General features: G+C 33.8%; 10 protein-coding genes and 1 non-coding gene across 15 annotated transcripts in view; 7 read left to right on the top strand and 4 right to left on the bottom strand.

Moving 5' to 3' along the window:
• Positions 1-10,039: 10,039 nt before the first annotated feature.
• LOC125863306 (protein LAZ1-like) lies at positions 10,040-14,716 on the top strand. 2 transcript variants are annotated; one of them, XR_007446126.1, is made up of 8 exons: positions 10,040-10,308; positions 10,391-10,447; positions 11,052-11,160; positions 11,634-11,818; positions 11,913-12,001; positions 12,540-12,801; positions 13,459-13,715; positions 14,002-14,235. XR_007446126.1 is itself a non-coding variant. In XM_049543491.1 (8 exons), exons 1-8 carry the CDS (start codon positions 10,132-10,134, stop codon positions 14,341-14,343), a joined length of 1,473 nt encoding a protein of 490 aa, XP_049399448.1. In that variant the 5' UTR covers positions 10,050-10,131; the 3' UTR covers positions 14,344-14,716. The 2 variants fall into 2 exon arrangements, 1 of the variants encoding a protein (XP_049399448.1); XM_049543491.1 differs by having other exon boundaries at positions 10,050-10,308; positions 13,464-13,715; positions 14,002-14,716.
• Positions 14,717-15,087: 371 nt separating this feature from the next.
• TRNAY-GUA (transfer RNA tyrosine (anticodon GUA)) lies at positions 15,088-15,174 on the bottom strand. The gene is given in 2 exon segments: positions 15,088-15,123; positions 15,138-15,174. It is a non-coding gene; the product is annotated as a tRNA-Tyr (tRNA).
• Positions 15,175-15,809: 635 nt separating this feature from the next.
• On the top strand, positions 15,810-17,243 carry LOC125863324 (syntaxin-124-like). The gene is made up of 2 exons (XM_049543514.1): positions 15,810-16,707; positions 16,804-17,243. Exons 1-2 carry the CDS (start codon positions 16,107-16,109, stop codon positions 17,133-17,135), a joined length of 933 nt encoding a protein of 310 aa, XP_049399471.1. The 5' UTR covers positions 15,810-16,106; the 3' UTR covers positions 17,136-17,243.
• An 848-nt stretch (positions 17,244-18,091) lies between these two features.
• On the top strand, positions 18,092-21,765 carry LOC125863350 (uncharacterized). The gene is made up of 4 exons (XM_049543541.1): positions 18,092-18,302; positions 18,462-18,532; positions 19,996-20,082; positions 21,490-21,765. The coding sequence occupies exons 1-4, from the start codon at positions 18,194-18,196 to the stop codon at positions 21,511-21,513; spliced, it is 291 nt and encodes a 96-aa protein (XP_049399498.1). The 5' UTR covers positions 18,092-18,193; the 3' UTR covers positions 21,514-21,765.
• A 533-nt stretch (positions 21,766-22,298) lies between these two features.
• LOC125863297 (uncharacterized) lies at positions 22,299-25,186 on the bottom strand. Its single transcript, XM_049543481.1, has 2 exons — positions 24,961-25,186; positions 22,299-24,331 (listed from the first exon to the last, which is right to left on the bottom strand). Exons 1-2 carry the CDS (start codon positions 25,159-25,161, stop codon positions 22,400-22,402), a joined length of 2,133 nt encoding a protein of 710 aa, XP_049399438.1. The 5' UTR covers positions 25,162-25,186; the 3' UTR covers positions 22,299-22,399.
• A 1,849-nt stretch (positions 25,187-27,035) lies between these two features.
• On the bottom strand, positions 27,036-37,911 carry LOC125863291 (disease resistance protein RPS2-like). Of its 4 annotated transcripts, none has more exons than XR_007446123.1 (4): positions 37,825-37,911; positions 28,928-31,948; positions 27,662-27,848; positions 27,036-27,565 (listed from the first exon to the last, which is right to left on the bottom strand). XR_007446123.1 is itself a non-coding variant. In XM_049543475.1 (3 exons), the coding sequence occupies exon 2, from the start codon at positions 31,935-31,937 to the stop codon at positions 28,938-28,940; it is 3,000 nt and encodes a 999-aa protein (XP_049399432.1). In that variant the 5' UTR covers positions 31,938-31,948; positions 34,337-34,443; the 3' UTR covers positions 27,036-27,848; positions 28,928-28,937. The 4 variants fall into 4 exon arrangements, 1 of the variants encoding a protein (XP_049399432.1); XR_007446122.1 differs by lacking the exon at positions 37,825-37,911 and adding an exon at positions 34,337-34,443; XR_007446124.1 differs by lacking the exon at positions 37,825-37,911 and adding an exon at positions 34,337-34,443 and having other exon boundaries at positions 27,036-27,527.
• A 2,676-nt stretch (positions 37,912-40,587) lies between these two features.
• On the top strand, positions 40,588-42,399 carry LOC125863329 (prohibitin-1, mitochondrial-like). Its single transcript, XM_049543518.1, has 5 exons — positions 40,588-40,779; positions 41,142-41,258; positions 41,404-41,574; positions 41,796-42,008; positions 42,174-42,399. The coding sequence occupies exons 1-5, from the start codon at positions 40,597-40,599 to the stop codon at positions 42,366-42,368; spliced, it is 879 nt and encodes a 292-aa protein (XP_049399475.1). The 5' UTR covers positions 40,588-40,596; the 3' UTR covers positions 42,369-42,399.
• Positions 42,400-42,968: 569 nt separating this feature from the next.
• On the top strand, positions 42,969-43,641 carry LOC125863344 (protein DMP6-like). Its single transcript, XM_049543533.1, has 2 exons — positions 42,969-43,173; positions 43,309-43,641. The coding sequence occupies exons 1-2, from the start codon at positions 42,969-42,971 to the stop codon at positions 43,638-43,640; spliced, it is 537 nt and encodes a 178-aa protein (XP_049399490.1). The 3' UTR covers position 43,641.
• A 7,128-nt stretch (positions 43,642-50,769) lies between these two features.
• On the top strand, positions 50,770-51,979 carry LOC125863328 (ethylene-responsive transcription factor 4-like). Its single transcript, XM_049543517.1, has one exon. The coding sequence runs from the start codon at positions 51,011-51,013 to the stop codon at positions 51,902-51,904; it is 894 nt and encodes a 297-aa protein (XP_049399474.1). The 5' UTR covers positions 50,770-51,010; the 3' UTR covers positions 51,905-51,979.
• A 5,742-nt stretch (positions 51,980-57,721) lies between these two features.
• Positions 57,722-62,369, top strand: LOC125863295 (protein TPX2-like). The gene is made up of 20 exons (XM_049543479.1): positions 57,722-57,932; positions 58,523-58,613; positions 58,807-58,897; positions 58,982-59,012; positions 59,105-59,285; positions 59,367-59,463; positions 59,567-59,680; positions 59,766-59,879; positions 59,959-60,135; positions 60,251-60,316; positions 60,400-60,480; positions 60,567-60,722; positions 60,814-60,945; positions 61,031-61,111; positions 61,197-61,316; positions 61,404-61,570; positions 61,649-61,757; positions 61,834-61,893; positions 61,970-62,064; positions 62,158-62,369. Exons 1-20 carry the CDS (start codon positions 57,779-57,781, stop codon positions 62,279-62,281), a joined length of 2,241 nt encoding a protein of 746 aa, XP_049399436.1. The 5' UTR covers positions 57,722-57,778; the 3' UTR covers positions 62,282-62,369.
• Positions 62,370-63,560: 1,191 nt separating this feature from the next.
• LOC125863304 (transmembrane E3 ubiquitin-protein ligase FLY2-like) overlaps positions 63,561-69,152 on the bottom strand; it is a 10,158-nt gene continuing 4,566 nt past the window's right edge. Inside the window, exons 6-15 of the mRNA XM_049543488.1 lie at positions 68,385-68,451; positions 68,226-68,303; positions 66,842-66,999; positions 66,695-66,754; positions 66,480-66,573; positions 65,819-65,986; positions 64,681-65,009; positions 64,449-64,565; positions 64,185-64,350; positions 63,561-63,807 (exon numbers count right to left, since the gene is read on the bottom strand). Coding sequence (XP_049399445.1) covers positions 64,249-64,350; positions 64,449-64,565; positions 64,681-65,009; positions 65,819-65,986; positions 66,480-66,573; positions 66,695-66,754; positions 66,842-66,999; positions 68,226-68,303; positions 68,385-68,451 — 1,173 coding nt within the window. The 3' untranslated portion in view covers positions 63,561-63,807; positions 64,185-64,248. The remainder of the gene's footprint in view (positions 63,808-64,184; positions 64,351-64,448; positions 64,566-64,680; positions 65,010-65,818; positions 65,987-66,479; positions 66,574-66,694; positions 66,755-66,841; positions 67,000-68,225; positions 68,304-68,384; positions 68,452-69,152) is intronic.

The raw sequence follows: 69,152 nt of genomic DNA, 5'->3' as shown, positions 1-69,152 counted from the left end.
GTCAATACATATTAATAGTATCAAATTGAGTATTGAGATAATATTCAAGTTAATTTATAATTTAAGCAAGCAAACAAAGAAACAAATATTTCAAAAGGCAAATAAGAAAAAAATTATTCATTTATTCGACATAATGATAATTAAGTAAAAGAACACTTCAATAGTGGGATGTATCAGGTCCTATGCACTCCGTGTTGCAGTTTGACATGAACTGCCTATTATGACCACGTTATCCACATGTACTACAAGAATTCGTACCCTTCCTTTTACTCAACTCACTAAATGACTTCTCCCATTGCTTCTTTGGCCTTCCCGGATGTCGCTTGTATTTTGGTGGCAACACAACTTCAGTAGCAATGTGTTCAGGTATATTCCATTCACTTTTGTTAGGGAGAGGATACACATGCACTTCATATGTTTTCAATATTGTTTCTGGCTTGTAAGAGTCTGAACAATATTCATCTAGAAGATTTTTTTTTTCANATTTGAGCAAAATTTGAATGGAAATCATACCTGGAGTCACAGGGATGAAGAGAAGACGAAGAGAAAATTGTTGTTTGCCGTCGTCCGTCGAGTTTTATAAGTTATTAGCGTCTGTTTATTTGTTCTCTTGGGAGAAGAAAGAGAAACCGATACTTCTAGAGAGAAATGGATACTTCCAGAGTCCACTTTAATCTCATGACGTAATTACCTTTTTGCCCTTATATAAAGTCAAATTTGCTGAAGTGCCATTGGTCAGGAGTAACAGGTTTTTTATATGAGGCAGCCACGTGGTATGCTTGAACAACTTGCCCTTTAAATGAACATATATTTACAGTTTTGCCACTGGTCGTCCTCCACTTCACATTTCTATATAATAGAAATATATAACATTTGCATAAATAAAGCTCCATGAACGATCTTAATTTTCTTTTTGGAATATTTTCTTGGTGTTGTCATCAATAAAGTCATTCTAGAAAAATATTAAAACACAAAGCTCTTGTAATTTCTTGTTGCAATCATTGTCATTTTAGCAAACAAGGAGCACCTATCGACGATGTATATTTTGGCGCGGAATATAAATTCTTATGTAAAACTTTTTTTAAAATAATAAATTTAAATTCATAACTTAATAATTAAAATAATATTTGTATGAAGAATTTTAAATGTTGCCAAACAAAAATTTGGGATTGGTCTTTAAAGAAAAAAGAAAAAAAGAAGGAAAGACTACATGATTAGACATACTTCACTATTATATATACTACATTCTACAGTAAAACCTCAATAAATTAATATAGGTGGGATCATGAAATATTATTACTCTATTATTTTAGAGAGGTATTATTTAATCGATAAATTAATATTTATTAATTTAAAGAGTGTTTCGACACCGTAAAATTCGCTCAACGATGAAATCTCAGAAAATTTAAATACACTCACTTATAAAAACGTCATTCTTGAATTTGGGGTTAAGATTAATGATCTCGATTACTGCAATAACATAAAATTACCAAATAAAAAAAATAGCATAAACAACTAAGAGAGAGAAAAAAGGAGAATAAAAAAAAGAAGTTAGTTGGACAATTTAAGGAGCACAATTCATGTGGGGGAAAATCAATTTCGCTAAGTATTATTTTTTAATATATTAAAAGTGTAAAGTAACATGGAAAAACTAATTTTGGAATAATAGAAAAAACAGAAAAGGAAAGGAATAAAATGAAGACAAATAATGATTTGGATTATGAAAAAAGTTTCCAAAAATTTCAAACCTAAGTAGAATACAATTAGGAAAAACGTTTCTTTTTTGTAAAACAAACACTTTATGCCTTAAAATAAAATTAATCCAACACCTAAATCTAAAAAATAATTCCGAATCCAATTACTTAATGGAAACAATTTCTCCTAATCCTTTTAGAATAATGACCTTTTCAATTCTATATAACAATCACACTTTAACCTAAAAAAGTACATTCTCAATTAGTAAACTTTTTCTATTTCATCAAAATTTTGTCAATTTCAAATGGAGGAGAAATCAAATAACAAGGATGCAACAACAACAATTGATTCTACAAAAAGGTCTCTGGGTTTACAAATCTTACTACTTGTATTAGCCATAACTCTTGGTGTCACTCTAGCTTTTCGCGTATTCTATGTTGATCATGAAGATACTACTATGGTACTTCGCAATCCCAAATTCAAAATTGAAGCAGTGTCATCATCTTCATTTTTTGTATTGACTCATTATGTTCATCCTTTGATAATGTACAATCCAGACAATTGGAACCTCACTTTCTCAGTTCAAAATCCTAACAACAATTATGATTTCTATTACAACGATTTCAAGGCTAACATATCATATACCAACACTCTTCTTTGGAGTGCCAATGTGTTTGATAAACTCCATCAATATGCAAAAGATCAAAGCATAATCGATTCAACGTTTGCAGCTTTACCTGTGGCATATGAATATTGGATTGGTACATCTATTGTTGGTGACTTCGTGTCTGGTCAGACTACAAGATTTTCTGTTAGTCTGAGTGGTAAAATTCAAATCAGTGATCGTAAATCACCTTCTCACATAAGTTGTCGTGAACTTGAGATGTCTTGTGGAGGTTTACGCATTGAGAATTTACAAGACACTACTCAAACAGGAGTGATAGTTGTTGATTCTTCAAAAGATTGTGTTGTTATCTCTCAAGATTCAACATGTTGATTCTAAGAAAGAGCATAGGGATTAAAGTTCTATGTCTTCTTTTCTTTTTTGTTTTTGTAGACAAGTTTATGAAAATATATTAAGCAAGTATTGTTCTGCTCTTTATATGGCATGTTTAATTTGCATTTGCTCATTAAGTAAAATCAACTACTATTAGTTACTACAAATCTATTTAATTGTGAATCACTAAGAATACGAGCCAACCTATGCACAACCTATGCACACTTCGACTATTTCATCAGTTACTATTAAGATTTAACTTTTGTCAATTTAAGCGTTTATAGTAGTTCCAAAATGGCAAGTTGTATTTTTTGAGCAGTATAATGTAGTCCTCAGCCTACCACTGGAACCATTGTGAAACCTTAAAGCAATGTTGTTCGAAGTCAGTGTGTTATCGAAAGTAAAAAACGCAAAAAAATTCTAAGGTTCGTTGGAGTTTTAAGCACAAATCACAAATAAAGTGTGAGCTTTATTGAGAAAAGGCACAAATGGAAAAAACATACAAGTGTATACATGCAAGTTTAATCCAACACTAATATCATAAGCCTGAATAACAAATATATGAATAAAGAAATTAATTTCCAATTTTAAATTACTTATTTGGAGATAAGAATATCTTTTTAGAGCCTTTAAAAATAAACGAGGTGGGGTGGGGGTGGGTTGGGGGTTGGGGTACTAGATAGGCGATGGAGTAGATTAAGATTTTTTTATTTTTTATTTTTAAAAGTTCTTCTCTTTTTTAATTACTAAATTATAGCATTTAATTGTTTAAAATATTTTTCTTCTTTTTTTAAACTATATATATCTATGTCTATGCTACATCAGCAAAAAATTCCATATATACGCATAGGTGGATAACATGTGACATGAAAGGGGTGTTTTTATATTATTTAATATAGTAGATGAATGTTTTTAAGGCGCTCAATAATTGGGGGACTAAAATAATAATTCACACCAAATTTAGAGGTGTTTTCATTACTTATCTCAACACAAATTCTTGAACAATAAATAATCAGTCTAGATATTCATGACCAAGAAGTATTGGATCCTCTTTCAGATAGTCCTTGAACGAAAAAGGAAGGTTGGAATGCTAATTGCGTCTATTATATTGAATTTACCTAAAAATCCCCATTTTGGGAACGTCTAGTGCCAAAAGTCGTTGAATGAGTGTTAGATATATTTGTACTTTTAAAAGAATTATTAATTTATAATATTAATGGGACCATATATTTATATAGAGATCTTCTGAAGATATATTATCTTATTATCTTATCGAAATGAGTGATTTTTTCCATTAGCCCAAGTCGGGACCGGAGAAAAATAGTATCTTAGAGAGGTTATTAATTAATCGAGTATTAATTTAGTGAGATTTTACTATATTATTATTTATACTTTCAAAATATTATGCATCTTACCACTAATTAAGAGCTATCATATATCGAAGAAGATAAAATTAGGGGTTGTTTGGTAGAGTGTATAAATATATTGCTAAGTAGAGTGTATGTTGACACCCAATTTTGACCCTCCCCGATAATAATTGATTTATGAGCTTCTTAATATTCAAGCAATTTAAAATGATTAGCTATATCAAATTCAAATAATTTCAAGGTTAGTGTAAATAATTTCAATCGATTTCCATAATATTTGAATAATAAATATATTTCATATAATTATATAAGTAATTAGTATATTTTATAAATGTTTGAAAATCATATCAAAGATTTTTGCTTCGTTAAAATAAATATTTATTAATTTAGTTTTAGTTTGAATTATAGCTTTAATTTTGAATTAATTAGTTTATTGAAAATCGATTAGTTTATAATTAAGTTAATTATTTTATCTCGTTAAGATTAAAAAGCTCATAAATTAATTATGTTAATTTGTCCTATTTAAATTCTAGCCGAATCTTCTAAAATTAATTCACTTGGCCATCTTTTTAATCCATTTGCTAAATTGTTAATTAGTTCCTATTATTATCTTAGCATTTTATTCAAACCCATTTTAGGACCAATGTTTGGGCCACTTTGTAGCAGTCCAATACATTTTTCTAGCAAACATAACCCAATTCTATACCAACAACCCATACCCACCAATACATACACAATATGTACAGCAGTACATACGCTACCCCTATACGTTTTCCTCCTCTTCTTCCAGCAAAGAACCAACACGCAAACCCAGAAATTCAGTGAAAAATCCCAACAAATCCGGAAATTTCATCACTCATCTGCAAACCCATACTCTAGCAAACCCTTGCCTGCAGCGTCCAACCACCCTTACGTCCCTTTTCCCCCTTTTTCTGGGATTCACTAAATCCCTTCACTGTTGCCTTGAAAAGAAACGGGCATATTCAAAAATTCAAACGAATTTTACCCCCCTAAATCGCCCATCTTTCCCTATAAATAACCCCTCTACTCTTAGTGATAGGGAACGGTTTTTGAGTTTGGTTTTGAAGCAATAATCACTTCTACACTTGAAAATTTTATATCTAGTCTTTTGATTCTAAGTTCCGAAAAGATCGCCGCTCGGATTTCCTTAGCTTCCCTTTAGTATTTGAAGAAAGTGGTGGAATTGCTCTTCTCGTCGTCCTAGTTCGTTGCTCTAAGAAAGGTAACCTTAGTTCCCCTTGTATTCTGATCATATGATGTCTATTTGGAAATCTAGTATGAATCACACTTTTTGGTTCATATTTCAGTGTTCTCTTAATTAGCTCATGTTCATGGTAGAAACTTGTTCTAGCTTTTGTTTGGGTTAAAATCGCTTCACCACTGCTTGTTTAAAGTTTAATACTTTGGATTCCCATCTGTCCTCGCCTCTGTTTCGATCTTGTTAACTAGGTGCTGATTACCTATATAAGTGAGTTGTGTATGTGGTTGTCTGGATTTAGCGATTAAGTCCATAATATCGTTTACATATGGCTTACCAGATTATTTACAAATGCATAGATGTTCTGTCTGGCTCACTACTTTGTTATAGGCTATTTGCTTGATGTTTTCGCTTAGTTTAAACTCATTCCGGCTGTGAGCATGCTTATTTATTTTTTATTTTTTTAAAAAAAAATATATCATTCCAACCTTAATCTCTGGAGATAGTCGTCTTAAGTTTGTAGGTGTTTTTAACAGTCCGCTCGTCCAAGCTTTTGTGTATCTGGTCGTTTATTTTATTTGGCCATCTTGCTTCGATATTGACATGAATTTAATGTCGTAAAGGTCGATTCATGAAAGTTCAGCCCCTCTAAAGAGATCAGTTCGTACGATTAGGATAATTTAATGTGTGACGTCAATCAACCTCTGTCTCTCGACAAGTGATGCCTATGTTTGTTCTCATGCCCCTCTAAATATGCATTGTTGAGGATAGGTGTATATTCAGTGGTCTATCTTGTTCTTGTTATGTTTTATGCCCTACTCTCTTTAATTTCCAATCAATGTTATGTTGGTCGGTTTGCGTTTAGTGTCGCCTTAAAGCTAACTAGTACTTGTTCGGAAAATAAGTCCTTGTTTTGGCATCACTCTTAGATCACTGCTCCATCTCTTGTTGTATAAATACATTCTCTTGCTATTGATTATTATGTTAAGTTTGAAGGTCAGTTGATTGCCTCAAGTTTTGATTTAACCTAGCTTAACTTGTTTGTTTAAAATCCTCACCGATTTAAATGGTTATGTGATCAAATTATGCTATGATCATATTTTGGTGCAACTAGTTTGCACTTTGAGCTGCTGTAATTTTCAGATATTAGTCATGAATTCTAGCTAATTTATGCCTTCTGCATCTACTATTTCCTGCAAGTGAACACTTTGATTGTGTGTTGATTCTTTGCATGAAATTTGATTCTTGTTTGTTTCCATTAAACTCTACGCAGCCACACAATGAATGCATAGCTTCACTGGTAGATTTCTTATATCAATGACCCTCTTATACATAACATATAATTTTAGGTTCAAAGTTTAACCGGGTCCCTTGAATATATGTTAATTCTTCTCTGATTCTAGTGATTAAATGCTGACAACAACTTGTTATACAAAGTAATTGCTTGAAGTTCTCTTTATCTGTAAATCAAAGAATTTGGTCCAAGCTCATTTACCCTCTTTTGTTCATTGGATTGGTAGAATACATTTTGTGATACCTAAACTTGCTTAATATGGGTCTATTGGCGTGGATATGTTTGTAGTAGGAAACTGTTCAAAATTTATTGTTTAGTTTTAATGAGGTTGCCTTGAATGGATTTAGCTAGTATGTAAAAAAAAATAAAAAATAATAATAATAATAATAATCATCCTTGAGACCTAAAGTTTATGTAGATGTTTTATTTAATTATTCATCCTTAAGCATACATAGGTACTTTACCTAGTGTCCAATTTGATTAGTTACTAATTCTTATTATTTCTTATTTTTTATGCATAACCTCGATTTGGGTTCATCGGACCTTCTTCTTCGCTCCTTGCATCTCGAGTTGGGTTGAAACCCAACATACCTATTTATCGAGTCAGCCCCCTGCATATTCGGAAGCTGTTACAGGTCCCGGAGACCCAACACTGCTGGAAATTAGTTCGTAAAGGGGAAAAAGCCCAAGAAATGGGTTGTATACATATTGTATACAGCAGGATACACTTATTATACAACGAATTACAGGTCAAAAAGTGTGAAAATACAGGTCTGAGGCGAAATACAGTTGTTCGGAAGCAAGAGATACATGAAAAGGGTTGATATGCACGCTAATATACACTAATATACATCAGATGTATACAAAAACGGGAATTGGGTTAAGCCCAATAGTGGCAGCGAATTTGGCCCAAAAAAGAGGCCCAAATTCAATTTCTAACTTATTTAATTGTGTGATTATTTATTTATTTGTTTTCTTTTAAATTGCGACTTAATTTAATTAAATTCCCCAAAAGATGAACCATGTTCTTTATGTTAGTTTCTTTAAAAATAATTCATTTTTTTATCAACTCTTATGCTTATTCAATTTTTTTTAGTCAAAACTTTCACTCATTTTTAATTAGATTAAAATAATGTCTTGGTTTGTCTACCGAGTTGGTTCGAATAATTATTTCTAAAAAATGACGCAAATAAATCTTAATTAATCTAGTTTTTGCTAAATTCCTAATTGACCAAGTTGTTTCAATTAAGATCCAATTTTCCAAAAATTAAAAAAATTATTCTTTATTTAACTATTTTTATCAAAGTTAATCGAATATCGTAAAATATTATATATTTTATGTTAAATTATTTTCCTAAATATTTTTTAAAAGACATGTTCTTAAGGGTTTTCTTCATTTAAATCATTTTTTTTACTCATTTCAAAATTGTCGTAAGTTGAAGTATTTTCTTTATTATTCCTTTTTATTTTTAATAAACTTTAAAAATGTGTTAGTCAAAATCTTTTCAATTGAATAATAATAATAATAATAATAATAATAATAATACTTACTTAGTCATTTTCTCAAAAGGTTTAGTCATTTAATAAGAAATGATTTTTATGCTTTAATGTATTAAATAGGTTTAAGTTATTAAATAAATTCTAATTAACCTAGTTTATTAATATTTTAATCACTTATATTTCAAGTCAAATATTTCATTTTTGGATCCCTTTTCTCTAAACATAAAATAAAATAAATGTGTCACTTATTTAACTTTTTTTTTTCTTTTAAGTTAACCAAAATATTGTAAGTTATTCTTCTTATGTCAAATCACCTTTTCTAAAAAATTAGTCAAAAAATATATTTTAGTCAAGTCGCAGGTCAACCCGCATGTTAGCGGGCACTTCGAATGCTTAACCCCTTCTCGAAGTGTAAATTGAACCCCGAACCCTCTTTGGCATTTTCAAATGATTTTTTCTGTTTAAGTCTTTGAAAATTATAAGTTTTCTTAATTTCTTTAAAAAATTAAGTGGCGACTCTTTTCTAAGTATTTTTCTGAAATTGTTTTATACTTGGAACATTTCAAAAGTGATTTTTCTAAAGGTTAGGAAAATTACAGTATAACAGTGTATTAATAATGTTTGTATTAATTATGCTTGCATTAATTACACATAGATATTTTTTATGCATTGTTTGGTTTGATGTATTAGAAATTGCATGCTTGACATAAAAATATTAATTTATAAAAATATCTTCCACAATTATAGTGAAAAAAAGGTAAAAAGGGTGTTAAGGGGTGATTGAGTCTTTAATCATGCTAATACAGGCATTAAGTTCCTTGCATTATTAATACCTAAAAATTCAAAGTATTATTAATACACACCTTAATATACTAAACAAGCATTAGTTTTACATAAGTTGAAAAAAATGTACCAAACAAGATACTATTAATACACAGAGTTAATACATGCATTATTTCTCCTAATACACTCTATCAAACAACCCTTAGATACATTTACTTTGCTATTAGACAGGGGTGGCTCAACGTAATTGGGGGCCTAAAGCGAAATTTCAATTTGAGGCCTAAGATATAAACAAACTTTGTATACATATTTAATCAAATTTATTTTTCTTACACTATTTAGATGAAAATTATTAGTATTTAATATTGTTTTTCAGTTATTGATTTTAGGTAAGATTTTATCAACTCAACATTGAAAACATCCTTTCAGTGAGGCAATTATTATATGAATTGTTAACATAATTTTATAAGTAATAAGTTGACAAATATCAAGTAAAGATAAGAGTTAGAACCACAGAATCTGATTCAAGAAGTTGATGACTTGGTATATACACCATTTTAATATGCTTGTTGTAATGTTTGAAACTAAAATTTAAAAAGAAATAAAAAAGAATTTGTAATTCACTTTGTTCAACACTTTTCACTATTAATGCTTATTTTTAACAAAGTATAAAAGATGTTAAAGTGGGTAAAATAATATTTTTTTTTTATCATAATTAATCAATTTTTTCTATAAAAATTTAACACATAATTTATTCTTGATAATAATTTGGGGCCCCAAAATTTGGGGGCCTAAGGCATAAGCCTTATTTTGCAAAGGCAAGAGCCGGCCCTGCTATCAGATACACTAAAATAGCGAGAGAGACAAGTGAGATGGGGAGAGAAGTGAGTGAAATTTGTTATGTATCTTAGATACATGCGAATCACACTAAATACACATTAAAGATGTGTATCTAGGATATCAGATACATAGGAGAGTGACGAGCGAGATTGGAGAGAGACAAGAGAGAGTTCCCAAAATAAAACCATACACCATAACAAGGACCATTTGATCATTTTCCATCTTTATTGCTTCTTAATTTAATAATCTCTTCCCCTCCGAATATCCGAATATAAGGCGGGTACTTTTCAATTCTTTTCAACGTTCAATAGTACCGATTCAAACATTATTAGCAAAAACTATAGAAGATTTTCAACAATTCCCTAAATCGATCGGAATCATCGGAAAAAAAATTATATCAAAGTTTGAGAGAAATTGGAACCCTAAAAGGTAGCTGATGCAGAGGATAATATCAATTTCATTGGATTATTTGAATGGGATAGTCCAGAATTTGGCTAGCAGCTATTCAACACCTATATGGGCAACTTTAGTTGCTGGGTTCTTCGTAATCCTTACTTTAGCACTCTCTATGTATCTCATTTTCGATCACTTATCAGTTTACAAACATCCCGAGGTGATTATATGTTCTTTTTGCTGTTTTATTTCATTTTTGTATGTTTATTGCAATAATATATGTATCTGTTTTGTAATGGCAGGAACAAAAGTTTTTGATTGGAGTCATATTGATGGTGCCTTGTTATGCTGTTGAATCAGTCAGTTTCTGCTTTTTCTTTGATTTTTTTAAAAGTTGTCCTGGTTTATATGAGGTTAGATTAGCAGAAAGCCAAAATCTTTCTCGAAATACCAAATTGAAAAATTAATCCAAGGGTGTAGCTTAGTGGTTAATGAAGTGAGTTGAAAACCATGGGGTCTCAGGTTCAGTCGTGATTTCTTTGCATCTGTTCTACCCTTGGTGGATATAGTTATTTAGTATCCGGAAGCCACAGTTATCAAAAAAGAAAAAGAAAATTAACGAGTCGTCATGATCACTCATTAAGAAATAACATTTGTCAAGTGTTTTAGGTTTTTATCTCTTTGTATATTAGACATTGACATTCCTTGGTAAGGGCCTTCACTTTCACACTCCATCAAAGTGAAGTGAAAAAAATGGGAGATGGTTTAGTCATGGATATTCGAAGTTGATATTTATGATATTTGTTTCACAAAGTTTTGTTATAATCTTATGAGACTAAGTTAAACACACAGCAAAGGCAAACAATTTTGTTGAAGATCTCAGCCTGTTTTGACTTCGAGAGTTATTGTCATAAAACCAAATGAGTTTACCTGGTTAATTCTCTAATATGGCTTATTTTTCAGTTTGTGTCATTGGTAAATCCAGCGATTACTGTTGACATTGGGATACTACGTGATTGCTATGAATCCCTTGCCATGTACTGCTTTGGGAGGTATCTTATTGCATGTTTAGGTATGGATATTTTCTATGTTAAGTTTGATTCCTTGGTTACTTCCATCTAATGTTTAGATTCAGGAAAGTAACCCAACTAACCGTCCTGCATAAAGAAATAATTTTTTCCCTTGTTTTGCAACTTGAGAAGATGTGATAGCTATTCATTGACGTTCTCTTATTCATCAGCAAATTTCTTCTCATACACACACATACACATGCTCACGTGTTTCTTGTTGGTATGACAGCTGAAGTTTGACTGCTTGATATAAAAGGCTGGTGTGCCTTATTTGCTAAGTGGTCTTCTTAAGTACCCCTATACCGTAAAAATGTAAATTGAAGTTTCCAGAGCTTAAATTTGTCTCATTTTGATTTTACTAGTCTATGCTACTGGCCACCAGCAAAATGTCTCCAAAATCTCTTACATGAACTCGTTCAGTTATTTGTGTCTTTCTTCCTTTCTTTTTTCCCCTTCATTTTTTTTTTTGAATTAGGTGGAGAAAAGAGGACCATACAATTTATGAAGAGGGAAGGACGTGCAGGTTCAAAGATGCCACTACTAGAGCATGGCTCTGAAAAGGGAATTGTTAAGCATCATTTTCCCATGAATTATATTTTCAAGCCATGGAAACTTGGTCAGTGGGTCTACCAAGTTATCAAGTTTGGAATTGTCCAATATGTAAGTGTGCTACCTGAATTAGAGCATATATTCCTTTGGACCGACAAGATTTACTCGTCTCTTGTTTTAAATACATACAACACAAACTCTGCAGATGATAATCAAAGCATTTACTGCTACTTTAGCAGTGATTCTTGAAGGTTTTGATGTATATTGTGAAGGAGACTTCAAATGGAATTGTGGGTAAGATACTCCTTGTTGTCATTGGGTAGCTCTCTCGCCTTGATTTCAGTTGAATTTGTCCTTTTATCTATCCCTTTGATCACATAGTCTTTTTATCCTACATTTTTCTTTTCTTCCCATGATAGCGATGGTCCTTTACTACTTTCCTCGGCTAATGGGAAAATATTTCTTTGTTTTACCCTGCCTGGTGCCTTCCAGCATGAGACTGTCTTTGTGTGCCTTTTGGTGAAGCTTAAGTTATTATGTCTTTATGTGCATACATTTTATATAAGATAGCCAGCCAGCCAGCCAGCCAGGGAAAGGGTCTTAAATTCGAATGGAAGGCTATCCCACAATAATTCATGAATAGTGACTGCATAGTCCTCAATGTTTAATTTATGGGTATAAAGCTGCTTCTATTTGGTAGTTACTCCTATAAATAATTATTCGTCTAGAAATATTTTGACAGTCAATACCATGTTTTCATGCTGATTTGACCATGTAATTAATGAAATAACGGTCCAAGATATCTCTTACATTATCTATTTTGTCTTTGTAGGTATCCGTATATGGCTGTGGTTTTAAATTTCAGTCAATCATGGGCATTGTATTGCCTAGTTCAATTTTATACTATTACAAAGGATGAATTATCTCACATCAAGCCGCTGTACAAGTTTCTAACTTTCAAGTCAATTGTTTTCTTAACTTGGTGGCAAGGCCTGGCAATAGCCCTGCTTTCTACACTTGGTTTTCTTAAAAGTCCAATAGCTCAAGCTTTACAGTTTAAGTCCAGCATTCAAGATTTCATCATATGCATTGAGGTAATTGTTCTGGAATTGGGCATGTTTTTATTACTTCTAATGCCAAACATTTAGTTTGGGCCGTCAGGAACTTTGCTTTTGTGATTGCTCCTAAGATATAGCACACAAAGCTCCTTGTTATTCTATTAAGGTGTGGGCTAGAAACTTGAAAGATAATCTTTAATCATACATGATGGATCTTGCATTCGTTCAACATCTTATGTTTTACAGCTGATGCATCCATGTGCCATTTGATCTATGCTAAGGTGCTTACCGATGTGCTACAGGAACTGATGCATATTAATGTCGAAAGCTGCTCTCAATAACTCTTCTTTTAGACATTAACTGCCGGCATAATGCTCTAGAATTTGCTTATTCCGTTGTGAGGTTTCATATTGTTGATTCTGGAGTATTTAAGGACTGTTTTGTTCTTTATTTGGGGTCAAAGGCAAGTTTCTTTCCATACCGGCATACCCTATCCACAAAATGAGGGAAGAAAATACAAGTACAAACCCTGCCCATGATTTTTATGTTTCTGAAGGTTTCTTCGGGGTATGAGGGTCGAGGGATGGGTAATGTCACTGATGAATATAAGACACTAAGCTTCTATTTGTGATTTATTGAAACTTGATATTCCTCCAAAATTTTGAAGTTTAACAGCTCTTGTTATTCATCCAGTACAGATGGGCATTGCTTCTGTGGTTCACCTCTATGTCTTCCCTGCCAAGCCATACGAGCTGATGGGAGAGTGTTTTACTGGGGATGTTGCAGTTCTTGGAGATTATGTATCTGCTGATTTGGCAGTAGATCCTGACGAGGTTAGAGATAGTGAACGTCGCACCACATTACGTCTTCCTCAACCGGACATTGATGATAGGGGCGGAACAACCATAAGAGAAAGTGTTAAAGATATATTTATTGGAGGTGGTGAATATGTAAGCATCTCTTTCTCTTTGCTATTATTAGTGAAGTGCTGCAAACATGTTGGGACATTCTTAAATGAAAATACTCATGTAAATTGGGTTAAAAGAATATATAATATAAGCTTATCTGGTAAAAAAGAGAGTATATAACATAAGCTTGAGTTGCAGCTCGAACTTGATCTCGTTCCAGTTTACTTCTTGAGCTAAGCTTGAGTTTTCTTAAATTTATTCCGTCGAGCCTACTGTCTCCATATTTCCTCTTCTCCTTGCTAACAATACTTTCTGGTCCTGCAAGCAGATAGTGAATGACCTAAAATTCACAGTAACCCAAGCAGTAGAACCTGTAGAGAAAGGAATACAAAAATTACATAAAATCTCTCAGAACATAAAGAAGCATGACAAAGGGAGAAAAGCAAAGGACAATAGTGGTGTTGCCTCATCATCTCCAACAAGAAGAGTCATACGTGGGATAGATGACCCTCTTTTGAATGGAAGCGTAAGTGATAGTGAAACTTCTAGGAGGAAGAAGCACCGTAGAAAATCTGAATATACCAGTGCAGAGAGTGGTGGAGAGAGTAGCAGTGATCAGAACTTTGGTGCTATTCAAGTTCGTGGTCAAAGGTGGGTTACCAAGGATTAGTCAAGAACGAAAAACTGAAAAGTAAAATGCTAAAGATCTGCGCGTAGTATGCATCTGCTGCTTTGGAAGCCTGCAGAGTTGTTTCATTCCCCACTACATTGTTCTTCTGCTCCAGGGAAGAAGTTTTGCTTCAGAGATACACTCTTTAGAAATAGAAGTGATATATATTATGAAAACACTTCTTGATTGATTATACGTTGTCATTGTTGTTGCATAGATTATATATTGGATTTTGGAATGTTGTATAGATTTATATATCCTCCTGGGTTTATGATCCCTCTCTGTATCAGGATCTGTTAGATGCTTGAGGTTTCTTCATTCATGTGTAAAGAAAATAGCTACTAAATAGCTGAGTACTCTAAACAGTTTAACATATGAAACTTTGTTGAGATGTATTTCAGCATGACAACAAAAATATACTCAGTGTAACCTCACAAGTGGAGTTTGGAGGTGGATAGAGTGTAGGCAGATTCGTATCTCGTAGAGATAGAGAAACTATTTCTGATAGATTCTCAACGTAAATAAAACAGTTCCAAACAATTTGAAAAAAGGAATATAGAAACGAGAGTAGTAACAATAATAAAATAATGTGAAATGGAATGTAGTATACAACAAACAAAAGAAAGAACAGTCATGAACAATCGAATAATGTGATAATCGAAGTATAGAAAAAAAAGGTGATAATCGATGATCATCGAAACCAACGAACAACAAATGAAGATGAAAAAATAAAAAATAAAAGAATCCGACCTGCCGGATTCGAACCAGCGACCTAAGGATTAACTGTTACCAAACTACAGTCCTCCGCTCTACCAACTGAGCTAAGGTCGGAAATGGCTAAAAGTTAACAATAGTGCTTAATAACATATTCAAAGTATTTGGTTTTCGGTTACAAGATCAAATTTAAATAACAAATCAATTGAGCTACTAAGATCCCCGCGTATGATATAATCTTGATTCCCTGAAAGAAAGGGAACCAATATATACATGTCTAAGTTATACCGAACTTATAATGAATATGTACATCCACTCGATATCACACAACCGTTCACGAAATGTTGATGAATCATGTTTTCCTCTCTCTAGTCCTCATAACTTTTCTTTATTTTTAAGGAACATACGATCCTACGCCACTATGTATCTGTGGTTTACAAAAGACATGTGTGGCTTTAAGGGGAGACTAATAAAGCCTTTGTTTTAGTCCCAAAAAATTTAAGGCCGTGAATTTTATGATTTTATTTTTGCTAATTAAAAAAATAAAATAATTAGTATTTTCTAACATGCATATCAAAAATTGAATTAAGCATTTATAAAAATATTTGAAATATTACTAGACTAGACAAGGTCAATTGACACTCCAAGTGTCACAACAAATTTTCCTGTTTTAACGACCTTCCTCAAATTTGGTTTGGTGTAACTTTAATTTAACAATGGCTGCATAGCCTCAAATAATAAAATCCTTTAACAAATAATGATTTTGATTATTTCTTATCTCTTAATGAAGTCTTTGCTCTTGTCTCCTTCTCTTCTTCTCCCTCCTCCAATTCATCGTCTCGTTAATGAAGAGAGAAGGTTTAGACAAGAGCGCGACATTTTCCCTTTAACAACAATAACAATACTTGTTTTTTTCGCTGACTATCAACCTATCACAACCCTCCTCCGTGTGGGATAAACAACAATTTATGTTGAGGATAGGTACATACCAAGACTAATTTGTCCATTGAGAAAAAAAGAAGAAAGGGAAATTGAAAAATCAACCAAAAATGAATGACTTATTCTCTAATTCATTTAAAAAGTACCAGGACCTTAAAAAACAGGTCGTAGTAGATGATTTGGAGGGTGGTCAAGTTGGCCAACCAGGTACTGAAAGTATTGATCTTGCTAAATTCTTTGAAGATGTAGAAAATGTGAAAGAAGATATGAAAGATGTCGAAAAATTTCATAAAAAATTACAAGAATCAAATGAAGAGAGCAAACTTGTGCATAATGCCAAGACTGTGAAAGAAATAAGGTCTAGGATGGATTCAGATGTGTCACAGGTCTTAAAACGCGTAAAAATGATCAAAGGTAAGTTGGAAGCCCTCGAACGATCCAATGCAGCTCATAGGAAAATCTCGGGATGTGGACCAGGTTCTTCTGCAGATCGAACAAGGACTTCTGTAGTTAGTGGTTTAGGAAAGAAATTAAAAGTCCTCATGGATGATTTTCAAGCATTGAGGACAAGAATGAATGATGAATATAAGGAAACGGTTGCAAGAAGGTACTTTACTGTGACAGGAGAGAAAGCTGACGATGGGTTAATTGAGAATTTGATATCAAGTGGGGAGAGCGAGTCTTTCCTCCAGAAGGCAATCCAGGAACAAGGTATCATGTTAGCTATTTATCCTGACTTTCTTATCATATTTTCTCTCTTTTCTATTAATTTATGCAAAACACCTGGTTATTTCAATCTTATAACAGGTAGGGGTCAGATTATGGACACAATTTCCGAAATACAAGAAAGACATGATGCTGTGAAAGAGATTGAGAAGAATTTGATTGAGCTACACCAAATATTTTTAGACATGGCTGCATTGGTGGAAGCACAAGGGCAACAATTAAATGATATTGAAAGTCATGTGGCACATGCAAGTTCCTTTGTTAGGAGAGGCACAGATCAATTACAAGAAGCAAGGGAGATTCAAAAAAGTTCAAGAAAGTGTGCTTGTTTTGCTGTTTTCCTTATCATTTTGCTCATTATTCTCCTTACTTTCCCTCTATGGTGGCCATTAGTTGCTAGCAAAATATTATAAGATGACCTTTTTTTTTTGGCAATATGACTATTGTTTGTAAGAATTTTATTCTTGTATTCATTGTCAACACTTTGTTTTCTTTGACACTGTATTTATAGAAGCAATTTTGTCACATCAAATTCAATGGTACATATATAGACATGTTACAAGACCTATGTGTATTTGTAGAGGAAATTGCAAGATGAATGAAATTGTTAAGAGTAGAATATTAAAAGGATGTTTATACTTGAATATTGTATAGTGAAATTAACATTTAATCGATCTGTTTTTCTTTTTTTTCCTTGAAACAAAGATCCATGATTTTCTCTTTTCATTATGTACAAGTTCATTATTACCGGGCTGGTCGGATATTTGTGCTTATTATAACAATTACTTAAGCTATATATATGACACACCTTTATGCATTTGATCAAATACTTTGTTAAAATTCAACTAGTAAAGTATGTCTCGGTCATGTTCTCGGTACACTGAAATTATGTCAAAGTTTTCAAATATCATTAATGAAATTAAAATAAGAAAAAATAATTTTTAATGAAAAAAGTTGAAGTTCTATCATTTTATTTTATGAGGAAATGAGATCTCTTACCCTCTTACTGTCTTACACATTTGAATTCAAAAGAAAATGGTCTTTTCAGATCTTTTATGTGAAAAATAAAAATCTCTTGTGTGTGAAAATGAAGGTCTTTTATAAAAGAGACATAAAATTAAATAAAAGTTTGTAAAGGACTAAAACATCATTTCTCAAATATAGTGTAATATATATTAGCAAGTGATACACGATTGATTCGGTTCAACTTTGAGGCTTATTAGTTTGATTTATAGACATGTTAAATTGTTATAAAACCAATAAGATATCAACTATCTGTTGAAATAAGTTGTGACAAATCAAATGAACCACGAGTTTGACAAATTAAATCTTACTCCAAAGCAAACACGAACAAAGCAATAGAAAAGACAGAAGCTACGTCGTTTCGGCGACCTTAAGTTCCTACCCCTTGTCCAATTGAAGCATCAATTTCAATTTTTCTCTCTTCGATCTCACTTCTCAGAACAAAGCTATGGCTACCTCGTTGACAATGGCGGCTCGTCGGGTGGCAGCCTTCACTCGATTCCCCTCCTCAACCACTGCGTCTCTTGTTCAGCGCCGCGGCCTTGCCGGCGCTGCTGGTAATGTTCTCTTGTACTCTAAAATTTTTCATCGATTCATTCAGATGTAGTAGAGTTTTGTTGACGGATTCATTTGCTTTAATGTTGATCCGTTAATATAAAATCATATGCTTTTTTGTTTTTAATTTATTGATGACATTGAAATGTGAATAATTCCAGATCATCATGGGCCTCCTAAGGTCAATTGCTGGAAAGAACCGATGAATCCTGCTCAATGGAAGGAAGAACATGTACGTTATTATGAAGCTTTTTATAGCCTATATTTCTTGGTATTGTCTGTTCAAAATGAGCAAACTTTTTTTTAGGTCTTTAACGAATTAATGCTTGTGCAAGTTTGGGCAACTTGAAATATCATCGATACAATTTTTTTCTTTTCCTGACTAAACTAGCAATATGTATCAGCTAACTCTGTCCACCAAATCACCTAGTGTTTTGTCTAGCACTGAGGCTAAGAGCTCATGGTGCTCAACCCACTTCATTGACCGAAATGTCACACTTTTGGGTGCAATTTTGATTTAAACTTATTACTCAAAAAGAAAAGTTATCATATGATGGTATATTTTCTTTCAACAAATGCTATAACAATATTATATGTTCACGTCTTCTCATAATAAACTAATGCTAAACAATATTATTATGATCATTTCTTCTTGTAATAAAATAATCATACAAAATAAAACTTCTGATTTTAAAAGGAGAGAGTATTAGTGGAATTGTAATGTGATTTCCAGAATTAACAAGGTGCTACATGAACTACTAATATGGAGTAAGCTAAGTAAGGGCGAGCTACAACAAACACAAAGGAAAGGTCTGCTTCAGGATCATTTGAATAATGCTAATGACAAAAAAAACTAGATTGTTTAACTGTAGAAGGACTGTAGGTATGGTGGTACGTGTAATTAGGTAATTAAGATTTGGAGAATTGGTATATTATGCATTTAAAGTGGTCTTATATCAAAGTCTTAGATTAAGACACTATCAAAAGAGCTACTCGAAAAGTTCCTAGGCACATCCATATCAAGGATGAATAGATACTAAAAGGGCCTGTAAGAATAGACCTACTAACTACTAGAAAGTTTTTCCAGAACACTTGATCTCCCTTTCAGTAGTCACAATGAGAATAAGAGAAATACCTATAGCTCACTATTGGAACAAAAAATGGATTTTTTTTCAAGAATGATATCCTAGTGCAACTGTACATATCCAATTTATCAGTGTTGTTGGTCATGATCTTGTTCAATCCTACTTTTGAGAACCTACTTAAGTACATTTATTATATAAAGAACTTGTATCACTTATCTTTTATATATATATATATATATATATATATATATATATATATGAGAAAGTATGTTTTTTTTTAAAATAAGTGAAGGGTTAGTTTGACGAAATTAAAAGAAACAAAATAGAGAATTGTGTTGATGGTGCTTGTTTTTCTTGACCAAACTAAACCTGGATCAATTTTGTTCAAGTCCTTTCTGGTGTAAAACTAATATCGTTTTAGCCGATTGTGGGCTCAATTTGATCATACTTGGCTACGGTAGAATCGTAAAACAGGAACAATCGTACCTATTATACCGTATTAAGGAAGTTCACAATCTCAACCTAAGTAATGTTGTCTTTGGTGCTTTTGAAATATAAAATGCAAAGACATTTATGATTGCAAATGATTTTTTTAATTTCTTTTTTGCAGTTTGTGATTGTATCTTTGTCCGGTTGGGGCTTGCTTTTCTATGGTGGATACAAGTTATTCACTGGAGGCAAGAAGAACAAAGAAGAGGTACTTGTCTGATCTGCTGAAAGTGCAAATACTGCTACCTATTTACTTATGACAAATTGTTTCCGGAAACATAGATGATCATATCTGCTTTAAGCAATGTTTTTCAATGGATTGCAATCTAGTTAGAATCTCAATCAAAACAAGGATGAGACTGAGAAGAGAGTGTCGTGTAAATTCAATAAACGTTTAAAAGATCAAAAGGCTACCTGGAACAACTTAAAAACTATTAAATGGATGTTTAGGAACCAAGGTAAGAATCAGGAAACTTAGTATGGTGTGTGTGTTTCTTTCTTAAAAACCACATACCCAGTAGTCCGTGTTTGTAAATTCCTAAAAAGTTGCTGTGGTGTTTTTGATAAAAAGAATATGATCATGAAACATGAAAGCAGCGGTACTTACTTAATATTTTGCTCCTATAATTGCCTTCTCCCTGATGGTCAGTGGTGCAAGGAGAAAGAAAACTATCAGAACATTTTGCTCAGATACAGTTGTCAGCTACCCTTTTCCTGGCCAATTGATTTAATCATGTAGCAGGGCATGTGAGTGGTCATTGCTATCAAAAGTATAGTATATTGTTGTTCATGTAATTTTTTTGGTACACAATTTCCATACCTCAAAGAATAGGTTTACCTAAGTTTTCCTGAGCCTCACTTAGCTTGCTGGTTCCAAGCTTAGATAAATTAGGAGGATCACAGTAGCTTGGTAGCCTGCTAAATATTGTTAAAATATGCTGAAATCTGGATATTGGGTGACATGAATAAAGTCAATTGGATGCAAATCTTTCTTCTAGTCGGGCCCAACTGATTTGAGATTGAGGCATAGTTGAATGATTGAAAAAATAAGTTTACCTATCAGTGAGGGAAGATAGAGAGTATCACCTTGAGATATATGATTAGAACTTAGAAGGGCTAGACATAGTGAGAACAAATAAATAGCATCTCTACTTTTATTTGTGTACCCAAACCTTGAAAGATTTTGAGATCCAAGTCAAATGTATTAACAAAAAAAGCTATACCTTAAACAAAGAGAAATTTAAGACAGACATTGGATAAAGCCAAACTTCAGAGGCGGAGGAGTAAAAAGCTTCCTTCGATTTTGAACAGGGTTTGCATTTCAGTGAATTTCTCATATTGAGATAGCTCATATAAGCATAGAATTTACTGAAACTTAATTCTTGATACATGAATAGAACATTCCGCTTATGCTAGAGGGACCTTGATTTTATACGAATTTATATTTTAGGATTCTAAAATTCACTGAAATAATGGCAGATCAATTATGTTTGAAGGAATTATTTGCTGATACAATTATCGCTTCTTTTTGAGTGTCCTTTACCTTCCCTGCAAACGAGGATGAGTTTTTCTGTTTGTGAGGAATGGCATCCTTGTTTATCCTTTCTTTGTGCAGAACTTGGTGCAAGCATCACAATAAGGTGGGAATTTACATGGCATCATACTGATGTTGGGATATTTCAAGTCCAAAATCGAGAAGTTCTCTCTAATAATACAACTTATTGGACATTCAATTCCCATTTGATGAATTTTCTTATCATTATAAAAATTACCAGAGAGCCTGTGAGCTACTAAATGGTGGACAAAAGTTGTTTGCATCAATACTGCAATGTACTTTTTTCTTTTGTATACTATGATAAATGAAACTGGTTTTTGTCAGTTTGCTTTCTAAGGTTCATTGTCATCTTGATCAGTTGTGTGGAAATTGTATTCACATTAATCTGAAGATCCGTGTACCATAATTTGTAGAAGCTTTGCACATGCAGTAAATCTCGATGCCTCTGAGAATTGAGTTAATGAAGATGTCCTCAAACAATTGTGTATTTCAAACTTAATCACAGTCATTGAACATTCATAAGCACACCCGACTCCCCCATTAGTATCGATACCAAGAAAACATGATTTTCTCGATGAATTCATGAAAATTTCCCAAAATCATCCTTCATCATCCAAAATCTCAAGCTTAGAAGTTGGTGGTTTCCATTTTACACCTTTACCTACTGTTTTGATGAGGCTACTTCTTATTTGCCCCTCTCACCCTCATTATTCTTTTCTGTGTTCTTTCGCAATATTCTTGTATCATAGGGCATGAGGAATTTTGTGGGGGGAACAGGGGCTGTTAAAGAGAAATGGAGGTGACTAGTAAGTGGAAGCAACAAATTGTGACTTCTACAGGCTAACACAGACGCAAGTCTATGTCTTACACTAAACTAAAAATAGAAACATAATCATCTTACATCGAAATGAAGCAAACATTTAGCGTTCTGTCAGACAACTGTCTATACTACAATTCAGACACATCTGTTTCAGTTCACGTCTTCTCCCTCCTCTTCCATGTTGGCAGCATAGCCTTCCGAATGATCTTCTTCTTCTTCTGTTTCCTTATCATTTTCAGTGTCAAGGTTGCCATCTTTAAAAGCCATTTCAGCATTTTTCACATGTGTGGAAGAGCTGTGAAGATTGCCAGCCAGCCTTTGCTCTGTGTCTGTAAAAATGGAGTTGTTTTCCTCTTCTGCTCGTGCTGTGCTACTGAGTTTTTGATATCTGACCTCTTGTGAAATTCCTCTTGACTGATCTATCACTCCTGTTTCTTGATCATTCTCAACCTGAAGGTCATATGCTTTTACATCTCTTTCAGAAATATTTGCATGCTCCGAAGAATTGGTAAGACTGTCAGCCTGTTCTTGTTCTTGATGTTCTCTAATTATGCCAATTGCCTCTTGTGATTGTGTAGTTTCATCTGTTTTTTTGTTTCCGGTGTCTTTTGAAACTCTGTTGACATTAGAAGCAGCTGTCTTTGTAGGCACTTCCTGAGAACTCTGTGACATCTCAGAAACCGTATTGTTGACTTCTCTTTCTTGCCCTTCCTCAGCTATCTCATTTGTGTCAGATTTCCTGCCTTCTAGGATACCTTCTTCGGAGCCTGCTGATTTCTTAGGTGTTGTCTTATGTGGTGGAGCATCATCGAGGTTTGAATTATCATCTTGCATTCTCTGTCTCGTCATATCTAGTTTCTGTTCTGGTTCAGACCTGACTTGGTTTCCAAAATCTTCCTCCAGATTTTTAAATCGTTGGGGTTTATAGGTCATGCCAATCATGCAATCTTCTGGACCATATTTGTTCCTGCTGTCCTTTATCATACTCTTCTCTTGCTTATGCTTCTGCTTCTCTTGTTTACTGCCTCTAACTCTCTCATTTGTTGCACTTTCCTGTATTTCTTTGAAGAACTTTCTGTTTCTCATGCTTACAATGCTTCTTCTTTCAGTATTCGCACCACTTTCAGTGACCTTGCTCTTTGCAATTATTCGCAGATTCTTCCCTTTTGTCTTTCTTATCTGCTCCTGCTTCACTCTTGATGCATCTGTACTCCTGTGATTCTCCTTCATTTCTAACTTCATCCCATCGTTATACTTCCGTCCAGACTCCTGGTTATTACCTTGAGAATCCGCAAAATCACCTCCAATTGCTGCTCCATGCTCTTTCCAATCTGTGGCATCTATTGCACCTACTTCCTTGCTGTGCTTTTGCACTTGACCACTATGATTGATAGTTTCCACAGATGAATCCCCATTATCGTACCTTTTCTCTTCTAGGAAAATTTCTCCGGTTTTAGAACTGTCAGTGGTCTCTCTTTTGCCATCTAATGTCTGAAAAACGGTGCTGCTTATGTTGTCTGAAACATCTTCTTGAGTAGTTGTCAACTCCTGTTCTCCAGTATTACTCCTCCAGTCAGCAGATCCCTCTCCATCTTGTGCTTGTCCTCTGTCTTCACCTTGCCTCGTGGCTTTTCTGTGTATATTTGTTGTTGAATTTTTCTGGTCGTCTCTTTTGATGGATTCATGCTGTTCTTCGGTTTCTCCTCCAGTTGCTTCTTTTGTACCTGCAGCCTTGGTGGTGAAGTTAATAGCTGGATTTGATGGATCATCTGCACTCACTGACCAGACCTTTACAGGTATGTCACTTTCGGTTTCATTCTGTTGCAATGATTCAGAAAGAAGCTTAGCCTGGGACTCCTCTGAGTTCATTTCTGTAACTTCTTCTCTAAGCATCTTGATTTCATCCTGTTTTTCTTCGAGAGCTACTTCGATTATTCTTTGTTCATCTTTAAGAGAAGAGATTGTTGATCTCATTTCCATGATCCTGCTTTCGAGATCCCTTTTCTGCATTCGAAGCCACTGCATCTTGGATTTCATTTCCTCCGCTTTCCTTTTAGCTTCGTTCGTATGATCTCTTTCTTTCTGTCCCACAGATGACATATACTATTAGTTAGTTTTTTTTTTTGTTTCCTACCTAGTGTCCGGTATCCACATTGGAGCCCAATCGAGCTGGGAAGTCCCACATTAGAGGGTAAAACGCTCTCTAACAAAAGAGACTCCATACCCAGGGGACTTGAACCCGAGACCTCTAGTTAAGGACCACTCCATCATAAGCCGGTAACAAATACTAATAGTTTGTGTGGTGTTGTATTCTTTAGCATACAAGTTTGTTTTTGATCTGTCATTTCAGAATCAAAATGCTCAAAACTAAATCGAAAAACTTTTATCATTTTTCTTCAAATCTTAAAACCCATCACTTGTTAAATCTTTGTTTTAACTGCAGCAAATGTTTTATTTTTCAAACCCTCATGAACAAAATGAAAGTTCAGGTCGACGGTCTAACAACTGAGCTACTAAAATCCCGCAAGAAATGGTTTAAAAGTCTAACCTAGAGCCAGCAACAGTAATATGACATACATGCATGACTAACTAGAGTCGTGATGGACTGATAAATACTTCTTCATCCTTAATTAGAGATTTTTGGTTCGAATCTTGGACATGGAACTGACAGACGCACAGAAGAAAAAAGAAAGAGAGATTTGAGAGAGCACCTGCAAGAGGAGTTTAAGATGGATGAGTTCAATTTGTTTATCCTTAACAAGGAGGTTGAAGATGCGCCTCTCTCTGAGCTTGTGTAGAATGATTACTCCAACTATTGCAACCCCAAAAGCAAGAAGCAATAACACTGCATATGTTGTTCTTCCTCTGTTGTGACTTTGCATGTGTCCCTTCATGCTTCCCCCCTTTGCCATCTCACTTTCACTCTACAAATTTATAAAAAAATTTTTTTGGAGGAAACAAGAATGAAACTCCTATCTCTCTCTAGCTCTTCCTATATGAAAGTGTCACATCTTGCATGTTTCTTGTCATCTCAAAGTGGTTTTCAAACTGCCTCCTCCCCTCCCCTCTCTTTTTTTCTATTTCTATGCACACACACATGGAGGTACATAATGGTGTGTATGACGATGTTTATAAAAAATTTCATCTTTGGTTGATAGTTTATTTTAAAAAAAATACTAATCCCTCTGTTCCTTTTTAGTTGTTATGTTGCGCTTTTTAAAAGTTAATTTTGATTGATTTTCAAAGCTAATTAGATTACATTAATTCGTTATTTTAAACTAAAAATTTTGATATTCAATGACTATACGAAAAGTACTATAAATTGCAAATTTTTACATCATTATAATTGAAAAAAATACATAGTAACTTGTTAGTCAATTTTTATCGTTTGACTCTAAAAAAGAAAATCATGACAACTAAAAAGGAATGGAGGAAGTACTATCTTTTTTTGGGAAAACAACTTCTACAAGCGACATTTAACTTTTTTTCGTCCTCCAACACACGAGATCTCACCCCCACTTCCCATAGTTCCCACCTCTACCACTCCACACTCCTACCTCAATCTCGTCCAATAATAATAACAAAATCAACATATAGAGTGTAATTTTACATGTGTATTGCGAGGACGATGATGTGTAAGCAATCTTAATCTTAAAATAAAGGTAGAGATGTTATTTTCAATGGACCTTGTTGTTGTTGTCAAACACCAGAAAATTACTTATTTTTTAAAAGAAAACTTTCTCTGCTCACTTTTACTTGTCCACTCTTTAAAAAATAGATTTTTACCTTTGACTCGTCAATTTTAATAAACATATCAAAAAGATAATTATATTTTTTCATGTTTTACCCTCAATATTAATTACTTATTCTTCAAATCATTTTTCAAGACCTAATATTAAACATCAATTAATATAAGTATTATAATAAATACTTACATAATTATTTCTGAATTGATGTGGAAAGTCTAAAATGGACAAGTAAAAATTAAGAAAGGAAGTGTTTTTGTTGGAACCAAACAACACCCTAAGGAAAAGAGTGGCGGAAATAACAAAGTTATAAGGAAAAATGTGCATGACATGGGAATGTACATTTCTTTTTAGTTTCGTTTAATACAAATAAATACTACCTTCTGTCGCCTGATTGGCCACTTGGTGTTTCTGGTACCCATATTGAAGTCAGACTAAATTTAGATTCACGTCGGAAAGTCTCATATTAAAGATAAAGTGTTCTTTAACAAAAGCGACTTCATACTCAAAAAAATTCGTACTCAAAACTTTTGATTAAAAATGAAGAAGTACTTACCACTCCACCAAAATTTCGATAACTGTATTTCATTGCAAGATAATTGGCTTTTCTACTTTTTAAAAGTCGCTGAGAGGGCAGGCAAAAACTGTAACACCGTTTATTGTGATCAACCAGGTCTCATTAGTCTTTGCATACTTTAATTGTGACAGTGGCTTTAATTTAATTTAAGTCTTTTCCTTTTTCATCCGTTACAACAGCAACATACACAATATAATCCGATAAACGAAGCCAATAGAAGCTAAGGTGGTCTGTATATAACTTTATTTTTAAAATTACAGTAACGGATTCAGAATTTTCACTAAGAAGATAGTGCTTGAAATTTTAACTTGGAACATCATTTTAAACCCCTAAACTATTGAGTCAATCTCTAATTTTGTGTTCCGGGAATTCAAATAAATAAACAAATATACATATACTAGAATTTCAAAAGCTACATCTATTTCATATGCATGATATACTAGAATTCTTGAAGCATACAAGCTGTGTCTAAAAGATATATAAAGCTCAACAGCACCTAGAACTAATGTTAGAATCTGTGTCTTGCAAATGTGCAAGAGACCTCGAATTCTCACGTTCCAGCGTGCATTATGCTAGCAGGTCCCACCACCAACTCTAACTGAGAAGTTGAGTCACTCTTTTTTTTTCTCCAGAAATAGAATAGAATAAAAAATGAGATAGTCTATATCATGTATCGATCATAGGATGATCAAGGACAAAAAGGAAACTGTACTACAATAAATATAATTGTTGCTATGGTGCAAAATATACATATCTGAATCACTCGAACAAACAATAACTCTCGAATCCATTGAACGTACTGCAAAATTCAATATCATTGTGAACATATTTCAGGATCATGACGATTACATATATCTGTTGCTCATAATCAGCAGCATGATGGTGCTCATCCTCGCCTTGGTGACGAGGACAACATTGTCATTCATTCACTGGTGCAGGCTTAAACTTGATGAATCTGCTTGCTCGTAAAAAAAAAAGAGCAAAAAGTTGTAGCTGAAATTGAAAACAGGACGGAAAATTTTGCTACTACTCAATATGACATTGACTTCTTACAAATGATAAGCACAACAATGCAAATGAAAACATTACCTTTTTATCTATATGCTGCAGCTCCACCAGTAAGGCTCGGGACACCATCAGGTGGGAGCTGGGCAAATACTGCCCCAATTTCAGGGGCATCCAGTGGGCTGGATAGGCCCAACCAGAGCATGTACGTCTAGAAGTGGTCTCGCGAGCCAGAGGTATACCAGAAAAGGTATTTTTACTGATTTTTCTCCTGAAATAATAATTGAAATATACATGAAAATGAAGTCTGTTAATTCGGGACTGATTCATCAGAACTGTGCATACAACAAACAAACTATGGTTTTGTGTAAGCTAAAAAGAAGTATTTGAATGGGATACAAAAGAGCATTTCAGGATGTTCAAACATAAACGAAGCTTCATTAGCACATTAATCCTGTTTTCATGGACAGCTTTTCTAGCGTTTGAGACGTCATATGGAACCTCAAATCTCTCTTTATTTGTTACTTAATATGCCAAACTTCTACAGTGATTTCATATGACAGTTTCATATAGCATTCCCCAGCAAGAATCTTTGCTGATACTTTCACAGACTAGATAGTTTTTAGCACTCCAACACTCGAACTTGGTTATACTTTATGTTCTTATCCGCGAAGCAGCCACTATACAGCAAAGATAAACGGGATACAGGATTTTCAATATGAGCCCGACCTCCACTTCCACCCAAATAAAAAGGAAAAACTAGTTGGATCCAATATGACAATCTGTAGTTTAAGCCTGTTAAACAAGAGAATGACACGAAGAACAACTACTGCGTCTCATTCATGAACTGTTAAACAAGACAGTACAGTTCAATACGATATAGGCTGTGGTACTCGATGTTGCTCAGGCTTTCCAAAATTGTTACTGCACCCATGTTGGATTCCAAAAATGCTCTACTTCTGGAGATCTGAGCAATATAGGTAGTACTGCTCTATAACTAAAAGATAGAGAAAATGCATGATTATGAGAAGGAAACAAAGTCATCTTTTGCCAAAGGCCCAAACTCAAGACCATCGTGTAGTAGGAAATAAGTCGGGACCATAAAACTGTAATCAAAACAAGGATAAATCTTTCTATTACTATCAGTATTTTGGGATTCCTGCCAGAAATAGCCATTGTGCATGATACGATTTTTCAGATATTTTGCCTACTCAATCAACTCCCTACATCTATTCTCTTTATCGTTGAAAAGAAACATATGATGTGAAAAATTTAAAGTTGTGATTTCAAATCAATGTTGATTAGCTAACAATTTGAAAAGTCTTTTAAGAGCATAAGCATGTTACTTACTGTAAGAATGTTATCGACCCCCGAAAGAAGAATTTCCAGAGCTGCCACTGTGACTATGTTCATTAGCAGGAGAAGAATACTCCCTTTCGGGTCTAAGGAGTGGAGCAAGAAGGGACGTTGCAGTAGGGTGCTTCCTCCTTAACGCCTGCCACCAACTTCTGCTTCCTTTTATCTGTTTGAGAGAGGCAGCGAGTTGCTGCCTCATTTCCAAAAAGAAGGGAAGTATTTTCAGCTCTGGACATTCTACGACTTCTATAGTCGTTAACGAATCACAAATCATTGGACCTCTGCATATGCTTCTCAGTCTTGGTATAGAAACTAATCTTAATTTTTGCAAACTTGGGAGGACCACTTCACCATTGTTCTCTTGAATGATCTCTTCATTTTCCGCATCAGTGACTATGATCTCCTCTAGCATCGAACAGTTTTCCAACTCGAGCTTTTCGAGGTTTTTGAGATGCTGCACTAACTCAAGTGGTAACAGAGTCATGAGATTATCACAAGCAATAACATTCAACACCTTAAGGTTTGAAAGAGTGCCTGTTGGTGGAATCCCCTTACATATATTCTGCAGTCTGCTCAGGCCCTCAATCTCTAGCAACTCTAAATTAGGAAATGTGCCCCACTCGGGAGTTATAATCCACTCCATCTCATCACAGTACTTTATTTTGCAACGTTTCAGGTCGGAGGAATCGTTCATAATAAACATAGGTAAGTGAGTGATTCCAGAACATTCATGAATGACCAACTCAAGTATACCTGGCAACCAAGAAGAGGCTTCTGTTTCAACAATGTAAATCCCAAAGAATCCTACGCTATTTTTTCCGGGTAGTTTAGAGGATTGGGGATAGCCTACACAAAATTTGAAACTCTCAAGTGTGTTCCAGTGATCTGATAAGACATAATAGTTGAAGTCCTGCAAGTTGCTGAAATTGGCTTCAAGGGTTGTCAAGATGGTGCAGCATTTCAAAACGTTAACAAAATCGGAACCGAACATTAGAGGTTGCCATAGACCAATAGTTAAGAGACTCTCCAGAAATCTGTATGTTCCTAAAATTTGAATATCAAATTCATTAAGCGTAGTGTGGGAGAGATCCAGATGCTTCAAATTGAGTAACATTTCCATCCCCGGGGGCACAGACTCAATTGATGTAGAAGAGAGATCTAAAACCCTCAGCTCCTTTAGCCTTTCCATTGTTGGCACGTGATGCAAGTTCCAACAACTTCGTAGAAGCAAAGCATGAAGGTTTTTGAGATTAGAAAGTGAATCAGGCAACCCAGAGATGCCTGTGTAAGATAAGTCCAGAACTTTAAGACTTTTTAGATGGTTAAAGAAAGAAGGATGTACTCCCTTGGTCAGTGAATTATACTGCAATAGCAAGGTGGTTAACTGAGGACATCTCGGTTCCAAAATCAAAGAGTTCAAATCATTTCTCATTAACGAGATTCGTTCAAGCCCTACGAGCCATTCACTCTCAACTGGTGGGACACGCATCTCATGTCCTGCTCGGATCATAAAGAGTGGACTCTCTCTTGTAACAGCTATCGCCATATCCCTAATGAGGTCATGCATCTTGACATATTCATTCAAACTACCTTCTTGACATCCAATGATCTCTAGAAGGCACGCATGTTTCAGTTCATCTAATATCATCTTTCCCTGCAGCATCTTGGATTCTCCGTACCCAAGATTATCCAACAGGCCTTCCCATGACCAGTACTTAATCAGTTCTTCGGTCTCGATATGATGATCCTCTGGGTACAATGTGCAATAAAGAAAACATGAACGAGTCACATTGTCCTTCAGTCTTTCATAGCTAAATCTCAGACGTGCAAAGACTCGATTCTCCATGCCTTCTATTCTTCCCGTTGCACTTTTCAGCTGGTTTAATGCATTTTTCCATTGCCTCAGATCATTTTCTCTTCTTAAAGCCCGACCAACTGTTACAACAGCTAGTGGGAGACCTCCACACTCCTTTGACACATCCTTGGCAACAGCTTGTAATGTTGGAGATGCTAGCACCTCCTCACCGACCTTTTGTTTAAAGAGGTTCCATGCTTCTTCCTCTGAAAGAACACTAACTTCAACTTCCCTCACTGATTCCATGCCACGACAAACTATCATGGATCTAGTAGTTATTATCAACTTGCAGTCATATCCGTAATATGGGTATGGGATTCCTATAACCTCCAAAGGAAATGCTTCCCACAAATCATCTATAATTAAAACAAATCTACTTCTTCGCATCAACGCTTCAAGTAATTGAGCTGCTCTTGTCATTTCATCATCTTCATCGTCAAAAGATAAACCTATTGCTCTAGCAATATCTTTTTGCAATTTCTGGACATTTGAATCATTGGATGCTGTGACCCAAATGACATTATCAAAAATTGTGCTCTCTCTCAAAATACGATTATTGATTTCTACGAGGATGGATGTCTTACCCACACCCCCCATTCCATAAATACCAATTATCCCAGAGTGTTCATCATTCAAATACTCCCATACAGTCTCCAAACTTCTTTGAGCAGATTCTCCTACTAATGAGGATGCCGGCAATATCTTTCCCCTCCGAGGCATCATATCAACCAACGAAGCATCTGGAAATATGCTCTGGCCCAGGAGCCTGTCAACTTCTTTAATTTTCTTATTGATGCGTTTCCCCTGCTTAAATCGAGACATATAATTTGGCAAACATCTGTTTAAACACCTCTTGTCTATAGTAAGTTTCTCTTGCATGCTGGCAATACTACTTGTAATCTTTCTTACATTGATAAGCCACATGTTTACCTCAGCCTTTGGCTCCATACCACGCCATACATTTTCCACATGTAACTTCCTTTTGATATCCTCCTCCCGAGCTTTAAGCAATTCCATCTTTTCATTAAGTCTATTTGCTAATGCACGAGGCCTTCTCAGGTATGTACATGTTTCAGAAACGGATTGACGAGAACAGGTCTCTCCACAAAAACACTGCATCATGTTAACCACTGCACCAACGATTTCCATGGCAAGTATGTCTGCAAAGCAACAGAAGGAAAAGATAAAGAAAAACAAAAGCAACAATGAGGGGCTCATCTATGCTGATATCTAAGTAAAAGATATTGAATCCAATTCTAGCCTAAGAGCTAAATTATGAGGTGAAGAATGTTCAAGACCAAGAAACTACAACTCATATCCCAGATAATGTCGGACTCTAACACGCCTCCACCCCTTCCGGGAATGCTGATACATGAGATTGGGAAATTACACAGTTGGTTGAAGTAGTTAGGAATGGATACCTCAGTTAGTCCAGTTAGTTAGGATAGTTACAATTCTGTTCATTCTGTTAGGACAGTTAGCTAGTCAATTCATTCTCACTTTCTATGCTCTCTTCTTCTACTTTTTCTATCTTCTTATAAACCAACAAATCTGGGCCCTGTATATTATAGGAGATGTGGTGATCAAAGGATCCAGAGAGAACATTTATTACCAACTCCTGGAAGTGATAATCCTGCAAGAAATAAGGGATTCAACAGAAGGAGGATAAGCTTGGAGGAGATTAATGACAAGTGTAGGAATCTGAAACAGGCTCTATATTCTAGATTTAGAGGAATTAGAAGAGGAATAGATTCAGACTGAGATGGCAGTTTGACAGTTTCAAAAGTTTCTCAAAGGCATCAGGTTTGGTAGCCAACCTTAGCAAAAGCTCTATTTACCGTGGTGGTATGTCAAGTGCTAAGGAACAAGAGCTTATTGATTTACTGGGGTTTAGTAAAGGTGATCTGCCCTTTAGGTACTTGGGGGTTCCCTTAAGTACTTAGCGGGTATCTATTGTCCAATGTCAACCTTTGCTTGAAAAAATGTTGGGGAGAATCAAATCATGGACTACCAAGTTTTTTTCATATGCAGGTAAAACCCAACTGATAAAATCCGTGCTGTTCTCTATCCAAGTATTCTGGGCACAAGTTTTTGTATTACCTAAGAAGGTGATCCAGAAGGCCAGTTCCAGAACCTTCTTGTGTACTGGGGGTCCTGAACTATCAAAAAGAGCACTACTTGCCTGGGATAAAGTATGCTATCCAAAAGTTGCTGGGGGTCTGAATATTTTAGATGTGGCCACATGGAATAAGGCTACAATTAATAAGCTCCTATGGAACATATGCATGAAGAAAGATAAGTTGTGGGTAAAGTGGACTCACTTCTATTATGGGAACAGAGACTTGCTGATGGACATTCCCAAACAGGCCTCGTGGATCATTCAAAGGATCCTTAAGGCTACTAAATGCTTTGCTCAAGCAGGATATGGTGTAGAAGACATCTTAACTATGCCTAACTTCTCAATAAAGCAATTCTATGTAAAGCTGAGAGGACAGTTTCAGAAGGTGCCATGGAGAAGGCTGGTTTGTAACAATAGTGGCCTTCCTAGATGGATTTTTATTTTGAGACTGGCTGCACTTGCAAGATTAAACACTCAGGATAGACTAGTCCAGTGGGGGTGTAACTACAAATCAGATGTGCCCTATGTGTGAGAAGGAACCTGAATGTTTAAACTATTTGTTTTTTGTATGTCATGAGATATCTACGGAAGTATGGAAGAAACTACTGAAGTGGATTGGCATCACGAAGGTCCCTGCTCAATGGTCAGAAGAACTGAAATGGGCTGAATTGCATGCTAATCCAAAAGATGAGGTCTAAAGAATGATGTTGGCTGCTGCAGTATACTATCTCTGGAGGGAAAGGAATACTCGAGTATTTCAAAACAAAAGATAGACTCCTCAGGCTATGATCAGACTCATCATACAGGACATTCATGCTAGAGCTGCAAACCAGAACAGACTTGCAGCATGGCTGCAAAATTACAACTCTTATCCTACCTAATACTTATTCGATACTGATATAATTAGGTGTTGACTATGCATCTTTCTTGTCATTTGTTTCAAACGATCCTTAGTAAAGATAACCGTGGGGCAATGTCCAACAGTATATGCTATGTAATGATTAGTTACAAAAAAAAGAGATGGAATTGAACACATCTATAGAGGAGATGGAGATATCTATTCATGCTCTAAATAGTTCACTGAGATTTACAACTCTAAAAGACCGTTACACATCCTAGTTGATACTGGAAGCTATCATAATTTCACTGACCCTCAAGTAGTGAAGGCACTACTAAGGTCTAAGGTAACTGCACCATAATTGTCGAATTGATAAACAAAAAATCCTGACTCCGCCTTTGTCTATTCCGAGTATAGTTGGTAGGTAACAAAGAAAAAATAGGGAGTAGGTATAAACATTCCTCACACTATCAATTGATATAGAACTACATTTCATCACAGAATATTTAACAGATATTCATGTATACATATACACATCAAAATATTCATTAACTTACTATGAAAAAAGATGGACAGAATTTGAATACTAACCACTTTGATTTCTCTAGTGTTCTTGAGAGGCTCCTTTTCTTCTTCTTTTTTTTACGAAAAAATATCACAAGGAAATTATCAATATGATTGATGAGTGTGAATACTATTCAATGAAGATAATTTTGCCCTGTAATTTATTGAGGCAATGAAAGTGTAAGGCCAGCTACGAGTTGACTTGAAGTCAATCTTCATATTTATTTTATATATAAGTAGAAGCTTCATTTGTGATTTTCCTGCCCCACACTATCTCCAAATTGCTGCTGAATTCTTTTTTGGTTTCACATTACGTGTTTGATATCTAAACAGGTGCTCGAATAAACAAACACTACTAATAGATTTTCTTTTCAATTTTTAGGATTTAAATTTGAGACCTTTGTGATGTTAAATTAAAAATATGTCAAATATATTAATTAACCTTTAATCTATAGCGGTCTTAAAGAAAAAATATTGTTTCAACTATATGTAACACTAATATAAAACATTACCAAATACATAGGTTATTACTAGGATGAAAAAGACTAAAGAGTGTACCATAATAATCCATATATATGGTTTCATCGTGACATTGTCACTTGGATGAACATTAAAAAAAAAACGTACACAATTTTGCAAGTTTCATATTAAAATTAGAATATTCACTAAAAAAAATTCAAAATATAGCAATATAAACAAGATCTATTCTTCGAATCACAAATAAAATAGAATAAAATCAAGGAGATGAAGTTTTTTCATGTGTGGGCAAAAGTTGAGCTCTACAAAAGGGACATGTTTTCTTCCTCATCAACCACTTCTTGATACATTCCACATGAAATTCATGGCCACATTGAAGTGTACCAATAGTATCTTCATCATTATATTCAATTAAGCAAATAACACATGCTTCTTGTTCTTCAACAATAACATCATCAACACCACTTATATCCATAGTTGGAACATGATAAGCTCTTGTTTTCAAATACTCAAACACGTCCTCGTCCTCATTATCATCATCGTCGTCCGAAAAATCATTATAATTTTCTTCATCATCATCCACTTGAATAGTTGTGTTATAAATATTCACTGAATACAAATGCCTTTGAAAAGTTGTTTCATCATGTCGTAAAATTGTAGGAAGACCTTGTTGATCATCAGACATAATATTGTTACTAATTTCTTCAAGTAAAAAATAATCTCTTGAAGAAAAGGACATAATCTAGAAAATTGGAGGTTCAATTTAATGAACTAGGGTTAATTAATATATCCTATTTATAGAATGAAATAATTATTTTCTAGTTTTATTAGGATTGGGGCATTATTTTTTATTTTTTTTGCCTAAGCTACACACAAATATAAATAGTTATGTGGTCGATAAAATTTTTTCTTTATGGGCATCCTATCAAATATGATCACGTATTTTTGAATATGTCATTATATTATACATGTATTCGCCTTTTCATTTTATTTTAACTTTTTATGTTTTTACATGTGTCCGAATATAGAGAACGGGCATGACTCCATCTCTCCATTCTACCATCCTAGTTCTAAGTTTTGGGGTTGAGTTGGATAGGACAAGATTCAATTAAATTCCCAGCAATACATTCCTTGCCAAATGGGGAAAAAGTATTGAATGTGAGGAAAATATTCCATCATGAACTGTTAAACATCATGACAGTACAGTTCAATATGCTGTAGAACTCTGTTGCTCAGACTTTTTAAAATTGTTGTCACACCCTTATTGTTGGATTCCAAAAACGCACTATTTTTGGGCATCTAATAGTGTGGCCTAATAATCGATGATGTGGTTGAGAGTCCTGGAAAGGAAACGAAGTCAACTTTTGCCAAAGTTTCAAACTCAAAAACATCACACTGTAGTATGAAATAAGTCTGTAACATAAAATTGTAATCAACACACTGCAGCAGAAGAATACTCCCTTTCGGGTCTAAGGAGTGGAGCAAGAAGGGACATCGCGGTAGGATGCTTCCTCTTTAACGTCCGCCACCATCCTCTGCTTCCTTTTATCTGTTTGAGAGAGTCAGCTAGTTGATGCCTTATTTCCAAAAAGAAGGGAAGTATTTTCAGCTCTGGACAATCTACGACTTCTATAGTCGTTAACGAATCACAAATCATTGGACCTCTGCATAACATGCCATACATTTTCCTCATGTAACTTCCTTTTTATATCCTCCTCTCAAGCTTTAAGCAATTCCATCTTTTCATCAAGTCTATTTGCTAATGCACGAGGCCTTTTCAGGTATGTACATGTTTCAGAAACGGATTGACGAGGACAGGCCTCTCCACTAAAACACTGCATCATGCTAACTACTGCACCAACGATTTCCATGGCAAGTATGTGTGCAAAACAACAGAAGGAAAAGATAAAAAAAACAAAAGCAACAATAAGAGGCTCATCTATGCTGATATCTAAGTAAAAGATATTGAATCCAATTCAAGCCTAAGAGCTAAATTATGAGGTGAAGAATGTTCAAGACCAAGAGACTACAACACATATCCCAGATAAAGTCGGACTCTAACACGCCTCCACCCCTTCTGGGAACGCTGATACACGAGATTGGGAAATTACACAGCTGGTTAAACTAGTCAGGAATGGAGACATCAGTTAGTTAGGACAGTTACAATTCTGTTCATTCTGTTAGGATCAGTTAGCCAGTCAATTCATTCTCACTTTCTATGCTCTCTTCTTTTTCTATCTTCTTATAAACCAACAAATCTAGGCCCTGTATACTATAGGAGATGTGGTGATCAAAGGATCCAGAGCAAACATTTATTACCAACTCCTGGAAGTGATAATCAATAGATTCAGACTGTGTAACGAACCCGAATTCTCAACAGCAAATATTCAAATATTATGTAATGCTTGATAATCAAATTATCACAGCAACACTTAAACTATTGAATTACAACCGAAAAGTACTGAAATAACAACTACGTTAGAGATGAGTATGAGGATGAGAAGCTTTGACTCTAGAAGAAGAAGAGAGGATAGACATTGTCTCTTCAATATGCATGAATTCTCCAAATCGCAGTGACAACCCTTTTATCTCTACTCAACCTGGATCCCGAGCAAATCTATTATTGGGCTGTCTTATTCTTAGGCCTAACAACTTGTCTTGCCTCTGGGCTATTTGTGTTCACAACAATACTCCCCTCCTCAATAAGAACGTTGTCCTCAAGGTTCAAGTAGAGCAATGGCAACAATAAAAGAATAACACTCTGGTAAAGTGAAGGCACTACTAAGGTCTAAGGCAACTGCACCATAATTGTCGAACTGATAAACAAAAAATTCTGACTCCGCCTTTGTCTATTCCGAGTATAGTTGGTAACAAAGAAAAAATATGGAGTAGGTATATATAAACATTCCTCACACTATCAATTGATATAGAATTGCATTTCATCACAGAAATTTTGACAGATATTCATGTATACAAATAGACATCAAAATATTCACTAACTTACAATGAAAAAAGATAGACAGAATTTGAATACTAACCACTTTGATTTCTCTAGTGTTCTTGAGGCGAAGGCTCCTTATCTTCTTTTTCTATGAAAAAAGGTAATTTTGCCCAGGCAATGGAAGTCAAGGCCAGCTACGAGTTGACTTGAAGTCAATCTTCATATATTGTATATAAAGAGAAAATTCACATTTCTAGGATTTAAATTCGAGACCTTCTGTGGAGTGACTACAACTTTTTATTCTTCAACTATTCATACTGTATGCGAAAATTAAAAATATTGTTTCAACTATATGTAACACTAATATAAAACATTACCAAATATCATAAGTTATTTCTTGGATAATAAAGAGTGTACCATAATCCATATAATATCATTTCATCATGACATTGTCACTTGGATGAACATTTAAAAAAAAAAAAAAACTTCCACAATTTTTGCAAGTTTCATATTAAAGTTAGAATTTTCACTACAGAAATTCAAAATACAGCAAAATAAAAACTAACCTACTCTTCGAATCACGAGCAAAAATAGAATAAAATCATTCCAAATTAAGGGGATGAAGTTTTTTCATGTGTGGGCAAAAGTTGAGCTCTACAAAAGGGACATGTTTTCTTCCTTATCAACCACTTCTTGATACATTCAACATGAAATTCATGGCCACATTGAAGTGTACCAACAGTATCTTCATCATTATATTCAATTAAGCAAATAGCACATGCTTCTTGTTCCTCAACAATAACATCATCATCACCACTTATATCCATAGTTGGAACATGATAAGTTCTTGTTTTAGAATATTCAGACACGTCCACGTCCTCATCGTCCTCATCATCATCATCATCGTCATCATCATTGTCCGAAAATTCACTATAATTTTCTTCATCATCATCAACTTCATTAACAATCGGTTGGGCAGGTACTATAGGAGTTGTGTGAATATTTCGCATGCGCACTCGATGCGTATTTACATTATTATTGATTGTTTCATCATCTGGTAATATTGTAGGAGGACCTTGTTGATCATGAGACATAATATTGTTACTAATTTCTTGGAGAACAAAATAATTTCTTGAAGAAAATGACATAATCTAAAAAAAATTGAGAGTTTAATTTAATGAACTAGGGTTAATTAATATTTTCTTCTTCTGGTTTTATCCTAGGTTTCCTTTTCCAAATCAAATTCTATCTACACATGAAGTCTTTTTTAAAGTATAGTGTTCCCTATTTTATATCAAATGACAATAATAATATTTTTTGAAAATTGACAAAAAAAAAAATTAATGAATTAATCAACACAAGTTTTAGATAGGGTGAAATAAGTTTGGCCTAGGTTTAGTATAAAGAATCACTATATAATTACCTACAAAAAATCAAACTATTAATCCGAATCCATTGTAACTAGAAGGGAGGTGAGATCTACTTATTAATTTTATATTAGATGAATGGTTTCACTATGATCATTCGGGAGACCTAGGCTCACGCGCTACACACAAGTACATGAATTGTATTTTTAATATGTAGTATATTATGTACATGTGTATTTGCCCTTCTATTTTTTTAAAAGTTGTTTTTACACACGTCCGAATATTAAACAGGCATGACTCCCGTTCTCCCCATTTTACCGTCCAAACAAGTCGATTGTTCTAAGTTTTGGATTGAGTCGGATAGGACCGGATCCAAATTTGATCATATATAGCCTTAAGTTCAGGTGTGGTACTATGGAAACTGAAAACTTAAGGATTTGATTCCCCACCTTCTAATTTCTACTTATGAGCTGTTCAAATTTACTTAAGTTTCCCTCAAAAAAAAAAAATTGTTCAGTGCATACTCTTATCTTAAGTAAATCATCTTTCATTTACTTTCACGTCGAATTTTACAAGTTCAAATTCTTCAATAAAAATATTTAATTTATTTTAGTTATGATTTTCTTTAAGTTGGATTATATCTTAAAAACAAAACTAAAACTTTTTTTCTCACTGTAACACAATATTAGGACAAATATGTAGTAATAAAATTCTCAAGGACAAATTTGACCATTTTAAATAAATCATTAAGCCCTAAACTATTAATAAAACCCCTTTTCCATGTTTCCATTAAACCCCATTTCAGTTCTAACTTTCTAGAAAATTCCTTCCCTGCATTTCGATCAGGTAAAAAGATCTTCCTCTTAAAAGTTCCATTCTTTTTTATCTGCGCATTATATTTTTTTTTGTATTTTTGTTATGTATGTATTTTTTTTAAAAATAAAAAATTAATAATTGTGTGTTCTGCATAATTTTGACAATTTCCTATTGAATTACTTAATAAAATTGTAACAATGTAACATTGCATTGGTGTACAATGTAGTATGTCGAATTGAATGGGTTGATAAATATGAATCTTGACTCATCAAAGTCTTTCTAACTCGAACTACTGTTGTTTTTCGGTTGGTCATGGAGATTTCCTTGATATTCACAATCTTAGTGAACATAATGTAAATTTTGTCAAGTTCTTTACATTAGAGATGATGAAATTGAATTGTGTGTTGACTAATCATAACTCATAAGAGTTAATGGTTACTTGTAAAAGCTCTTCAGGATGTTCCGTTTCAATTTGTTTGTCTTTGTTCTGACTAAACACGGATTTTAAGAAAGTAACGAAGATTTTTGGATCTTGTGGTCTTTAATTAAAGATCGATATGCAGATCTTATGGCATTAAACATGTCATGTGAAAAGTTGGAGCTGAAAAGATGTTTTCTTTTTGAAACCGAGGAAGTACTTGTTATAATGATGAGTTTTATTGTGTTTACTCTCAGGGACTAGTTAAATGGATCTCAAGAATGTTAAGGTTCCTAAGATGCCTGGTGCTGGTGGTGGTGCCACTTCTCCCTTGATCAAGTTTGGGCTTGTTATCGGTCTTGGTGTGTATGGAATTGCTAACAGTCTCTACAATGTTGATGGCGGGAATCGTGCCATTGTTTTTAACCGTATTCTTGGTGTTAAAGATAAGGTATGCCTTGTACTCTCTCTATTGGACTAGGATGATATTTGGAAATCAGATTGACTTGACTCTAGCATTCGTCGAGTAAAATGTTTGCTTCTATCGTTTAGCAAGCAGGGTGTGTTTGCTTCTATCGTTTGAGTAAAATGTATAAATCAGTATGTGTTGTTCATATTTCTTCTGTACCTTGATGTCCATGCACATTCAAGTATATTATGGTTTGAAGATATTGTCATCTACTTATTTTATCATATTTTCAATCTGGTGGTTTATGGTGTACAGCCTCGTATATGAACCTTTAGACCTGGCTTTCATATACTTCAGACTTGTCTTATGTGTTTTTGATGCACGATGCTCTGCTTGATGAATAGGTTTATCCAGAAGGGACACATTTCATGATTCCTTGGATCGATAGGCCTGTGATATATGACGTTCGTGCACGTCCACATCTAGTGGAGAGTACTTCCGGAAGTCGTGACCTTCAGATGGTAATTTTTTTCTCAATACCTGCATTGCTCTTGATCCAAGAAATATAAAAGGAAAAGAGAAACCGAAAGAAGGGGGATTGCGGATAGGCTTGCTAAAAGAATGAATGGTTGTAGACATTGATCTTGCTCCTTGATGATTTTTCAGGTAAAGATTGGACTTCGAGTTCTCACACGTCCAGTACCAGATCAACTACCCACTATTTACCGATCACTTGGTGAAAATTATAATGAACGAGTCCTGCCTTCAATTATTCATGAAACTTTGAAATCTGTGGTTGCGCAGTACAATGCTAGCCAGCTTATCACCCAGAGAGAGGTATGTGTGAGAGGACATGTACCTACTTCATGTGTTGATGTTGCTATCGCTTGAAGTGTAGAAGTAATTATTGTGCTATAAGGCAGTAACTGGTAATACATCATCGGTACTAAGTACTGTATGTGGTTGCATCAATTGTGAGGAATGTTCTGTATTTGGCTGTCATAGAAACTCATAAGGTTCTTCGTATTTTTTTTTTCAATTGTGTGTAACTCGTGCAGAATGTTAGTAGAGAAATACGGAAGATCTTAACTGAGAGGGCAGCCAACTTCAACATCGCTTTAGATGATGTCTCGATAACAAGCCTGACTTTTGGAAAAGAGTTCACAGCTGCAATTGAAGCGAAACAGGTGGCTGCTCAAGAAGCTGAGAGAGCAAAGTTTATTGTGGAAAAAGCTGAGCAAGATAAACGTAGCGCTGTTATTAGAGCTCAGGTCAAAATTAGTTCCCGATCTTATCCTTCTATCTTTAATCTTAGCTCCCATTTAGCCATAGGTTTACTTAAAGTTGTGATTTTTGAAATTTGAAAAGTCAATTACTGCTTCAACCTGTCATCATTTTATATGGAGCTTGAGTTCCTATTTGTGTTGTTCTCGCAGGGTGAGGCTAAGAGCGCGCAGCTGATTGGTCAAGCTATCGCTAACAATCCAGCATTCATCACTCTCAGGAAAATCGAAGCAGCAAGAGACATTGCACATACCATTTCCAATTCAGCCAACAAAGCCTACTTGAGTGCCGATGATTTGTTGCTCAATCTTCAGGACTTAAACTTGAATAGCACTGGACGAAAATGAGAACGTAGGACGCTACCATTAGCTAAACTGTTTGTTAGTTCGTCATTTCATTTTCTTCCTCAGACTGTTTAAATTTGCAGGTGAAATCCTCTAGGATGATGTTAAATTTGCAATTGAAATAAATATATGGTCTCACATTTTGTATCTTCTTTTCCTCTTAAAAATGTTCCTTGCAGGCCATATAGGCATATACTAATATACCCAAAAACGCGTGTAATCACGCTCAAAAGGGCATAAATATGTATTATGCCTAAAATAAGTATACTTTGGGTAGTTTTTTTTCAGTAATATAATTAACGTATCCTAGACTCATTTAAAACAATTAAGTTACGTTATCAAAACATAATTTAATAAACCCTGGCAATCAACATTCTATATTTATTTACGTAAAATAAAGGCGTGAATTAATTCTAGCCTTAAAATCTTTTACTAAAAACCCATATACCCTTTTTAATAACAAATGAACCAAAGCCCTGCATCAAAATCTCTGTTTTAGGAGACTTTGTTGCTGTATATATATTTCTAAAAAATTCACCCAAATTATAAATGCATTGAACTAAAACCGTCAACAACAAAGAATTACTACAAGATTCAACAAATATGGAGGCCACCAAGAACTCAAATTCCGTCGCGATAAATACAGAGAAATTAGGAACAGAATCTGCTGTTACATCTGAAAATCAATTGGAAATACCTTTGTTAGAAGATTTACAACTTGTTGAAAAACCACAGAAAACACCAGCACAAAAAGTCATCAGAAAAACATTCAAAAAAACAGCTATTTTATCAAATCTTTTGCCTTCAGGCTCTGTTCTTGCATTCCAAATATTATCACCAGTTATAACACATGAAGGACAATGTCATTCCTCAATAAGTCATTCTATGACATTAATCCTTTTGGGAATTTGCGCGATTTCTTGTTTTTTCCTCTGTTTTACAGACAGTTTTCGTGACGAAAGAGGGAAAGTCCGTTATGGATTGGCTACATTCAGGGGTTTATGGATTATTGATGGCTCATCTCCTCCTGAGGATGCAGCAATATATAAGCTGAAATTCATTGATTTCTTTCATGCTTTTTTGTCAATACTTGTTTTTTGTGCTGTCGCGGCGTTTGATCAGAATGTGATGAAATGTTTGTACCCTTCTCCGTCTCCAGATGCTCAGGAGATCCTCGCGATATTGCCAATGGCTGTTGGGGTGATTTGCACGTTTTTGTTCGTTGTTTTTCCTACAACTCGTCATGGAATTGGATTCCCTCTTTCGCGTTGTTAGACTCATACTATTTCATTTTCTCCTACACAATGCAATCGATTGAAAGGATTAACAACAGTCCATAAAAGCTATCTATCTTGTTTTCAGATTGCAGAAGTTTTATCTAACGGCGTGCTGAATTCAACCGGGGCACATAACCCCCCTTTTGGACCGGAATAAGATCTAAAATTAGTCTCCGATGCCAAAAAAAAAAGTTGTTACATAATTCTCCATGACAATGTACGTACCAAGTTAAATTGTAAAGAAACTCTTGAATCTTATTATTGACACAAGGAATGATTTCAATGTAGAAGCAAAAGAGATCTACTTGTTTCAATACCATGGGGGAGATACTCTACTCATAATTGTATCTTTGTATAAACGGGGTCAAAAGTTCAAGAACACTCTCATCTTTAAGATCGTTTTTATGTGTACAAATGGTCTCATATGCAAGAGTCCGCAACATAAATGGGCATCAAAATGAACTAACTATAGAAATGGTTATACTCTCCTTTTTTTTTTTGTCTATTTATTTATGAGTAGTTAAACCATCAAGGGTGTGGCAGTGTGATAATTGATATAGTGGGTTGAAACTTGAAAGGTTTAAAGTCTAGCATAAACAAAAATATTACTATGTGATTTCTTCTATTTTGTCTTAGTCTTGGAGGACAACGTTATTTGATACTTATTATTGGTAGGAGGTGATAAATATCTCGAGAAATTAGTCAAAATGTGTCCAAATTGATCAAAACACCACAATACCAATTGCTAGGAGAATGTGACCGTAAAAATGCATAAATTAATTTGCGTCATCTGTTAGCTCTCATTAGGCATTATTGAACAATAGGTCTCTTGTTATACCGACAACCTACTTTTAGTAGGACACTTCCTTTAATGTGCCTATACATGTAGCGTGAGGAATAATTTTTATTACTCCCTCGATCCCAAATTAGTTAATCACTTTTTATTTTAGGCATAATATATAAACATGACCTTTAACTTGGTTTCAGCAGACAAGTATGTCTTCCTTTGAGTGTGCACAAGTAGACACACACATGTCCTACATGGCATAATACACGTAGAATGTTGCATTTGACACAAAATTTCCATGTAGGACGAATGTGTATTTGTTCAATTTTATACAAGTTTAAAAGCCTACTTATACACACCCAAAGTTAAAAGGTATAATTGTTAGCTGACGCCAAGTTAAGGGTCATGTTTATGTATTATGCCTTCATTTTATATTGTATTTAAGAAATTATTAATAAGAAGATAATTTTATTAATTTACCTCTTAAAAAGCTTTATAGGATTATACAAACAAATGTGAACACTTGCAAAAGGAATTAATTGCAACGGTAATATAGGAAAAAATTAATTTTTATTTTGTAAGGTGTAAACTAATATGATAAATGTTTTTAATATAATGATCAATTAATATAGGACAAAGGGAATATTATTTAGTAGTATTAACTTTCATCTCTTTATCTTCATTATATATACAACTACGGAACTTATTCGCGCTTCGCGCAAAATAAAAATAAATTACACCACTCGTTTGGTCATAAGAAATTATAAATTAAACTTCTTTCTGAAATTTTTTACTTTATTTGAATATTAATTTGACCATGAAAATTCGAATTGAACTTTATTTATATTTTGTTTTAAGCAAATATATATAAAAAAAATATGTATAAAAATAGCTTTTTGACAAACCTTTGACTATATATTTGTCCACCCATGTTATTTATATATATTTAGTCTTTGCTACTCAAGAAATAATTAAATGAAAACATGATATCAAAAAATTTTCAAAAAAACATACTTTATTATATCACTCAAAAAAGAATATAAACTAAATAAACTTTCATCAGTTTTCTACTCATACTCACCGCTCTAATATTTTGGATTCATGAATTGAAGATGTTTTATGAAATGTTGCTATTCATTTGAGTGTAGGTGTAAATATAGCGATGTTCAAATTCTTTGATTAAGTTATGAAGTTTTTTAAATTTTCAAAACTCATAATACACAAAGTAATACTAACAGAAATAATATGTTCAATTTATTTGAGAATTTTTAGAAAAGACAAAAAAATATTATGCTTCATTACTTGGTATATAAGCTAATAATTCAAATTAGTATAGGAATTGTATGACGTATTAATAAAATAAATTAATTAAATCATCATGAAAAAAATCAAAACAAACATGAAAAAAAGGAGATGCTATAAAAATTCAAAAGCCACTTCATAAGACCATTTATTCCATTTTCTTAACATAAATTTATGTTAACATATTTATTGAATTTCAATTAACATTGTTCATATGAGTTACAACCTTTTCACCTCACCCATTTTCTTGTATTCCTCATAAATTTACATTGAACATTTTATTATAAATATTAAGTACCAATGTTTTTGAATGAATATTAAATCATGTTTGCAATCTTCAATTTTTTTTTATCATGTGTTCAATTTATTTCACAATTAAAGTGTTAAATGAAAGAAAGGTGCAAATAATATTTTATTTCATAAAGAGGTATTATATCATCTTGTCTATTCTATCTATATAAAATTATGTGTTAACTTAAAAATATCTAAAAATTGTCAATGCATATATTTAGCCTTATTAATTAATTAAGAATGTGTTGGCATAGCCTTTCTAATGCCTTATTAATTAATTAAAAATGTGTTGGCATAACCTTTCTAATACAAGTCAAGCTTTAAGACCATGATGGTTTGGATGGTGATATTTTTCATTCGATTTTTGAAAAGAGAAAGGAAAAAACCTAACAATACAAAAAAGATCAAGATTGTTTTAAAAAAAAAAGTTATGAGATTAATATAATATAAATTTATATCACTCATATCATTTGATGAAAATTTATAAAATCAAAAGAATTGATGGAAAATAATTATAGATCATGAAAAATTACAAAGAAGTTATTTAAGAAAAAAAAGAAAGGCAAAGGAAGAGCATACAAAAGTTATTGCGTGATGAAAACTCACACATCAAAGTCTCAATTCAACATAGGAAACAATCACCCACTCAAAGATATTGCATTCAGAAGTATAAATACATATAAAAATCTTAAATTAAAAGAATAAAATAATTATGCATTTATATTGAATAAAAGAAAAAAAAAAGGTAAAGAATAAAATGTTTTTTATACCTTAGTGTGGGTTTACTTTTGCTATCCATTGCATTGGACATAAAGATAATTTAAACTATTCTCAATTTTTTCAACTAAATGAATCAAAGACAAATTGAAAAAAAGAAATAAAAAATAAAGTACTTGAAAAGTATTATATTTTTGAAATTCCGAAACATTTTTCACACTAGTGCATATTTATACTACTTCTAAAACAACCAAAAAAGGAAAGAAGTGGGCAAATTATTACCTTGAAAATGCAGCTTCATAACAAAAATAATATTTAATAGCAGAAGTCTTCACATAGATTTTTGTCTCTTTGTATTCGTTTGTAACAAATCTCATACTTATTGGGAGAGGATGAATTTTCATCGTATATAATTACATTGAACAATTACAAAGTATTAATACATCTTTTCTAGTCTAGAAGGTAAATGCAATTAGATGTGACTATTCAAGAATCAAAACATATTTCAAATTAAGCTAAAGAAGAAATAATATAAGTAAGAAAGTAGACAAAAAAATGTAGAGAGATTATAAGATAGAAGAGTTTTCTTATTCTTCCAAGTATATTCAAGTGTTTCTCAAATCTTCAAGTGCATAACATAATCCTCAAGACCTCTATTTATATTGTTACATAAAGACATATAAAGAGATAGCAATAAACATGACATTGATTCTTGAGAATGTGGAAAGATTAAGGGGTGTGGAAGATAAAAGAGGAGGTGGTGGAGGTGTGAGTTTATTACACATAATGGTGCAATTATATCTTGAAATTATGGACATCTACATTAATATAACATATTTACAATAAAACATTAATTATTCAATATTATATAATTAACTACATTAAAAATGAGGAGAAAAATTTACAAATGCCAAAAAAAAAAAGAGAAAAAAGATAAATAGGAATGAAGGTCATATATAGGTGCCACATCACTTTGTCTACATTTAGCTTTATTTTATATATATATATATATATATAATTGTCATTTTCTTTTTTTATATAATAAGAAAATACCCACAAGGCAAAAAAAAAAACTGATGAGACTTAATTTTTCAAATTATGGAATTGAGTGGAGTAGTAAATTTTTAGACATTCAATTTTGTACATTAAAAAATAAAATAAATGGAGGAGTAGTAATTGTCATTTTTCTTTTTTATATAATATAAAAAATAATTGACATGTGAAGAGTCTTTGATAAACATAAATGTTCCTTCATTAATATAATATTCATTTATAATAAATTAAATAATATTGTCACAAAAAATTAAATATTTTAAATATGACAAAAGATGCAAAAAAAAAAGAGAAAAAAGAAAAATGGAAATGGAGATCATAGAGAAATGCCACATCACCTTCTCTATATTTCTCCTTTATATATATATTAGACATCGGAGTCCGTGCTAGCACGGGCCTAATATGTATCATTTTTTGTTTCAATTATGTGACAAAGACAAAATTAAAGAGTTAATCAAATTTTATTAGTAATTTAAAATAGTTTAAATTTTTAATTATTGTTAACTATGGTAAAAAAAAAATTATGTCTTTTAACATTCTAAATTGCTAATTATTGTTGTATGATTTGTAATATCTTTTACACAATTTTGAAATAATAAAGGTTATTTCTTCTTTCTCAATTTATGTGGTACTAATAAAATTTCGAGATTCAATCAATTTTTTTTGTCTTTAAAATATGTTATTGTTAATTACTGTAAATTATTGTATTTTCTAAGTAATTGTCAAATAATATATATTATTTCATTTGTCCAATTATGTGTCACCGATAAAATTTGAAGAGTTAATCAGATCTTTTACATATTTTTATATCTTTTGAATATTTAAGTAAATAATCATTGTGATTTATAATATTTTATACAATTATTTTTAAAAAATTAAACAACAAACAAAACGAATTCATCATATGAAAATTACCAAAGCATCCTTGAATACATCAATAATGGGTTCCACTTTTTGTTTAAAAAAATATGCATATTGGGAGGATATTTTTGTCCAAAGTGGAAATAGAATAAGTATAAAGCATTAAAGTCTTTTAAAATTTTAAATTGGTAATTCTTATTGTATGATTTGTAATACTTTTACGCCATTTTCAAATAATAGAGGTCATTTCTTCTTTCTCAATTTATGTAGTACTAAAAAAAATTTGGGATTCAATCAATTTTTTTTGTCTTTGAAATATTTTTAGCTGTTAATTACTGTAATTTATAGTACTTTCTAAGAAATTTTCAAATAATATATATTATTTCATTTGTCTCAATTTATGTGTCACCGGTAAAATTTGAAGAGTCAATCAGATCTTTTATATATTTTTATATTTTTAAAATATTTAAGTAATTAATTATTGTGATTCATAATATTTTATACAATTATTTAGTATAGTAAAAGAAATTTAAAAGAAACAAACAAAACGAATTCATCATAGGAAATTACCAAAGCATCTTCAATACATCAATAATGGGTCCGACTTTTTGTTTTTAAGAAATTGCACATTCGAAGGATATTTTTGTCCAAAGTGGAAATATTGTGTAAAAAATGTGTATTTATTGTGATTTTGAATGTTTTGTGGGGTAATAGGACGCACGCAAAGTTAAGGTGTCTTTTTAAAAATTTGGGACAACTTCAAGTATCACTTAATGTTTTTTCATAAAATCTAATTTACTTTCGTAAACTATGTGTTAGATCAAAATCAGATTAACAAATTCAAAAGGAATGAGTAATAAATAGCTCATACAATGACATATTTATTATTTAACTAATAGTAATAAATATGTAACTAAAAATCTTGTTAGCTTTTGGTTGAAAGCTAACAAGATAGTTATAATAATAGTTGCATTGTGGCTTATTATATTATATATATATATATATATATATATATATTACTTTCTCACTTTATTAATGATATCAAATAGGTTAAACAAACTCACTTTTGAGATTCTCTACAAACTCAAAAATATTTGCATAAACCAACTTTTCCAAGATCACTATCTATAAATCACCTCTTTGTTGTGAGAAATGACAAGTGTGGAATTTTAAAACACGGTGTTTTCTTTAGAAGACGCGTATGTGATGAAGACAGTGTGGAGTGGACCGATGAATTGTCGCTTTCAAATAGGAGCCAAAAACGGCTAATTGAATTATTGGTACAACAATTATAAAGAGTATAAAATACACGACTACGATAGTAGTAGTTGTAGGTAATCAATAGTTAATTATCATAAATGCCCTCTCCTCAAAAATAAAACTTGAAGAAGCTTCCTCTTTAGATTTATATGAAAACGATTTCTAATAACATTATATTTTTATGATTATAAAAAAATAATAACAAAATCAAATTATTATTATACATTTTTAAAATATCACTTTGGTCAAAGGTAATAAGTAAGTTTCACCAAGTCAAATATTTCATGCTCCTCTATTTGTTCAGTATTTCTAAAATAAAATTTTACTTTGGTTGTTATTTTTAATATAATATTAGTTTTTTTTTAAAAAAAAAAACATAAAATTTAAAGTAAACAAATAAAAAAAAAAGACATTTAGAAAGGCATGTGATGTGAATAAGTAAACAACCGATAAAAATTAGGCGCCTAAAAATTACGATAGAATAATAAATATTTCAAAATGAAAACTTTTAAATTTACGTCTTTTTAGATAAATAATCATCTTTGTCAAGAAACGTTCCGAAAGTGATGATTGTGTTTGTCACATAAGAAGAAAAAAAAAAGTGTAGTGACTAATGAGAAGCGCGTTCTAGAATCGGCCATCTTGCAACGCTAAGCCTGCATGGGTCGGGGTCGGGCTCGGGGTCGGGGTTGTCAATTCAACACGTAAAGCGCTTTTGTCTTTGGAAATTCCCGCCTGCCCACGTAATCGGATACACATTATTATTCTATTGAAACTTGGGCGGTCCCTCCATCTTCACCGCATTTTTAAACCCTCACAAGATCTCACTCTTATATTATAAAAATAAAAGAAAATTTTGGTGAAAATATCACTTTTACATAGCAAAATTTGTGCGAGCTTTAAATGATTTTGATTTAATAGCTTCAATTTACACCGACAAAGTTTTAACAACCCTCCAACATCGAAAAAAAGAAAAAGAAAACAACTTTTACCCTCTCTTCCCTTATCCATTATATAAGTGCAGCTACCCACCATTGCTCCTCAAGCTATTCTTATTACACGTCTATTCCAAAAACACTAATAATCGAGTCAGCTAAATGGCTATGAAGGAAAAAGTTACAAACGGAGTGAAGAAGAAAGAGGTTCACTACAGAGGAGTGAGGAAGAGGCCATGGGGTCGTTATGCTGCTGAAATCCGTGATCCCAACAAGAAGACCAGAGTTTGGTTGGGAACTTTCGACACTGCAGAGGAGGCGGCAAAGGCCTACGATGCCGCCGCTAGAGGATTCCGTGGACTTAAAGCCAAGACAAATTTCCCCTTTCCGTCGGAGGATCACAGCCCCAATGATAGCAGCGGCAGCCCGGATGAGTCCTTTAGTGGAGAAAACGGTGTCCACGCGCCGCCGGAGCTCGACCACACGCGCCGCCTCGAGGAAGGGGGTGGCGGCTATACGGAAGTTGGGTTGGTGAGAAATGGGTTTCCGATTTTCCGTCAACAACCGGCCATGGTGAGCAACAGAAGCAGCCCTGCAGAGTCCTCTATTGGGGAAACCGTTGTTCAATCGCCGTTTGAGCTCAATCTCACGCGCCGTCTCGAAGGGGGTGGCAATGGTGGCCGTTCAGCTGAAGTTGGGTTGCTAAGAAATGGATTTCCGATGTTCCGTCATCAACCGGCCAGTCATGCAGAACTCGACCTCACGCGCAGCCTTGGTGACCATGTCAGGAATGGGTTTCCGATATCTCATCGGCAACCGGCCGTGGCGGTTCTGCCTAATGGACAACCAATTTTGTTGTATGATGGTAATTTAGTGCGAACCGGATTAGTGAACCGGCCACAACCATACCGGTTTGAACCGGTGGCGACGGCGGCTGAGTTCAACGGTGTAACTGGTAGAGTAGTTGATAGTGAATCTGATTCATCTTCAGTAGTAGGCTTAGGTAGAAGAGAATTAAATCTTGATCTTAACCTTGTTCCACCAATGGAAGTTTAATGTGAACTACTGATGTAATTAATACGTTCATATATCTTTAATTTAAATATTTTATGAGATACTAATTGTTAAAAAGTGTTATGATTTGGTAGGTTCGTTTGATGATTTTATTGTCTGTCTAACCGTGCAAATGGTTCCAATGTTTTAAGTCTTAAATCTATAATCAGTAGGAAGTAAGAGCATACATATTAATTACTACTCCGTTTTAAGAGACTGAACTATTTTTCTTTTTAAAAAAAAAATGATATATTTTTTTTTGGTAACATTTTAATTTTATCTTTTCACGTGACATATTTAAGGTCATAAGATTAAAGAATAATTTTTTTTATTTTCTTAAATTTTGTGTCAATTGAAACTAGATAATCCTTTATGAAACGGAAACGGAGGGAGTATTAAGTTAGTGCTGCGTACTAGCCAAGTGATTATATGGGGGTGGTTGATAGATCATTAGGAATCCATGTTGACGGGGAACTTTGTCTACGTCAGGTGTACTATTCTGCCGTCCAACATTATTATATTGTGCATTGCATGCCACTTTCAATTATTTAAACAGTTAATTGGAAAATATCATATCAAAATTAAAGAGAATCAATTAACCTATGATAAATATACTATTACTTTACTACTACTAATAATTTTCTTAATTGGTGTCGTAAAAAGATAAATAATACTCCCTCCATCCCAGTCCCATTTTATATGAGGTACTTTGACTTGGTACGAAATTTAAGAAAGAAAGAAAGACTTTTAAAACTTGTGATTCAAAATGAATGATAGAAATTTGTGTGGCTGTAAATCCTTTCATTAAAAGTAAAATAGATATTTTATAGTTAAATTGTTACTTTATATAGAAATATGTTATTTTTTTTTGAACTGACTAAAAAAAATGAGTCATATAAATTAGGACTGAGGGAGTAATAAGTATAATAAGAGAGGTGAAGTGGAAAGGTGTACTGTAGTTGTTTGTTTGATTTGACTGGGCGAAATTGGTGGAGTAGATTCCCTGTGTGGGGGCAAAGAAGCACGTGTCGTGAGGTGCTTAATGGTACACTTTAATGGTGACGTGTGGGGTGAGAAAGTGAAACTCATCAAATAACGCCGCCACCTTTGCCTTTACTTGTCTTTTTTCAAACCAAAAAGTGGGACAGTTGCCTCTTTAATCGACACGTCCTACATTTCTCTTCCTTCATTAAACTTCAAAGCAACCACTAAAAAAAGACACTATGCTTGATATTGAGCCCAAAAAAAAAGTAAAGTTGGACGTAATTTGATTAGTTTTTCAAAAGAAGGTTCATGTAACACCTCTCGTCGAAGATTTAGAATTTTCATTAAGAGAGATCACAAATTCAACCTTATGTAATTCGGAATACTTGGTATTTGGTAAAGATTAATATTGAGGGAGTTTTCATGTATCATGTTGTCACACCCCTATTTTTTAAAATAATGTTTTGAAAAAAGAGTTTTTCCAATTTAAGTGACAGTATTGATTAGAGATTATTTTATTCTTAGAGTCGCCACTTGAAATTGAGTTATGGTGTTTCAAGTCACTTTTTTTTGGTCTGCAAAAACAAAGTTCGGATAAGGAATTCTGTTGACTGAAGGGAAGGTATTAGGCATCCCTCGAGTCCTGTGGTTCTAGCACGGTCGCTTTTATTGACTTATACTTATTTTAACTATTTTTGGATATATTTTATATGCTACAGTTTCGCTCATATTTTTATTGTTGAACTTTTATTTGGTCTCGACCTAGATACGTAACCGCATTCTTGGTCTTGAAGCTTAAAGACATAACTGTCTTCTTTGCATCACACTTATTAACTTTATCTAAAAGTGTTATTTTAAATTAATGAAATATAATTATGTTTTTGGACAATGTGTGTCACCGCATCCTTGAGTTTATTTTAATGTCTAAAGAAAAAGATGTGTAACCACATTCTTAATCGAAACAAATATTTTTAACGGATCATATATCCGTCCTAATGCTTACCTATTGCTAGAAAGCTTAAGAGTATTATTAGTGACTAAATTACTTTATACTATTTATATTCATGAATACTATCTAAATAATAAAAGTCTAAAATCATAAACAAATAAAAAAGTTATTTTCATATTCAAATTTGATATAGATGCAAACATTTTAAGTATACTTGCAAGTTATGGCAAAAGACATTAAAATAAAATAAAAATATAAATGTGTAATTCTCCATCTTTTATTTTTTCTAAATAAACATTTTTAATTTTAAATAAATTTGACTAAAAAACTATTAGAATAATTCTTTCAGCATTTAATTAGTTGAATATAAAAAAACACTTAATTGATAGTAGCTTATTGTACAAGATGGAAGATAACATAAAATAAAATAATGGGTAAGTATTTCAATATTATAGCATCAAAGTTCAACACACATAAAATTTGAGTAATTTCATAACATTGGAATCAAGTCTTATATAATCATGAAATAAAATTATAAAAAATTAAATTAAATTAAGTGTTACCTCTTGTGAAAATTATTTACGAAAAGAAAATAATCTTAATAAGGAACCACGAACTCAAAACCAAGAAAGCAAACCTCGAATTCAACCTTTTGTATGTGAGTGGAAAGAATATAATATAAGGGTGAGTATGTACAGTACGTGTGGGTAATGGTGTTGGGTGTGAAAATGTTTGGGTGGATTTTTTATCGGTGTTGTGTATTTGGGTGTATGGGAATTGGAGTTAGGGGTGGGCGTTCGGTTCTTCGGTTCGGTTTAATCAAATTTCGGTTCGGTTCTTTGGTATTTGATTTTAGAAAAGTGTGCACCATATTTCATACCAAACTAGATCGGTTCGGTTCGATTTTTTCTACTTCGATTCGGTGTTTTAAAATCGGTTTTTCGATGTGAATAAAAATAAAGAGGGAATATGATAAAGTGTTAAGAGTTCCATGTGTTTAATTTATAATTAAGAAGACGCTGCATAGATGATTCTTTAACTAGAAGAATTCAAATTTTGTTTTTGTTTCTAGCAAAGATGCCAAAGGATTTGTTAATTAGATGGATTATTTACCCTCCCATGTTGCTACAGAGATGACCAACTAAATATACAGCGATAGAATCAGCAAACATATGCAGATAAATGGTAGGGCTGGGCATTCGGTATTTCGGTTCGGTTTCAGTTTTTTCAGTTTTTGTACAACGTGTACCGAACACCGAACCGAATTATTTCGGTTCAATTTTTATTATTTCGGTTCGATTTATGTTATTTTGGTTCAGTTTTTGTTAGTTCAAGTTTTTGTTACATGAGGGTAGTCGATCGTGAGTAAGCATCACTAACAAAACTGTGCTTGTTGTCAACGGAAAGAGAGCTGGTTTCATATTCTTCTTCTCTACCTATTGTACTAAGATGTTGCACTACCTGTTGGAGTGCTGCTGCTGGTTGGCTGGAGGCTGCCGCTGGTCGGCTGGTCACTGGTCGATGCGACAACGCCAAAAGTGGAAGTGGGAAAGCGGGTCAGTGAAAGCGGCGTCGAAGAAGAATGAAAACTCAAGTTAAAAGTGAAGCGTGGGTTATTCAGTGACCTAATTCAATTGTGCATACACTAATATTTATTATTTAATAATTAATATAATATTTATATATATTATAATTATAATATAATATATTTCGATAAATCGAAATACCGAATAATACAAAAGTCACATACCAAAAATCGAATCGAAATACCGAAAAATACAAAAAATTATACCGAATACCGAACCGAAATACCGAAACCAAAATACCAAAAAAATTTGGTTCGGTTCGGTAATTCAATTTTTTGGTATTTATGCCCAGCCCTAATAAATGGTAAAGAGCACACAACAATTATCTTTACTCACAAAACAAGGTCTACAAAGACTTGTCCACACATTTAAAAAAAAACACACAACACCATCAAACGGCACTATCTCTTTGGATACACGATTCACCACATTCAAAACATAGACTTTAGGTCTGTAGGGTTTACACTTTATGTTTTGTCATTTAAAAATTGAAATGGGCCAGGTAAATATTTTGAGTCAAAATATTTAAGTATTATTAAGTAATATAATTTAAATATTTTTAAATTTATTTAATAAAACTTCGGTTCTTCGGTGCACCGTAGTTTCGGGACTCTTACACCGAACTCCGAACCGAAGTTCTGAAAATAAAGAACCGACACCGAACCAAAATACTGAAGAACTGAAATAGTTCGGTTCGATTCGATTTTTCGATATTTATGCCCACCACTAATTGGAGTTGAGTATTCTGCAAATGTGTGCATGTGTGTCTTTTTTCTTTTTCGTATGTTGCTGCATAAGGGTGTGTTGTATAGTGTTGCTTAGGGGAAATTAGGAGGAAGTGGGGTGTGCAGGTGGGTAGTGGGTGTGGGGAGTGGAGAGTTAAGTTATTTTTATACTAGATAATGTTGCCCAATAATATAAATGGTATGTTTTGGGGCTAATAGCCGAATTTTTGAAGCGATTATTTGCGTGGATAAAGGAATAAGTTTTTTTTATGACAAATCTGTATTTTCTTTGATGCTATTTAAGGCATAGTAAGACTACCCACATATAACATTTTTGAAATATTTTATGTTGTCAATTACCATGATTTATAGTATTTTTACGATAGATTCACTTCAAGAATCAGTGGAATTTTTTGTATTTTTTTCAAAACATATTTTATGTTGTCAATTATCATGATTTATAGTATCTTTACACAATTTTTAAATATAAAAAAAATAAGACAAATAAATTAAAATGGACCCAATATATGTTATTTTTGTTGTCTCAATTTATGTGACACAAATGAAATTTGGAGAGTCATCCAAATTTTCATATGTTTTTTTTAAAAAATTTAAGTTATTAATTATTGTGATTTATAATATTTTTATGTAACTTTGAAATAACGTACATTACTGGTCACATTGTCCTAATTTATGTGATATGGATAAAATTACAAAATTAACCCTTTTAAAATATCTATATTTTAAGTTGTTGATTATTATTATTTATAATACTTTTTTGGTAATTTTAAAATGATATGTGTTATTTTTTCTGTCCCAATATATGTGAGTCTGATACACTTCTGAGAGTCAACCTATTTTATTATATAGCTTTTAAATATTTTAAATTGATAATTATTGTAATTTTTAATGCTTTTTAAGTCATTTGTAAATGATATATGTTGCTTCCTTGATTGAGACTTTTCCATTTGTGACATATATATATATATATATATATATATGTTTTTAAAAGGGAGTTTTTGCCCAAGTTCTACTATATAATAAATATAATATATAATATTCAAGAAAGTCCCAATCTTGAATATTATATATTATAATTGGGCCTAAACTCCCTTTTATAATATAGTAAAAAATTAAATAATAATAATAATAATAATAATAATAACTAATTATTTTGAACTTATAAAATATAAGAAAAGTCAAATAGTTAGTCTAAAAAATATAAGAAATACTAGTTGATTTATTAAAATTTAAATTAAAAGAAACCATATATTTTTTGTAGTTTTCTAATTTTTTAAAATAAACTTACTAAAATACGATGAGAAATAAAATATTTAATAGAGACCTAAAAAGAATATTTAAGAAATAAAAACGGTGTAAAACCTTATGTTCGGTCAAAAATTACGTATCTACCCATGTAGTTTAGTGTGGTTTTTTAAGGGACCAAAACGACGTCGCTACCTTTTGACAACTGGACTTATAGCCGTTACAATGCCAACAGTTACCAAATTCCTATTCAAAAATAAATTCGACCGTTAGACACAAAAATTCACAACATTTTCTACTCAATCCATTTCTCTCTTGCAAAGATCAAATTCAGACCCTCAAATCTCTCTGAAAAATTCACTCAAAAATGTCAGTAACAGATGATCCCAACTCGTTTGTAATCGATGAGGCGTATGAGTTCTCAGCGCCCAGATTTTATGACTTTGTTGATGAAGAAACAGAAGATGAAACACGGAAAGCTGAGAATTGGTTCCACATTTCAAGAAGCTATGCTCCTTCTCGTATGTCAATTTCTTTTTCTTTCTCTGTTACACTATTTGGGTTCTTGCTTTTGTGTGTTGTGTAATTTGATAGCAATATTAAAGTTCAGGTAGCCAACCATATGACGTCAACTTTAGAATCATAATTGATATTGTTCCCCCAATAAATGGAATCTGTAATAATGCAGGTCAATTGTAAATTAACAGTTAGTGGTAGGTCAAATGCATTGAAAAAGTGTTCTACTTTATCAAGCATACGGATTTTACAATCAATGAACATTTTGACTTGACTGTGAAGAAATTCAAATAAGTGTAGTGTAGTTGGAATTCGCGAGTTTAAGAAATTATCAAATGTGCTCCATCACAACCACTCTCCTACATATAGGTGGAACCAACCAAGACCGAATACTAATCCTCTTCTATCCCGTTCTGTTTGATCTGTTTATTCATTGCATATTTCTGTTTCACTGCGTATGTATACAATAAATATGGACTGTAATAATGTCCCTGTCGATTGTGGAGGGTTTATGTTGCTGTTGTTGATTGCTTATATTTATTAAAGTGCCAATTTTGGGATGACATGTTGATTTTCTTCTTGGTTGTTTGTCCAGCTTTTATGCCAAAAATCAAAACTGCTAGAATGGTTCAACTTGAGAGCCTATGTGATTTCACTGATGCTGATGAGTTGCAGGATAACACAAGGTCTGCAAAAACCTCCTGAATTCTTATCTCATTTGGGATTATGTTCTTACCTATGTTGCTCGGAGTCTCCAAAAATGCTCCCGCATCCGTGTGTGATCCTCCAAAATTCACTAACCCGGCAACATTTTTGATGAGTCTGAGCAACATAGGTTCTTACTGGTGTCAATGTACTGACATTACTATCTGAAAACAGGACTGCTGCTGAGCTCACTTCTTCTAAAAGTAAAGACGAGGTAACGCCAAATTTGATCATACCAGAACCTTGCACCAGTCTTCCTAATCCGGTATGTATCGTTCATAACTTGTAGAGAAGAAGCACCATTTGTGCCTTTTGAACACTATCTTATCATGTCTTTATAATTTTCCAGGAATCTGAAGAGAAGCAGTCTACTGTGCGAGGTAAGTTTGTACTATTGGGAATCTTTTCTTATCTTTGATCCTTATAATGAATTGGCTTATATAGATTCTAATTTAGCACTTTCATGCTACAGAAACTTGCACGCCCGGACCAACAATAACAGCTCAGAAGAACGACTCTCGGAATACCAACTCCAAGAGGCAAAAAACTGCTAAAAAGATTGCAAGCATACTTAGAAACCCTTCAGCATTAAAGTCAAAAACTCAACCACAACAGTCACATCTGAGGAGTTCTAATCAAGCTACTGTTAGAAAGTAAGTGGATCTTATGGATTTTCTTAATGCTCTAGTTGTTCTTTGGTAAAAAGTAAGTGAATTTCATTTGCTGCATCACAGGCAAGCCATCAACAAAAGTGATGTTGGAACTCCAAATTTTGCTCAAGAAAATCAAGCAGTAAAGAGACAAAAACTAGAAGAGGGAAAATCTAGGAAGGTAAGTCTCTCCTCTCTATATCTTCTCTGGATGTGAATTGTGCAGAATATTTCATGTTACTTTATCTGATGATCTTGCTTTTTCTTTCTCTCCAAACTGTTAGATTCTTGATATCAAACCTCCTCAACATTTGCCACACAAAACAAGACTTGGGGTAGCTAATAGCAGCTCTAACTTGTTCGCATCTGCAGCTAAAACTCGAAAAGAGGAGAGAAAGGTGTAAATCATGACTCCTTTTTCTTGCACTTAATACATGCAAACTTCAAATTTTCTGAATCTTACTTAAACTTTGTATTGTACAGATGTATGTTAGGCCACTTGTTTCCCCGTTTGTTTCAACAGCAGAAATGATAAAGAAATTCCAATCTGGCACAAGGGAAAATTCACTGCCTTGCATGAGCAATTCTACTTCAAATGTAAGTATTGGTACTTTACTAGTATAATAATATGGATCAGGTTCCCTAGACAATTTTTTGAAGTACATTCATCACACAGGGTGATCCGACTGGACGAGCACAGAGAAAGCCAAAACTTACATTAACCAGGCCTAAAGAACCCGAATTTGAAACAGCTCAACGTGTCCGTCCAACAAGGGTGAAGAGTTCAGCTGAACTTGAGGAAGAAATGATGGCCAAAATTCCCAAATTTAAGGCTCACCCAGTTAACAAAAAGGTAGGTATTTGGCAATTAATTTTGGTAGCTTTATAAAGGCCTTTTTATTTTTAAACTTTTCTTATGATCGTCGTTACCATCCAACGTTGTTTTGTTGTACATGTTGTGATAACAGATTTTGGAAGCTCCAACTCAACCATTATTATTACCTAAAAGTACACCCCAACTTCCAGAATTTAAGGTATGGTATAGTGATTCCGAAAGAATTAAGAGCAAAGTTTGTTGCATACCATGATAGTTTGTATAACATCTTTACTTACGCAGGAGTTTCATTTGGAAACAATGGCAAGGGCCAATAAGAACGTGGATACAACTTCAGTTCAATCAATAGAATCTTCTTCTCAGGTACTACAAGTGTCGCCTGTAATAACTCAAACGAAAACAATTACTTGCTCTAATTACTAACTGAAAACATATTCATTTGATCTCAGAGTCATCAGTGGCAGCCACATCTTACAGCACCTAAATCACCTGTACTTAAAACATCACTAAGAGCACGACCTCCAATTGCCAAAAGCACAGAAGAATTGGAAAAGGAAGAACTTGAAAAAGCGCCAAAGTTCAGGGCAAGGCCTTTGAATAAGAAGGTATCAACATCTGCCACCGCCTACTTTATTCTGGTGATCAAATAGATTGAACTTTCTTGCTTCATTCTAAATGTTTCCCCTCAACTTGTAGATTCTTGAAAGTAAAGGAGATTTGGGAATGTTCTGCAACACAAAGAGGCAGGTGACTCTGCCTCAGGAATTTCACTTTGCCACAAATGAAAGGATTCCTCCTCAAGTTAACTTTGATGATCTGTTTGACAAGGTTCAATCATATTTCTTACTATTATACTTTTCTCTGATAGTCCTATCGCGCCTCTTTCTCATCATTATGCTTTATGTTTTTTCAGCTTTCCTTGTATTCTCAACCTCAAAATGACAAGAATGTTCTCAGAAACACTATTCCAAATCCTTTTCATCTATACACCGAGGTACAAATCAGGCAGTTCTACATCTTGGTTTTGTTCTAAACTGAAAATATAGTTCAGTCCTGACTTGGCTTTTCCCGGAATTTAGGAACGAGGAGTTGAGAAAGAGAGGAAGTTGTTCTCTGAACTTCTACAGAAACAGATGGAGGAAGAGAGGTCAAGAAATCCCAAAGCAACTCCATATCCTTATACTACTGATTATCCCGTGGTATGAAAGTTTGATACCAATTCCGTTGATATCATTCTTTTCACTAAAAAACATAAATTTGCTCATTTTATCATGTTATCTTGCCAGATTCCACCAAAACCAGAGCCAAAACCTTGCACGAAGACAGAACCTTTCGAACTTGAGAGTCTCATTAGACATGAAGAGGAGATGAGAAGAGAAATGGAAGAAAGGAAGAGATTGGAGGAGGAAGAAGCTAAGATGAGGTTATTCAAGGCGCAACCAATCTTGATTGAGTAAGAACTTTGAGGAATATTAAGTCTTCTACACAGTAATACTGAAAGGTGGCTAATATTTTCTACCTAATAATGCAGGGATCCAATTCCAGTTCCTGAGAAAGAACGCAAACCGTTCACTGAGGTTCAGGAATTCAATCTACATGTAAATCACCGCGCTGTTGACAGAGCAGAATTTGATATGAAGGTAAATTTTTTCCCCTCTAATCACGTGCTTAGGCTTTCGTATGGCTCTAGCCCTCACCTTATAAGTTGCTGTGCAGATTAAGGAGAAAGAAATGATGTATAAGAGGTATCAGGAGGAGGCAGAATGTGCAAGAATGGTATGGTCATATTATTCGTAAATATTTTTCATTACAAAGTCTGTAGACTAATTCCAATTTCTGGAACGCGGATTAGATGGAAGAGGAGAAGGCCTTAAAACAACTAAGGAGAACTTTGGTACTGCATGCAAGACCCGTGCCTAATTTTGATCATCCTTTCCTACCTCAAAAGTAAGAATGTAACTATTTGTGTTTTTTCTTCTACCTTTCTTTTACTTGTCTTCCTCATACTAAGACGACATTTAAATCTGTATACAACAACAGGTCTTCCAAACATGTGACAAGACCAAGCTCCCCCAAGCTACAGGTTATTAAAAGGAAAGAGAGGAGGAAAATGCTCTGCCCCTATGCAGCAGTGTCTAGTGCTGCTGCCTCTCAAATGAGGTGATCGTGATTCAAATCCGAAGAGATGATGATTGTTCAAGAATTCTTGAACCCCTTCCTCCTCCCTCGGGGAGATAATAGGACAGCACTGCATAATAGAGCTCTCACACTGTGTATTCATTTTTTTAGCATTCAGTTAGCTTAGCATAATTAAAAATGACGAATAGCTTTGCGTGTATGTAGATAAACAAATACAGCCAATGAGTTAGTTATATATGATTTGATCCATCATGTATCCCGCTTTCAATTATTAAAACATCTGTTCATGGCTCATCATGATTGCATATTCAATCTTCTGTTCAAGCAAGAGAGCTTATTCAAGAAATGTGGCATTATCATTTCAGCAGAAAATATACATTAGCTGAAAATCTTATTATTCTCATGTCCAAAATCCAGTCCTGCGGATATGCAATGGCATGTTATCTCGTGCTGAATTCTTCTTCTGTTGAGGCAGGCTTCTACTGGTCGCCTTTACCAGCTCTATCTCCTCTACCAAATATCCTGCAACTTTGTCCTTCCCTTTTGCTCATAAGTAAGCTCTTCGTTCAAAAGCTCACATTTTCTGGTCAAATCATTTTTTTATGTAGATATCCAGGCATCAAGAAGTAATTTGTCTTCCAGATTGGTATATTAGGCTCTGCATTATCGTACACTTTTGCCTTCCACTCCTCATGCAAATATAGAACACTGGAAACATCACACTTCCAATTTCAAAGGTTGTGAATTTGAATCACTAGGGAGAAAAAAGATGTAGCTCCTAAAGAGGGATTGGAAAAAACAGACATTGGAAATATCACAAGATTGACAATCAAATCAAGTTTCATACTAGGTTTTGTATGCTGTACGAGCATCTTTTCCCAAAACAAACATTCTTTCCATCAATAATTGAAGTAGGTAACTCGTTCCTTGTCTTTGTTTGTATTGCATTGTATTCCACTGTATCGTTTTGTTTTACGAGATCAAAAAATCAACATTAATACCTCAGACTAAGTCCTACATAATTGGAGTTGTGGGCTAGTTCACATAGTGAGCTCCTTGTCTTTCACATAGCAACAATTCTTTCCATCAACAATTGCTTGCTAATAATGTAGATTAGTTTAAGGCCACAAGATTCAAAAGTTTTGTATACTTTCTTAAACTCCGTATCAAGTCAAAATCAAACAAACTAATTGAAACGAAGGGAGTATCACAAGAAATATACAGATGGTATAACACATCATTTGTTTTTTGAAAACCAAACATATCCCCTATGTACCTGTAAAATACATATTGCAGATTTCAACTTGCAGTCTTGAATTTCCAACTCGGAAATAACTACACTTTTCCAACGAAGTTTGCTCTAAACTGAAAGTAAATGTATTTCTGAAAGAAAAATCTAATTGTGGTGAAATATAAGAAAAGAATAGATAGTTAATCAACAAGATATTATATTAGTAATGTACATTAAACGGCAACTGCACCGCAAGTCTGGTGAATCTGTGCTGTACTTTTATACAGAAAACTTCTTATGTAATTCTCTGAGTCTCCAACCTGAAAGAGAGTATGAAGCTTTGTCAAACATTTTTCCTTCTGGATCATAGGAAAAAAACGACCTTCAGACATCCAAAAATGAGCTTGTTTTCCTATAGAAAATATTTTCCAAAATTTTGACCAACCGAACATGAGAATTATAGAACATTCTGCGGAAAATGTTTTCCTCCATACCGAACACACCCATAGTCTTTACTCAGATAATGACAAGCTACAAGGCTGAAGGCAGACATTTTAAACAATAGCATTGTTAAAAGTAAAATGACTATGAACTATTGCTGAATTTGATTAGACTGACAGTACCCACTGGAGCTTGCCGCACAAAAAGGTCAGTCATTATCTGTTGTTCAAATATAACTTCAAGCAAAGGCATTTACCGTTCTAAACAGGTCGGGCAATGTCAGTTGCTCTATCAAGATGAATTCAAGAAATAGCATTTATTCAAGCTGGTGGAAGAGGACGTCGGCATGTTGGACACTCCATCTTTATGTCCATCCATCTTTGCAAACAACCGGAGTGAAAGAAATGATCACAAGGTGTCACCTGAACATCATTAGGCCAATTACTAACTGTGCATGTTTTTTGGAGTAAAAATCACTTTCTAATAGAAATTAAGCAAGAGAATTTTTCTTTTATAGTACCATGCAATTATTTGAGCGTTGAGTATGATCAATAGTAGTCATGCAAATAACACAGTCAGTGGCGTGATTTGCACCCTGATCAAACCTTCTATAATAGTTATACTTCTCGGGTAAAATCTGCAACACCACAATAAAGCTTACATAAGACAAATGGCAGCACTAATTATTCAGTTTTTTCTGCTTTCAACAAATAATCCTTTCCAGGATTTCAACTGAAAGAGCAGTATCAAACCTGACGTGGAATGAACCACCGAGATCCAAGGTAATGCTGCAACAGAAGAATTGATGCCTGCAGCGCAATAAAAACTCCCAAGCAGATGCACCAATTCTTATCAGGCTCTATACGCATGAAATTGTGAGGGCAGCCAAATACATATAATGGAATTGCCAAACGAGTTAGAGTCATTCCCAAGATGTAATGAGGGTGCAACGGTTTTCTTGAGTCGCGAATGACATTAGTTACAATTTGAGGTATCCAGAATGAGTATAAAAGTAGAAGAATAGGGCGCAGAAACTTGTGAAACTCATACATGAACAATAGGCCGCCTAAAAGGATCCCATCTGCAAAAGATTCAGAAAAAGAAAAGGTAAATGCGAGCAGATTGTTTAAGACTAATTGCTAATGCAACAGAAGTGGCCCAACTTTGAAAGGAGAAAGATATTGAATTGGCCCATGGAAATGAAGAACTTTAGTTCACTATGTTAAGTGATGTTAGAATGGCATAACGGCATGATACTCCTGCTTTAATAGTATAATTTAGATTTTCTTTTCTGTTTCTATATGATTTGGTAAGTAGATACCAATTGCATTTGCTTTAGAGCCCGTCTAAGAGCAAAGCTCGTTCTATCTTGAGCAATATCGAGATTGGAATAGAATTCTAGTTATACCCCGGCCGCTTTCTTGGAACTAAAAAAGGAAAATTGCCTGGGAAAACAATCCCAAGGGAAGCTTCTCGCTAGTGACACTGTTACTTTTCCCTTGTTGCTTTCTTTTCTGCATTTCAGACACTGAAGCCTTCTCAGGATCATTCTGTTACATCAAAAGTTCCCAAACTGTGTAGCCCAGTTTGTTTGTTTTTGAATAAATAATTATAGATACTGAAATTACGGCCTCTAGATACCCCATAAAAAAATTGGGGAAAATAGATAGAAAAAAGTGATTAATTCATTAGCATGTCCACAAGCAAAATTGAACAAAGAAAGACTTGGAAACAGGGAAACTCAGATAAATTATTTGATTTTAACATCTAACTACCCTTTCAATAGCAGCCTGCATATTGGTAATATCGGCATGTGTAGTAAACGAATCTTCACTTGCTGATTCTGTTAACTGTTTCGGTACAAGTCCACCTCAAGTAAAAGATACTTACAGAAACGGCTGTAAAGTACTGATAATTCGCGCCTCATTGCTTCCCAACCCTCTCCGCTATTCATGGGCCTATTTGCCTTCCATATAGCAAGTAGATATCTCATCTCAAATATCGAGAAGACAACAAACTTGAAGAAGGCAGCAGTTGCAAAAGCATTGAAAAGGGATTCTGCAAAAGAATGAAAGAAAGGGAAGGATGAACAGTGCCAAGAAAGAAGTGACCAGCTTTTACTTCAAACACTGATTAAACAAGAACAAGAAATGAATAGAAGTATGGAGAGACTTCTCTGAACAGAAAAATTACATAAAGTAATACTTGAGACCCAATGTAGGGCTTCATTGACAATATCCAACAACATAAGTTTGCTACCAGAAAATAGTGTACATGCTAAGAATGTAAAATTCTTTTGAAGAACTGTCGACATAAACTTCTAACAGTGCTTCTTCTAAAAGTGACAAAGCAGAAGAATGACATAGGAATGACTTGTTAACATGATCCTAATAATTTTCATGTATAGTCGTATAATGCTAGATGCTACCTCAATGTTCCATATAAAATCAAACTAGAAACTGATCACAAGGTATGATTAACTTGCCGAGAGCTCTGTAAATGTGTATGTACTAGCTGGGATTACCAAGACAACAGCACTTATCAAACTTACCAACAAGTATCCCTGCGGTCAGATGCAAAAGACAAAGATAAGCATCCATGATAGCCTGTTGTCCAATCATCAGAATTGAAACTTTGGCAGCTCCCTAGAAAAATAATATCACATGTCATTCTAGGCTTTATAAGAGAGGGGGGGGGGGGGGGGGGGGGGGGGGGGGGGGGGGGGGGGGGGGGGGGGGGGGGGGGGGGGGAGAGAGGTAGTCCTACTGATTGGGTGTTGCTATGTTCCATTTGTCGAATCAGAAGGAGCACTTGCAGAAAAGATATCTAGTGGATCAGGAAGTTAAAGAATCCAGACAAGCGATATCTGTTACAAAAATGATATGGATAAAAATGAGAAGTGTTGTAGGATACAAATGTGACCATCAATGTGTAGTTCACCGCTTTGTTGTAGTAAACCTCTATATTGACAGAAGTAGCATTCAAAAGCATCGGTGAGAAACAGTCTCCGTCAGCATCCACTGAAGGGCTCTCTATCAATCCTTCTAGTTGATAATGATCACGAGCTCCATCTGAGAAAGGAAAATAAATCACTTGTTCCTTATATTTTGCACAAACTTATGGATAAGTTGAACACTGAATCGAGATATGCATTAAAATGGAACAAAGAAAATGTGAAGAAGTCCCACATTGTGGTGAAGGGAATGGGTGGTCTCTTTATATAACACTCTTGAGCTAGCCTTTGGGGTTGAGTTAGGCTCAAGATCCATTTCTTAACATGGTATCAGCACTCTCTCTGTTTGGGCAAACTGCATCATGGTACACTAAGTCGCTCATACTTGGGTGTGGGTATCCAACGCGGATGCAAATTTGAGGGTCGGATTTGGCAAAATCTAAATTTTAAGATTTGGGGCTACGTATCCAGATACGGATATGGGTGCTGGGATTCAGCGAAAAGTCCAAAATTATAAAATAGGGCTATAAAGATATTCTAAATTTTGAAAGATCTTCTAGGTCATGTTTCCCAACACCCCCAACTTCTTCTTCCAAAAAAAAATACAGAAGAAGAAAGTCATTCAAGGCCTTCCACTAACTCTACTAACTCTCCTTATAGATCATTGCTACTGTCTACCAAAAGTTGGAACACAACCGCTTGAATTCTTAGTGTCTCTTTGTTTGGCTTGAAACATGAAGCAACAAATATTGAACTAGAGGAAAAGCTAAAAAAGATACAAAATGACTATAATATTAAAGGTATGCCATGTCTTAAATCTATTTTATCTTTTATCAATCTCAATTCTCCCCCAAATTCGTCCATGGTCCCTGGTCAAAGTATCCAATGTGGGTTGACCGAATCCCACACGTATCCTGCACCCGCACCCGTCTCGTGTCGACACGGGTGCGGCAGCAAAATTGAAGAATCCGCGCAACTTAGATGGTACATATATAGATTGGAAAATTTTGATGAACATGCAGAATAGCATATGAAGATCTTGAACGAATACAAAAGAAGTAGCTTAGGTAACATAATTCATTTTGCATATATACTACAGGGTGATCTTGTCAAATTAACTTTAGAACATTTATAGGCATCAAAAGCTAAAATACCCAAGACCTGAAAGAGTAATAAAAAAAATCCTTTCTTGATGATTATTGCAGTAAAAATTATATAAAACAGAGTTCATGAAATGAATGAATCGGGAAGCATATATGAAAGCCAAATGATCCAGAGAAGAAATGTTTCCTCTTGATGCTTGAGTCGTATCAAAGGTGAAAGGTAAATAAGAAAGCCAAGTACCATTTGAGGATGATGAGACACGAGCAATTTGTGCAGCAATTTCAATATTACAATTTTTCTCCATCTCGTAAAACGGTGCTGCAGAAACAAAAAGATACATAAGTTAGCTAGGAGCTAAAACATTAAACTGGATCAATGTTGAAAAAACTAAATTATTACAGTGTTTCTTTTTCCAAATCTTATCTCGAGAAGACTCCTGGAATATCTGGGACGAGAAAACACCAAGCTGTCAACAAAGATAAAGCAAGTCATTTTTCAATGACATAAATCTCCATAAAGTCTTAAACTCGAATTATTGTCACATGAAAGGGATGTACATCTAAAGTAACCATTATAGCCATTACGGAACACAAGAAATTCCTGATAAAGTGCCTCCTTTTTTTTTTTTTGAGAAGGTAACAGCTTGTATTCTATTCCAAAACAAAAACCAGAACCTGCCACAACAAATTACAGGTTCCTAATTACAATTGTGGAGAGTAGCAGGAAGATCTTTAATCCTATAGCAAAATTTACAAGGAACTTTAGACATCGGTAACTGATTCTAGATCTACCATGTACTCCTGTTTACACCAAAAAAGAAACAAAACTAAGCAGTTCATCTTAATTTACAAGTGCCTCCTTTTTATCTTTTCCAAATAATTTCAATTTGACTACCAAGGAATATGAGAGATCTGATGGTAATTAGCTGCCACTATGGAAGAACAAAGATTAAGAGCAGCCCACATTTTCTGCTATTTTGATTACAAAGAAGCTAAACCGGACTGCAAAAGCATATGTTTCTTACAAGGTAAAATGGAGATAAAAGAAAAAAAGAAGGCATATGTAATGTGAATTGTCTTTTTGAGACCATTGACCAGGAGCTTATCCAGATATATTGGTCATTTTTCTTGAACATGTGAATGCCTTACCATGGGAAGAATGGAATAT

Source organism: Solanum stenotomum, chromosome 4 (assembly GCF_019186545.1).
Source record: "Solanum stenotomum isolate F172 chromosome 4, ASM1918654v1, whole genome shotgun sequence".
In the NCBI taxonomy this organism is placed as follows: domain Eukaryota; kingdom Viridiplantae; phylum Streptophyta; class Magnoliopsida; order Solanales; family Solanaceae; genus Solanum; species Solanum stenotomum.
This window is presented reverse-complemented; position numbering and strand designations above follow the sequence as displayed.

Coding starts and splice junctions, on each gene's coding strand:
- LOC125863291 (XM_049543475.1), bottom strand. CDS start 31,937: ATGGAAATCGTTGGTGCAGTGGTTAACATGATGCAGTGTTTTTGTGGA.
- LOC125863344 (XM_049543533.1), top strand. CDS start 42,969: ATGGAGGCCACCAAGAACTCAAATTCCGTCGCGATAAATACAGAGAAA. Junction 43,174..43,308: donor ATCAAATCTTTTGCCTTCAG/GCTCTGTTCTTG, acceptor TCTGTTTTACAG/ACAGTTTTCGTGACGAAAGA.
- LOC125863297 (XM_049543481.1), bottom strand. CDS start 25,161: ATGGCAAAGGGGGGAAGCATGAAGGGACACATGCAAAGTCACAACAGA. Junction 24,332..24,960: donor ATCTTAAACTCCTCTTGCAG/GTGCTCTCTCAA, acceptor TCTGTGGGACAG/AAAGAAAGAGATCATACGAA.
- LOC125863324 (XM_049543514.1), top strand. CDS start 16,107: ATGAATGACTTATTCTCTAATTCATTTAAAAAGTACCAGGACCTTAAA. Junction 16,708..16,803: donor GAAGGCAATCCAGGAACAAG/GTATCATGTTAG, acceptor ATCTTATAACAG/GTAGGGGTCAGATTATGGAC.
- LOC125863328 (XM_049543517.1), top strand. CDS start 51,011: ATGGCTATGAAGGAAAAAGTTACAAACGGAGTGAAGAAGAAAGAGGTT.
- LOC125863295 (XM_049543479.1), top strand. CDS start 57,779: ATGTCAGTAACAGATGATCCCAACTCGTTTGTAATCGATGAGGCGTAT. Junction 61,758..61,833: donor GAGCAGAATTTGATATGAAG/GTAAATTTTTTC, acceptor GTTGCTGTGCAG/ATTAAGGAGAAAGAAATGAT. Junction 61,894..61,969: donor AGGCAGAATGTGCAAGAATG/GTATGGTCATAT, acceptor AACGCGGATTAG/ATGGAAGAGGAGAAGGCCTT.
- LOC125863350 (XM_049543541.1), top strand. CDS start 18,194: ATGGCTACCTCGTTGACAATGGCGGCTCGTCGGGTGGCAGCCTTCACT. Junction 18,303..18,461: donor CGGCCTTGCCGGCGCTGCTG/GTAATGTTCTCT, acceptor GAATAATTCCAG/ATCATCATGGGCCTCCTAAG. Junction 18,533..19,995: donor CTCAATGGAAGGAAGAACAT/GTACGTTATTAT, acceptor TCTTTTTTGCAG/TTTGTGATTGTATCTTTGTC.
- LOC125863306 (XM_049543491.1), top strand. CDS start 10,132: ATGCAGAGGATAATATCAATTTCATTGGATTATTTGAATGGGATAGTC. Junction 10,309..10,390: donor CAGTTTACAAACATCCCGAG/GTGATTATATGT, acceptor TTGTAATGGCAG/GAACAAAAGTTTTTGATTGG. Junction 12,002..12,539: donor GACTTCAAATGGAATTGTGG/GTAAGATACTCC, acceptor TTGTCTTTGTAG/GTATCCGTATATGGCTGTGG.
- LOC125863329 (XM_049543518.1), top strand. CDS start 40,597: ATGGATCTCAAGAATGTTAAGGTTCCTAAGATGCCTGGTGCTGGTGGT. Junction 41,259..41,403: donor GAAGTCGTGACCTTCAGATG/GTAATTTTTTTC, acceptor ATGATTTTTCAG/GTAAAGATTGGACTTCGAGT. Junction 42,009..42,173: donor GCGCTGTTATTAGAGCTCAG/GTCAAAATTAGT, acceptor TTGTTCTCGCAG/GGTGAGGCTAAGAGCGCGCA.